Here is a 72,089-nt window from a genome sequence, read left to right as displayed (position 1 = left end):
TTTCCTTTATGTGCATTGATGGTGAAAAATATTCCATCCTTAACGTGTTGATGTTGGTTGGAATTAATCTGCATGAATATTGCATCTCACAAGTACATGTAGGGTCTCCCAAACACAACTCCACATACATCAAGTGGAACTACATCTAGTTATACTCCATAAATAAAATCAACACTAATAGTAAAATTAATTTTGCATTGTTTTGTTACCTTTAACTTTGCATCCTTATTTAGCCATCCTAATGGATATGGGCTTGGATTATAACGAACTTCTAACCCTAATTTGTTTACCAGATCTGCTGTAATGAGATTCTCCTATGATCCTTAGTCAAATAGAGCATCAATCTTTGTTTTCTTGACTTGTATCTTTATGTGGAAGAGTTTGGTCACTTCTCTCTTCCTGTTGCTAAAGGCTACTTAGATTCACCTCCTTCTACATTGATTTACATACAATCTTCTCATCCATGTCTAGGGTATTTTCAACTTGGTTTCTTGAATAGGTTTCCAAGAGGTTCTTCTTTTTATTTTCTTTCTTTTTGTACGACCATTAGATGTTGTAGTGGTTGTTGGGATATTTGCACTAATGTTTTGTGGCTATCATATTTTTATCTCCCCCCCCCTATTAATTCTTATTCCCCTCCTTAGAAGCATCTTATTTCTCCTTCTACTTGGATCCACCTGATTACCCTTTCTTCATGCCTATGTTCTCTAGTCGTTGTGCATATACACAAGCCTTATCCACCAATCTAGGCTAAAACATCATCGCTTGATTTTGTAGATGGATATGTAGACCCCCAAGATACTTGATGACTACATTTAGGTTCTTTGGGGAGATACCTAGAATTATGGCCATATTTTATGTCCTCCCACTTGTCACTGGAGGATCTCCCTCTAACATCAGGGTCTCTGTGTGGCTTTCCCACCAAGTTAGGGCATGGCCCTCTAATTTCAACCACACAAATGAAATCTTTTGTTTTTCCTCGACATGATGGACATTGAAATAAACTTCTAATTGTTGCAACTAGTGATTTAGCTTCAGATAGTAAATATCACCTTAGTATGACTTGATATTGACCTTTTCTTCCATTTTGAACAGGGATAGTGAATGAGTCACGACCCTTGAATTAGGTTGATCTTTTTAAGGTCCTTTCTTCGTCTGGTTCTCTGATTATTCATGATCTCTTAATCTCCTCTCTAATTTTTCCTCCTCCTTATAAGCCTTGCCTTCTCTAAATATCTTGAGCTTATTTCTTAGGGCTGACATGAGGAAATTCATATTACGGATTTTATTTGAAACTTATGCTTCTAGCCACGAAAATGTCTCCTCTACAGGATTATAAGGGTCATTCACAGATTCGTCAAACATGACTAAAATTTTACAACTTCTTTCCCAACACATATAGATCCCCTGTAAATCTTTGAAATATAGCCAAAGAATCCTATTTTGATATCAATATGATATGTAAATTTCCATGGATATTCCACTCGATAGTTCATCACAACAGATTTGATAAAACTATAGTAAAAAAACTGAAATTTATATTATTCAGGTTTTATTTCTCTTTAGATTTTTGGATATGTAGATTTTTGCTGCTTATGTATGCATGCACATTTAAAATTATGAATAAAATAGAGAACAATGAAATAAAAACTCACAAACCATGATTTGTCACAAGATATGACCTTATTGAATTGAGACTTCTGTGATCCATATCAATTTTTTTGGAGAATCTTCGGCGAAAATCACATAGAAAAACTTTTGTCGACGCGTTTCGAACCAACCAGTGTGGTTCATCGTCAGGACAAGTTGAATGAGCAGATCTCACTTAGCACATTAAATAGATAGGGCAGAGTATCCCATGACTCAATGGCTAAAAACAACAGCCGTTGAGTCATGGGATACTCTGCCCTATCTATTTAATGTGCTAAGTGAGATCTGCTCATTCAACTTGTCCTGACGATGAACCACACTGGCTGGTTCGAAACGCATCGACAAAAGTTTTTCTATGTGATTTTCGCTGAAGATTCTTCAAAAAAAAGATATGACCTGAGAAACCATTTCAAGAGTAAAACCTAGTTGGAAGGTGAGGTCGCTCTGCTCTCTTTCTCAGAATAGAAAATGGATGAGAGTATAAAGAAGTATGTGTTGTGTCATGTGGGCTAATACAAGGGAAAAATCATCTTTATGTTCTCTACCTCAAATCTGTCTCTTCTATTTTTGCTCATTTATGGAACATATGCACTTGAAAGAATGGAACCCCTTTTCCTCCTAGTGACTTGGTTATAACACACCTTGATAGCCTGCTAGTGGTTAGGTTTGACTACCTCAACTCTTAACCAAATTTACATTATGTAGTTAGCCCCTTTTCCATGAATTATGGAGGTCGAAATGACATCCTATATAATTATGGTGGTGAAAATATGAAGCTTAACTCATGACTGGCATAACTTTTGCATACAGGCTCCAATTGAAACGATTCTTCTGTCATTTGTAAGGTATTTGTGTGTAGAAAATGAAAAAAATGTGTAGACTAATGTAAATTTTTACCCTAAAAAAAAATTGTTTGATGCCTCAAAATGCTTCAGAAGGTTTTAGACCCCAATTTTCTAAGCTGGGTCTTGTTAGTAAAAATGCTCCTATGAGTTGATTCCTCCAATTTTTCCACTTTGAAGGCATCAAGATGGATAACAAACAATATAATGATCCCATTTGGATCAACAAGAATGTTGAAAAATAATAATATCACTCGTCTTTATTACAACAAAAGAAAAGGGGATCTTCTAATCAACAACTAGGTCACTAGTACGTTACGTACCTTAATTTGGAGAAATAAAAATGGATGAATATTAATTGATATATCTATTATATTTAGGGATTTCTGGATCTAAAAATTTGTTTTTTAATACTTTGATATGTGTTTTATGCAATTCCATAGGTGTCAACTGAATTTGATGTGCCAACTATAAGTTATAGTAACTTTCCCAAAACTTGTTAATTTTTTGGACTCTTCCCATGAGAAAACTTGTATAGTGTGCCATGTGTCCAATTTTTGAAATATAATTCTGGAAATTGTACCTAAGTACTTACATATCTCTTCTAAAACTCAAAAAGATTTCACAGTCTAGAAATTCCTAGCCAATAAGATATAGACAAAATACCAAGTTGGCTTGTTTATAATGCATTTCATGAGTGTTCACAAACCTTAACTTTCATAGGTCATAACTCTGAAAGTATAGCAAACCAAATTATAAAAATAGAAGAAACTATTACTCGATATTTGTCCTTAATATAGTCCAAGCTTCACTTTATGAAGCCTTACAGAAAAAGAAAAAAAATGTTATAGCAAAAATGAAAAATTGACCTATCTGAGATTGATTTTTGTAGCATAAATAAACCCTAACTTCCTTAGTATACATATAGGAGACAAAGGGTACAATTATAATAAAATGGGACCATGAGGGGTTCTAGCCTACATAACAATATAACAATATAAATGTAATCACTCAATATTTATGGCTTAATAATGGGTTTTTGGGTTAACATGGGGCTTAAACCAACGAACTCTCTCTTCTCCTTTCCTTCCAAGTTCTTTTCTCTCTCCCCCACACATTTTTCCCAGTATAAAACAATGCAGGTCTTTCCTTGGGATGTGCGGGTAACCATAATTATCCAAAATTTGGGGTACATAGCCCATGTCTTAGGGTAAATTTGGTACCACTTCCCCATTTTTCTCAGAAATATTGACAGTTTGGGTAGTTCAACTACCATATCAGGGGTCTAGTCAATTAATTCATTTAAGTAAGAAGTTTACCGAACCCCCCTTACAACTTTCCCCTTAGTCAAACTTCTCTCCCAGTAATTGATATTCATGTTGGTTGCTCTGATCTTAGATTTAATATATTAAACAAAGGTGAATATTACATCAATTAAAATTTTTGGAAAAATTTCCATGTTGAAGATCCCAACATTATAGGTCTTACTTAGATATTACAAAATATGGGGATTTAAAGGGGGTGTTACAATAACAATCATGATTACAGATTTCATTTACTCAAGAAATAATCCTAAGCATCCTTCATATTTTTACAATTGTTTTCTAATAATATTTGACAATTATTTTGTTTCCATGTTTGAAATGAGAGCATTTAGAGGTGGTTGTTATTTGACTATGTGACTAAATCCCTTGTCTAATATAAATTTATATAGGAAAGATGGTATTATGCATGAGAAACTATTGTGGAAATCATCATGGAGCCTTCTTTTGATCTTATCAACTGTGACTCTTTCTTTTATTGCTTGTTCTTCAAAGTAATAGTTGCAGGTCTTTTCAATCTACTTGTGTAAGTTTTTTCAACCCCCATTGGCAATTTTTAGCATTAACTTTTTAACATAAATCAATACATTGATTAGTATTGCAATTGATGTACATTAGATGATTTCTTATGGAATAGATTCTAGGAACTTCTCATGAATCTTAAAGAAGAAATGGGCTCTTTCTTCCACTAGTGTCAGTTGATTTATCCTAGAGTAATTCTTGAGATAATTTTGGATCTTTCACTCTAACCACTGACCAATCTCTTCCAATCTTAAACTCAATATCTATGTATGCATGATTTTCTCGTACTTGGGTTTAGGTACTACTAACAATGGAATCAAAATGTTTGTGTGTGTGTGTGTGTGTGTGTGTGTAACCACACATTCATACATACATATATGAGATAAAGGAAAGAGGACACAAGTAGTGGGATGCCAACAAATAAGCACTTTATTTATGTTTCACAACTCTTACAGCAATTCCTTACAACTTCTACACTCTTTTTGTTACATCAATGAAGTATTTGTACTAGATGTTTCAGTTAGAAGGTAGCTATAATTGTCTAACTACCTCGATCGATCAACCCAACTTTTGTGGTCAACCAACTTATATTATGACTTGGTCAATAAACTCAAATTTCATAGTAAAACAACTTATACTTTGACTTTATAGTCAAGAAATTTTGACTATTAGGTTTAGTCTACTAAGTCAACTATCCCTTCCAACAATACTAAATTATGTGGTGCTTCTTCTTCTTAATAATTTTCCTCTAGTAAGTCATATTCTTCATCCTTCAACTTGAACTCGACTACCTTAGGTACCTTTTTCCTCTATGGGAATTCCTATTTGAAAACATCCTTGACCTCTCTAAACATAGCATATTAGTTTTAAACAACCTTCCTAGTTTTTGGATTCCAAAGCTTATAACCTTTTAAATTATCTTCATAACTACTAAAGTTTCACTTTTTAGCTTTATTATCCAGCTTACTCCTATTTTCCTTTGAAATGTTTACAGAAGCATCAAAACTAAAAGCTATGAGATGTTTTAGCATAGGGTTTCCTAATAGTCCATGCCTCGTGCAAAGTTTATTTAACCAATGCTGATGAGGGTGATTAATTTACAAGGGAACATGAAGCTCCCACTGCCTCTGCCTAGAATTCTTATCCTAACCCAAAATACTTAGCATGTTCCTTGCCTTTTCCATCATTGTCTTATTCATCCCTTCTACAACCCCATTCTATTGAGGCGTGTATGGTGCAACCTTCTACCTTGCTATACTTCACTGCTTATAGAATTTATTGAACTTGTTCCCATGAAATTCCTCACCATTTTCTCTCCTCAACACCTTAATTTTATTCTATGTATGATTTTCCACAGGGGCCTTGAATTCTTTAAATTTTCCAATGATATCAAATTTCTTCTAGAGGAAATAAATCTATGTATTCATAGAGAATTCATCAAGGAATGAGACACAATAAATAGATTTTCCTAGTGAGGAAACAAGAACGGGTCTAAGAATATCACTATGCACTAACTCTAAAATTCCCTTATCCCTTGTAGCATCTATTGAAAATATTACACGATTGTGTTTACCATAAATATATTGTTCACAAAAATAAATATCTATAAATAAATTAGGCATACATTCAACCAGACCTTTACTATGTAGTGCTTGAATGCCATTCTCTCCAATATGCCTTGGTCTTTGATGCCACAACATTATACTTTTTCTAGAAACAAGGGTTTTTACTTCTTCATCTTAATCGTCATGAATAATGGATTTGTTACACCCATCACCAATCTTCGCGATATCTTTTATAAAGTTCCAATTTGAACTCCCCTCAACAATATCATTCTTCCGCAAACCATTTTACAAGTTTCCTTTTCAAATATGGTAATTACATTTGCATTGCTAATCTCTCTTACAAATATCATGTTTTTATCCAAACTTGGAATGCGAAGAACATTGGGGATTATTCTAACCATTTCATCCTTGATAATAAATTTCACTTTTCATATCTTCTAATCTTTCTTGTCATGTCATCTCCAAGGAAAACATCACCTCCATCACATCTTTAATGCTCACAAAAACAATCCTTGTGGGGGAGTCATGTGAAAAGAGCCACATGAGTTGATCAACCATATGCCATGACCTACATGTGTGCTTGAAGAAGCCAAGTACATATCACCTACTTCCATTTTTGAGGTTTTATCTCCTTTGGAGGGACCATCATTATATCCTTCCCTCTCTCAATGCTTTTGGATCTACAATTATTCCTTAAATACCCCTAATTTCCACATTTCTAGCACCAATTTACAAATTTTCTTAGAGATTTAGATCTGCATTTAGATTTAGATCTCCCACTTGAGGACTTATTCCAATTTATATCTTATGAACATACTCTTATAGAAAAGAAACCTATATTATGACTTTCCATCTTTTCCTGCCTCCCATCCTCTGAGAAAAGGGATGAAACTACATCATCAAAACTTAAAGTGGTTGCATTATTACATATGGCTACATCAAAACTATCCCACGAGTCTAGTAAAGAGAAAAATAAATTGATACTCTTATCTTCATTAGAGATATTAATATCAACAAACATTAACTAACTTACTATAATATGGAAGGTAATCAAATGCTTCACTAAGTCTTAATCATTCATCCTTAAGTTGTACAACTTATTATGTAGGAACAATTTGTTCACTAGAGGCTTAGACTAATACAAATCCCCTAGCTTGTTTCGTAATGATTTCAATGTAACTTCTCCTAAAACATTTAGCAATACTGAATCTGAGAGACACAACCATATTATGCTCTTTTATTTCTAATCCAACTTGGTCTAGTCTTTTGTCAGCATCTCCATCGTATAATACTTGGATGCAAAATGTTCCATTGATCTTTGTCTACCAAAATATCTTCCATCTTGAGCTTCCACATCTTGAAAATGTTCCCATTAAATTTCTCAATCTCTATTTTTTAATTGTTTTCCATTTTTTTACAACACAAAAATAATCACTGCAAAGCTCCCACTACAACAAGGTTAATCACAGACCCAAGATAGTTGAACCCTTATCCATAAAGACACCCGCCTAGAGCAAATAATTTCTTTGATACCAAATGTAAGTTTTAAACCTTATATGTCAATGAGATGCATACATACATTCCTAATAACAAAATATCAAAACAATGGCAATCACATATTACAAAAATATTTAAGTTAGAAACCAAAACCAGGAAAACCAAAAAATTATTTAGAGCCACACCTATAATTTTTATCATCAATCAACTTCATTTTTTACAATACAATATATATGATCTCATAGCATCCAAAACTTCTCATCCATTAACCCATATTAGATTACAATCTTAATTCCTTAATGGGAATCAGAAAACCATGGTTTGAACTAACATGCACAACAAAACTACCAAAAGAGAAAATGATGTATGGAAAACCACCAACAAATAAATGCAAAAATTGTAATTTTTTTTTTGGCAGTTGGGGGAGGGGGGTTGTGACCCCTCCATTAACCTTGATGCATATTTTAACGCACTCCTCCCACATATACCTAAGTAACTGTCCAACAGGGGTAAAAATGTGATGAGAGGCCACTATGATATGATTCAACCTCCTAAGTCACATTAATGAAGTGGAACCGATGGAAACACACCATACAAATCTTCAACATCAGCATTAGGACCCTTAGGAACCATCCCAACCTTTCTTTCAACCAGACCCTAGGTCCCACTGAGATTTTGGACAACTTGACATCTGGATGCTCTCATGCTATGGGCATGCCAGCGTCCATGGACCTTTGGATGCTCTCACAGACCTGCAAGCTAGCATCCATGGACCTTTTTGCATAGTGTTGTGCCAACATCCCTGGGATTTGAGCCTCTTTTTTAGGCCCAGAGCCCAGGTCATTTCCCAAAATAGAATGGCATCTTTAGAATAGTAAGATAACAGGGAAATGGCAGTGCTAAAATAGTTACTTGAATAAGACCTTGAATAGACCCCCACTAGCCATGACAGGCATTTTGTCAATCGTCAAACATATCACGAATATGTAATCTACATGTGTAAATAACATATCTGAGCATAGGGGTCTCATACTTAGTTAAGAATCACTAAGAAACATTGATGCCTCAACACATCAACTGCCATTTCATCCATTAGGTCATAGATACATTGTTCATTCATTTATCAGTAGAAACATGATGAGAGCCATTCATAGCTACTGTCATAAAACATATATATAACCAACATAATAGCAACAGAAATAACAAGAAATCACATCCATACAAACCAATATAATACTCATAGAAATACAAGGAGAAATAACCTTATATTGATAATGCAGAATCCAAACTCAGGATGGGACTTCCACGTTCCACACGACTGTAGAATGGTTGAGCCAAATCTCTCTTCATCCATTCACCCCCGTGCCATATTCCAAGCATGAATGTGGGAAATCATAGTTCCCACAGAACACATCAATCCAAAACCAACCATGGCTTCCAAAGGCCAACCACCTCAACCCATCAAACAATGATTACACCTCATGATCAAACATCACAAAGCCATCATCAAATTGGGCTCTATCCCAACCATCCAGAGCTCCAAAGCGTTTGTTCCAACCAAGGCTCTAGGACTAGTAACTCAACCCACAGTTTTCATTGGGCTCAAGAAAATTTGTCTGACCAAGGCTCTATGACTAGTAACTCAACCCACCAAGGGCTCCAAAGTTTTTTCCCAACCAAGGCTACAAGACTAGTAACTCAACCCAAGTAGTTATAGGGCTCCAGAGAGTTTTTTAACCAAGGCTCTAGGAACTAGTAACTCAACCCAAGCTAAGGAAACATGAGAACCAACCAAAACAAAACAAGCAAATAAATCCACAATCTCTATGGCTATCCAAGAAATGGCAAGGCTAGGCAATCCACTATCAATCCAAGTAATCCTCCATGCCAGTGATAGATCATGACCAATAATCCACATGCATATGCCATGCATGCCAAAACTAGTGAGGAAAACATGCATGCAACTCGGTACCTGCAAGAAAATCCAGTTGCAACTATTGATCCTGATGTCCTCTTGCACTTTCCTGCTCTTCCTTTGCCTTCTTGCTCCAAAAATCCAAGTATGTCACACCCTCCAAGAGTTCTCCAAGAAAACTTTAAGTATCCAAGAGTATGAGAGAGAGAGAGAGAATAATGAGAGAGCTCCAAAACTGAACTGACAAAAGGTTACCAACTGATCCTCAGAAGCCTTTTTATGTATGAGACCTCTGTTTTCTCCATTTTCCATTATTTTCCTTCATTTTCCTCCTCACATGAAACCTGTGTCCTTTCACCTCCCTTTTCTCGTAATTTACATTATTTTCATAAATAAATGTGCCAAAAATGCCACTTTTTCCTTTCCAAAGACTTAGTCATTTCCTTTTCCAATTTCCTTATCCATTAATAACCAAATGAACACCCACACTAAGATGTCTTTCCCAACATTCAGCTTGGAATAAGTGTCCCATCAACCGTGGCTATTATTTTGACTTTTTAAACTTTTATTATGTTGTCACTCATAAGTTTTCCCTAGAAGTTATCAAAAGAAGGAATAATCTGAGGTAATCACAAACCAATCTTTTAGACTCAGGTTCTAGCCAACCTAAGTCCAAAGAGGGCTCTCTCTTTATGATTTAACTTTGTTTTTATCAAATTTTAGGCTAGTTCTCAGTGTTCATGAGGATTTTGATTTTAGATTTGAAAGTTGGGTGGTGGAATTCTTAGAACATATGGATAGAGCTAGGTATTCAAGCCATTGGGCTATGGAGTCAATCAAAGGATAGCTTAAATGGACCAGATCATTAAAGGGAATGTTCACAGGGAAGGCTAGCAAAGCAAAAGGCAAATCTTCAGGTTTAATGGATGAGATGGTTCTAACCAAGATGAAAGGCAATGAAGAATCCTTAGATCGGGATCAGAATGAAAGAAAAAAAGTGATCATGAACAAAGGGAAATTAAGAATCCTTTGCTATAGAGTAGGGGGGAACTACGGAAGTAAGGGAGCATTTAAGAATTCCCTAACTAAGATAGTTTAGTAGAAAACATTAAGAATGTAAACAATCAAGACAGAGTGCATTAAAGCAAGTTCTGAAATATCATTCCTAGTTTACCATTTATATTTCATAGAAACACATATGATTATTAAGAAACATAAGGAAAAACAATAATACACATGAGAGAATACTTATTTGATTTTTGCTTTACACAAGAATCCTGAAAAATATCTGAGCTTTATTCCATGATCTAGCAAGAAAATCCAATTTTGATACAATAGCACTTTGATTTTAGATAAAAGTCTACAAAAATGTCTTTGAATCCACCCTAAATACTTCGAAATGTGAAGTATTTATACAAAAAATATTTACAAAATATCTCATAACAATATGAGATTTAATCTAGGGAATCAAAATATCTTCAAGCATGAAGGTAGGGACAAATGGAAAACTGCATCATGATGTCCCTCTTATTGTGGTAGTGTTGGCTGTTGCAGTTGAATTTGAGCCCTTTAAGCTGGATGATATTTGTACACTAGAATCATCTCTGTCTTTAATCTTTTACTCATACTCTTTAACATGCTACTCTTTGACCCTGTTAATCTGTCTCTTACCTATTTTATTTGGCAGCTTTCAGATTTACTGTGGTAACTTATAGTAAATCTGTCATCTTTTCCCACCATTCATCCTTAGGTAATTTTACTTTGATCATTCTTCTATAGATTTCGTCTGCCTCTGTGTATTTGGAAAAATTAGGCTTGGTGACAAACAAATGTTTCACCTCATGCTCTAGAAAAAACAGATTCTCCAAAGTATCATACAATACTTTTCCAGTTGGCAAGGCTTTGATACCTGAAGTGCTTGCTTGCTCCTTGGCCAACTTCCTTAGTCTGTCAGTGTAGTCCAATTGGGTCATAAGTTTATCATGGATGACCATAGGACTGGGAAGGCCTTTATCCCTCAAAATTTGAAATTTTTCCATGAATCTATGGCCACCTACATATTATGGCATTTTTCCTCTAATTTAACCATAAGGTTTCTTTAGGAAAGAACCTTTTTGACTTCTACGATGGCTTCATTCCTATCCTCTACCCCAAGCTCATTAAGCTCACGTCTATTTTTACTATTCAAAAAGTGGATGAGTTGATTAGCATCCTCAGGCTGGTCTCCTAAATCTTCTTTTACTTTCTAAATTGCTTCATTGGCCACTTTTACCAATTCAGTTTGCTCAAATATTACTTGAATTGATGGCCAAATATCATTGACAGGGTCAATGATATTGGCCCAAAGCATCTCCTTGGTCTATCCTAGTGGCTTTTGCAGAGTTAAATCTTTTTCTAGTACCTTGATCTTCTCACACATCCTTAGGGTTTTCTGTGTTTCTTCTCTTTGCTAAATTTGGGCAAGCTTACAGTCAGTTTCTAAGCTTGCCACTTTCTCCTTTAACCTTTTGACTTCTATTGCCTAGATTGACATATCCTCCATGGCTTTTACCAACTCTGCTGTCTTTTCTGTTGTAATACCTGCTATTGTAGATTCGGTGGTGATTGGCAGTGCTATGGCAGGTGGAGCTGCGGGTGCCAGTGATGCTGCCAATGTCGAAGGAACTGCAGTAGAAACAGTGGGAATGGCAGTCCTAGAAGTAGTGGCCAAGTCACTCTGTTTGGACTGAATCAATGCATCTAACTCCTTCTCTGTTTCTTTCAATTGGTCATTTAGCTTTAGGACCAAGTCCATAAGCTCTTCTTGTCCTTTTTGTGTTTCCAAGACTTCTACTGTTTGTGGGTGATGTAGGGGTGGAATCTTGAGTTGCTTCTTCAAAGCAACTATGTCATCATTCTTCTTCTTTATCAATTTTTCGGTGGCCTTTACATATTTGGGATCATGTCCCAACTCAATAATTAATTCCTCTAAGGACTTGATTATGGTGTCTTTGGCCAGTGAAGAGGCCTTCTCAAATTGGAACTGAGCTGATATGTTATTCAGGGAGTTTTGCAATTGGTGAGCTATGATGGCTTTCCCTGTCAAGGTGGAGTAAATCATCTTCCCTATCTGCTTGTGCAGCTCAGTCCGGTCAATAGGATGAATGTCATTTGCCAGCACTTCGAAGTCTATCTTTTTGAAGCCTGTTGTTGTTCTTTGTTGCTGAGTGGTAGGCTTCATAAATGTCATTTGCATTTTTCCTTCTTTCACATCTTTCACATCATAGGCTGACATAAGCCTTGTTTGATTAGTAGGTACCATCTTTAGATATTGTGCATAAGTTTGGGCTTTTAGCCTCTCATTCCTGGCTTTTATGTCCTTATACCTTTCTCTGATGTCTTGGTCCCTGTCAGCTGGCATCCTAAATGAGGACACTTCAACACTCTGCTGCATTTCCAACATCTAAGTATGTGATGTGGAAGGTTCTAGTTTGCCCCTAGAAGGAGTGGCAGGCCTGCTTCCTTCTCTTTCTGTGCTGGTGGCCCCAACTGTTTCTTCTGTGAATTCTTGTTCAGAGACAAGATTTAACCTTTACCTTTTGACCAGGCTGGTCTCTGCATATGTCTGTGTGGTTTCCTTGCCTGAAGTAATGGCCTCTTCCCTATTTCTTTTGAGGCTTTTCTCCTCATCCAGATGAGTTTGCAAGATTGGGGGAGTACTCATGATGGGCTTTGGTATACCTATTTGAGTCAACTCCTCTGATAAGTTTGGTTGTTCTGAATCTTCTTGCACCTGGGATTCTTCTTCTACATGTGATTCACTTTGTGCCTGAGATTCTCCTTGTGCTTGTGATTCTTCTTGGGCTTGAGATTCTCCTTGGACTTGAGATTCTCCTGGAACCTACAGGAAAGAACCTTCATCAAGTTGTTTGTCTAGATCAATCAGAGCATTTTCAATTGCAACTTCAATGATATCTCTGTCCATTAAAGTATTCTCCACCCATTCCAATTGATTTGCATATTTTTCTATTTCAGGGATTCGGTGGTGAATGTAGGAAGCCATCTTGTTTTTCTGTCTTCTGTTGCAAATGAAGTCTAGGGGATCATATCTCTACATGAAGCTCTATTTTAGTTTAAGTCTCTGAAGGATTTTCTATGCTTCCTTTCCAGATTCTCAATTATTACACACAAAGGGGCCTAGTTGATCTTTGATTCTGAGTTGGGCCTCTTTTTGGCTTTAACAAAATGTACCTCATCTAAATTGATTATCTGCCTATAGTAATCCAGAGCAAATAACCTCATTGGGAGGTATCTGGGCAGTTTATATGGGGCTAAATCACAGCCATAGATCCTAATTTCAATGTGCGTTTGGTACAAGTACCAATCTCCCACTTTGTGTTATTTTGAAAGCTGCAGGATCCTCCTGATATCTGAACTGATTCTTGGAGGAGGACTTCCTAACAACATTGTTACTATAGGATGTACAAAAAGATCTATGAAGTCTGTGTATGGATATGGGGAGTCATGCTTATGGATCAGAGGAGTCCAGAAGATCACTAACCTAGGATGACCTTTGGTATCAAGTTTTTGGAGAGTGAAAGGGAACTTTTCAACTTCGTAATATAGAAAAAGATGGTACAAAATTGAGGAATACTTGAATACTCTTTCATTACTCATTCTAAGAAATTGTTCATGCATCCTATCAGCTATGAACTTGGCATAATCATACATGACAACAAGAGGTTGTCCTGGAGTGAAGATGGACATGAAGGCTAAGATGATTTCATCTATATACTCACTAGTGGTGTATCCTAAGACACTAGAAATCATTGCTACAATGTCTTGATCAAATGGGGAAAATATGGTATCCACATATGGAGGAGGATCTTTTGGGATATGCTTTTCCTCCCTGATGAAAGTTTAAAACATATTAGCATGTTTGGCAGTGGTAAGCTTGGGGAAACAGTCTAATAAGTCTCCAATTGAAATAGGGGTTAAATTTTGTCCTGGTTGAAGTTGCAGAATTTCATTAATTGATTCAGTAGTGATGGTGAAAAGTGCAGTCTGGTTTGGGGACACCACTGCTCTTTGGCTGGGGATGTATTCTGCATGGCAATAATGGACAATTTCTAGAAAGATGTGTACCTCGGGGAATTGATATTTGGGCAAATTAAACTCCCAAAGACCAATTTTATCAGCGTGGTTTAGGTATTGGTCTCTATATCGGCAATATAGTTTGATAGGGGATTCAAGGACAGAGGTGTCCTTGATTTGGAAATCTTTATCAGCAAGGGGAAGGTGGTCCAAGTCTAGGTGTGGAGTGGAAATTGGTCTGACATCCATGGAAATTGGGGCAGCCATCCTTAGTTCTTGTGGATTTAAGAATGGGGAAGGTAAATTTTCAGTTTTTTAGGGCAAGGTGGGTCAATTCCAGGTGGGTTTTAGTTACTAGAGTTTCCCTTTAATTTCAATTAAGAAAACTTAGTGACTGGTTCGGAAATTGACAGGGTTTTCAATGGATTCTAGCTTAAATACCTGGAATTTGAAGAAAACTGGGTCTGAACCAGGTGAATGGCAACTGTGAATGGTTGAAAAAGCTTTAAGCAGGCTAGAAGGCAATCTGGGAGCTTTGTAGCGTCTTCAGTGTGCAATTGTATGTGGGTTGACAGCTTGGACGTTCACAGACGCATGCATGGAAGTTTTCAGTTGAAAAAAACGATAAAAACAATGATTTGGGGCTTTTTTGGATTTATGCACGAAAAGTCAATTTGGCAGGTATGAGTGTACAGTGACCATTTGTCCCATAGTGGAGTGAACAGTGGTAGTTTTAGCGTGTAGCGGGCTGGTGGTAAGTGGTTTTCTTCGCACAAATTTTGGGCGGTTGGCGATATTGGGGGGAGGCCGCCCAATTCCATTCATTGAGCGCCACATCACCTCAAGGTCCCGGCGGAAAACAACCCATTTCGGGTGGGTAATGTTCGGATTTCGGGCCTTTCGAAATCAACACGAGCCGTCAGATGGGGAGGAGAGAGATCATGTGGTGGTCGTGCGATAGAGTTGCACAGAGGGTAATGGGGGGGCCCAACGAGCATTTAAGTGCAGCAGTTTCGGTTTAATGAGGGATTAAGGTGGGGATTAAGGTATCAGGTAGGATTTAATTGGGTTTTAACTAACTTAATTGAGGACCGATTAGTTAGTGGGTCTGGGGTAGAAAACCTTAGTTTATATAATTAAACTGGGGTGGGATTAACTAATTATTGCGGGAGTTAATATATATACGGGAAACATGTTTTCATTAGGGATTTAATAAATACATTAATAATTTAGTCAAATGAGAGGAAGGGGCACCATACCCTAAGCATATGATTTTCATGTTTCATTGCATTTCGATAATCACATAGAGACTTAGAATATAATGTTTTTATGGGTTTTTTTATATGAAAATGAGCTATGTGGGGGAATAAAACTTTTCCTAGGTAAAAGTGGTTTATCCTCAGGAAAGAATATTATTTAGGGAAAATGAATGAACTCGAGGGGGGGAATGAATGCTTATGAGGGGATTTTAGTACTTATTGCTTATAAGTCATTGAGCTAAGGGTCCGGTCCCTCCAAAAGTTAGAGAAATGCTCTGAGCCAATTTGACTTAGGGTTTTTAAGTACTTTGATCTTTATTTTGTTGAATTAGTTAAGTAAAAGGTGAAATGAATGAGGGAAATTAATTAATTGACTTTGATGTCCATCTACATGCTTGAGTGCCCATTCACATTTGGAACTTGTATGATGAAAAAGATGATACACATGCCTTTTTATTAGGGTGCATTTGAGCTAGCAAACCCTTATCGAACTTTTTTTATTTTTATTTACAATAGTAAGCAAAGGTATGTACATATTACAAGTTTAATCTCAGCCATTCAAAAATTATGACTCCTATTGGTATAGGAACCTAACAGTGGCTTCACTTGGAGATGGCATTTCCTGGTGAAATGTTAAGAACTTATAGATCAATGGCCTTCTGAATTGCTTGTGACGTTCTCTAGAAACTTTTCCCTTTTCACTTTTCTGCCTTATTTCTATTTATGATAGTAAAACCTTTTAAGCTTAGGGCCTTATCATCGGGCCTCAACTTCAAAAAATATCACCATCCAATCAGCTCTAGACTTTTGAAAAACAAAATATGTACAAATGATTAGTGAAATCAGTAACTAGGTTCAATGTAGTGTTTAAGAATTCAACCATTAACTGTCCCTCCTACTTTTGCGCCATCCATTTCTCTGAGGAAGAAGGCATTATTACCTCTGAAAGCATAGATGACATATGGGTCTTTCCATAGGAAATCAAATTTCCCATGCTTACCTTTATCCTCTCTTCTCGAATCTCATTTCGAAACTTTGTCCCCTAGGTAAAAATCTTTTGCCTTAGTCCTTTTATCAAAAGCCTTCTTGATCCTTTCCTACACAACTTGAGATCTGATGTACACTTCTTTCCTAGTCTGCTATAAGTGAATTGTTTGGTTGATTGTCCTTTGGATTTCATTTGGTTCAACATGCAACTCTTGGCGCAACTTCATCACTAGTGTTCCCAAGGAAGATGGGAAAAAAACTTCCATTCCATAAACTAATTCATAAGGACTACTACCAATGGATTTCTTTGTGGTTAGCATGTATACCCATAAGGCATTTACTATCTTCTTGTTCTATGTTTTCTTGTTGTCTTCTAATAATTTTTTGATGATATTTACCAGACTTTTGTTGGAGGACTCTACTGGTCCATTTCCTTGGGGGTAATAAGTTGTGGAATGGCCCAAAGTTATATGGTACTTATTACAAAAATCAATCATTCTCGTCGATTTGAAGGTTGCTGCATTATCAGTGATGATCTTGGTTGGGAACCCAAATCTGGATAGGATGTTGGATTCAAGGAAGGTGTTAGTGGCTTGTCTTGAGAGTATGGCTTCTATCCATTTGGTAAAATAATCTGTAGCAGTGAGGATCCATTTGTGTTGGGTAGAGGAAGGTGGGTGGATTTCACCAATGAAGTCAAGACCCCATTGTTGAAAAGGTCCTTCAGCAGATATTGGTTTTAGGGGTAGGGGTAAAAGATTTTTATTTCCTTCAAAAATTTGGCATTTATGACATGAAGTTACAAACTTCTTTACATCAAAAAACAAAGTGGGCCAATAGAAACTGGCTCTAAGAATCTTGTCAGCTGTGGTTTTTCAGTAAAGATGCCCTCCATAGTCACTTGCATGAAACTCTTGTAACACCTTGTCAGATTATTCTTTCAATAAACAGTTAAGAAGGATACCTTCATGATTCCTCCAAAACAAAGCATTGTCAATTATGCAAAATGTTAAAGATTTCATTTTTAAAAACCTGCTTTGGTCTTAGATAATTCAAGAGGAGCTTGTAGATTTTTTAAAACATATATGATGTCAACGTACCATGGTGATCCAATAAAGGCCTGGCTGATTGGTGGAGTTGCCATCTCCTCTCCATTATCCATTTCTGCAATAAAATTTATGTCTAAGGCCTGACAGTTTGATTTAGCCATGAGCTTGGCTAAACCTTGGCCTTTGATTAACTTTGTTGGCTTGATTTCTAGGTCATATTTGTTGGCATTATGATTCAGGTTTGGTGCTATGGCATAGGTGTTGTACTTGATGGAAACTCACTCAAGTGGCAGATCTCTGTTCAGGCTCTCAAAATCATAGAAAATGAGATACCCGCAGGTGATCCTAAGAGAAGCTGCGGACCCGCAGGTACGCCGACCAAGAAGTGCGGACATATCCGCAGGTGCTCTGTTCAGAAGGTGCGGACCCCAGTTCACTCACTCCAATGCAGAGAAGCGCGCACACATGGGGTTTCTTATGTTTGGCCCTTGGTATTTAGCCCGTTGATCATGATCCTATGGTTTTGGTCCATGGTATAGGATCTAAAGTATTGAACCCCGGTTTGGATCCCTTGTATTGGTTTTCGATGGTTTTGTCCCATGGTGTGAATAAGGGCTTGCCTATAAAAAGGAAAGGAGATCACTTGGCTAGACACTTGTGAAAATTGAATATCTTAAGATCTGAAATTTTGGGTGATCGGTTTTAAAAGCTAGATCTAAATCAAGGTGAATTTTAAGGCGAATCTATTGATAGGTCGTGATCTCTCAAGCGCATGATCAGATCTGTGGATCTGACTGTCTGTGGCACATTGGAGGACTGTTAATTTGGCTCTATTCAGAGGTCCGCAAGCGATCCACAGCGCAGGTGCGGGGGTCCGCAGCGCAGCAGAAGGCGCAGGTGCGGGGATCCGCAGCGCAGCAGAAGGCACAGGTGCGAGGTACGCAACACAGAAGAAGGCACAATGCAGAGGTACGCAGGGGAACAAAAGGACCGAGTGCAGAGGTACGCAGAGCAGAAGAAGGACCAGGTGCGGATTTGCGCAGTTTAGACACAGAAGAGCTGCGGATATTCGCAGGCTTCTGTTGGTGAACTTGCATACCTTTCTTGAAACATTTGTTGGTTGTCTTTTATCTATTGCTGAAGAGTTCTGGGTTTAGATTACTGGTATTGTTGATCTGGTTACTGCATTTTGAGAAGTTATTGGTTGATTCATTGGTTGATTGAAAATTTGATTGGGTGATTGACATGTACTTGATGATTATTTGATGTTCATGGATCCAGTTTGAAAATTTATGAAAAGTGGTCCTTGGAAGAAAAGAAGTAGGGGGTTGTAGCTCCTTTCCAGGAGAGACTAGAAAATGAGAGAGGGTTGTAGCTCTCTGCAGGTGCAGCCTGCGTACTGGTAAAGGACTGCACCAGTGCAAAATCATTGTAAAAGAAGTTTCTAATTGAAAGAAGATAGAGACATACTACAGCAGGTGGTTTTCACCCACATCAGGTTTCCACCTTATATTTGGTGTTCTTTGGTGTGATTATCTGTTTCTCCTGTTCTTGCTCATTATTATATGGTACTAACATAAACACTAATGATCAATATCTGAAGAATAACTTAAAGTATAAATCTGGAAGATATATTGAAAAGAATTTGATAATACTGATTCACCCCCCCCTCAGTATTATTTCCAACAATTGGAATCAGAGCAGGTCCTTCTGAAGAAGCTTGATCGCTTGGAGGAAGATCCATCATCATGAGCAACTACGAGAGAGAAGCATCTATAAGGCCACTGATTTTTGATGGGATATCATAGATACAGGGTACACTTTTCCTTCAACAACTCCTACAGATCCGGCTGAGAAGAAGAAATATGAAACAAATGCAAAAGCAGTCAATACTCTATTAGGATGCCTTCTCAATCAGAATTTGTCAAGGTAATGCAGTATAAATCGGCAAAAGAAATATGGGACAAGATTGTTCTGAGCTATGAAGGAGATGAACAGGTAAAATGAGCAAAACTTCAAACCCTCAGGATTCAGTATGAAAATATCAGAATGCACAATGATGAAAGTGTGGCTAACTATTTCCTTCGTGTAGATGAGATTGTTAATTGTATGAAAAATTTGGGTGAAGAAATAAAAGAGGCTGTTGTGGTTGAAAAGGTTCTAAGATCTTTGTCCCCTAGGTTTGAATCTAAAGTTTCTGCAATAGAAGAAAAGGAGAATCTACGAAACCTTACCATGTCACAGCTACACGTGATTCTAACTGCTTATGAAATGAGGAAGGGAGGACCATCAGACAGGAGAGAAGCAGCTTTCAAGGCTTCAGGCAAAGGAGACTACTATGAGTTAGGACATGTGTCAGAAGAGCAAGAAGAATCAAATTTTGTCAAAAACCTTCAACGGGGTACTGGAAGATTCAGAGATAAGTTACCTTTCAAATGTTTTGCTTGTGGGAGAGTCGGTCACTATGCTGCCAAATGTCCTCATAAGGATAAAACTGAGAAAGGGAAGGAACCTGTTAGATGGAACAAGAAACAAAATGTAACTAAGAAAAGTTACTATACTCATGAAGATAGTGATGGTCTTTCAAATAGTGATGAAGATGAACGAGGTAATAACTATAAACTTTTAATGGCTTTTGAAGATGATGATTACATGGATTCTATAGATGTGGATGGCTTTTATGAAGAGATTTCTAGACTCAAAACATGTTTAGAAGAAAAGAATGTGATCATTGATACTCTATAATTCCAACTTAATGAAAAAGAAAAATTTCTTGAGAAGTTAGAATGTGAAATTGTTGGCCTTAGAAAAGAAATTGAGAAAACAAAGGCTCTTAATCTTAAATTTGTTAAAGGATCTAAAACTCTGGATGAGATTATCAATGTACAACATTCTCCACTAATCAAGATAGGTCTGGGGTATAATGGAGAAGCATATCAAGCATCCACCTCAAAGAGTTATCTCAATGCAGCAAGGAGGGATGAGCAAAAGCCCAATGGAGATCACCAAGTAAAATAGGGACGAATTACATCAAGAATAAACAAGGACTACTAGGTAAATCAGGGGCAATCCACCTTAAGGATGAATAAAAGCTACAACCAGCCACAGGTTAAATCTTCTCAATTTGCCTCAAGAATGGATGACAATAGAAACTACAATCATTTGGCAGGTAGATTTGATAATCACAGAAGTTTCTTCAATGGCCAATGTTTCTCTTGCCATAACTTTGGCCACAAAGCAACTCAATGTGTTGCCTATAAAACAATCATGACTAGAGAAGCTAAAAAAAAAAAAAGTATGACTGGGATCACGAAAAGGACCTATAGCAAATTTTCGGCCCTTTTAAATGAAATTGAATGTTCTATTTGTAATAACTTTGGTCATGAAGATTCTGAATGCAGGAGCAGGTTTTGGCAGACAAAGGAACAAGCCTCAAGTACCAGAACATGGAGAATAAAGGAACCACAACCAGAAAGATGTGGGATAGCCTTTTATTCAGAAGGATAGGAAAATCAATGGTACATCGACAACGGATGTTCGAAACATATGACAGGTGATAAAGAAAAACTTGAATCATATAGTGTTTTAGAAAAGGGAAAGAAAGTTTCTTTTGGAAATGATACCCTTACAGTCATAAAAGGAAGAGGCACTGCTCAGTTGAAAGAAAAGATCAAATTTGGAAACGTTTTGTATGTTGATGGCTTGAAGCATAATCTTCTGAGTGTCAGTCAGATGTGCGATCAAGGAACTGAGGTAATATTTCGATCAAATGGATGTAGTGTTCGTGATCTTGATACAGGAAAAATAGTGATCAAAGGCAGAAGAACTCCAAATAACTTATACATATTTGAAGAAGGACAACAACAATGCTATTTGAGCAAGGATGATGAACACTGGTTATGGCACTGGAGGTTGGGGCATCTAAGATTTTCACAAATAAGGAAAGCATGCAAGTACCAGGTAGTTTTTGGTCTTCCTGATATCAAAATTCCAAACAACACCATATGAAAATCATGTCAGTTTGGTAAGCAAACCAGAACTAACTTCCCTGAGAAGGAGGGATCAGCCAGCAAGCCTCTTGAACGAGTCCATACAGATGTATGTAGTCCATTTAGGACAAGGTCACCTTGAGGAGAAGAATACTTTATATTATTCATTGACGACTTCTCTAGGATGGTTTGGTTAGGACTTATGAAACACAAGGACGAAGCATTCGAAAAATTCAAATCTTTCAAAGCCTTGGCTGAAAATGAATCAGATCACAAAATTAAGTGCCTCATGTCTGACAGAGGTGGGAAGTTTACCTCAAATGAATTTTTCGATTTCTGTGAAGAACATGGAATAAGAAGGGAATTCTCTACAGCTAGGACTCCTCAGCAAAATGGAGTGGTGGAAAGGATGAACATAACGGTTCAACAAATGGCTCGTGTTATGCTTGATGAGTCTGGAACTCCTGCAACCTTCTGGGGTGAAGCTGCATTTGCTGCGGTTGTTATTCTCAACAAAACAAATGTCCGAGTGAACAAAACTCAAACTCCTGATAGCTCTGGTATGGTGAGGCTCCTTCAGTAAAGCATTTCAAAATTTTTGGAAGCAAATGCTATATTAAGAATAATCATGAAGAGCTTGGCAAACTTGAACCTAGAGTAGATGAAGGCATTCTCCTTGGTTATTCTCCTCACAGCAAAGCATATAAGTGTTACAATAAAAGACTTGGAATAATTGTTGACAGCATTGATGTGGTGGTTGATGAAAAAGGAAACATTCCTAGGCAAGTAAATCATGAAAATATCGAAGAGGATGAAGACTACCCTCCAAATCAGACTGAAGATGAAGAAGAACCTCAAGAGGCACCAGAGGAACAAACAAGGATATAAGAGAAGACTCCATCCAGGTATGTTCAAAAGAATCATCCAGAATCTCAAATCTTGGGGCAAAAGGAGGCAGGCGTACAAACAAGAAGAACAATTGCAGAAGCTTCAAGCTATTTGGCATTACTCTCCTCCACTGAACCACAAAATGTAAGAGAGGCATGCAAAGATGAATGCTGGGTCAAGGAAATGGATGAAGAACTTGAGCAGATCAAAAAGAACAATACTTGGGAGTTGGTTCCTAGACCAAAGATAAGAATGTCATAGGGACAAAATGGGTCTTCAAAAATAAGTTGAATGAAAATGGGGAAGTAATTAGAAACAAGGCCAGACTTGTTTGTAAAGGGTATGCTCAATAAGAAGGAATATAATTTGAAGAAACTTTTGCTCCTGTTGCAAGACTTGAGGCCATCCGAATGTTCCTTGCTCTCTCAAGATTTCGGAAGTTCAAAGCATTTCAAATGGACATGAAATCAGCCTTTCTGAATGGAGACTTAGAAGAAGAAGTATACATTGAGCAGCGAGATGGTTTCATTCTTGGGAATGATCCAAATCTTGTATGCAGACTGAAAAAGGCTCTCTGTGGTCTTAAACAGGCTCCAAGGGCTTGGTACTACCGTTTGGATGAATACCTTCATCAACAAGGTTTTTCAAAAGGATCAGCAGATTTCAATCTTTATATAAAAATTGAAAATGACAAATTGCTGATACTTGTTATGTATGTAGATGATATTGTCTTTGGCAGCAATGAAGAAGCTATGAGTCAAAGCTTTGCCTTGGTGATGCAGAAAGAATTCGAAATGTCTTTGCTTGGAGAACTGACATACTTTCTTGGTTTGCAAATCCAACAAAATGAAGACGATATCTTTTTGTCTCAAACCAAGTATCTCAAGCAGATCTTGAAGAAATATGGCATGGAAGATGCAAAACTAGTATGTACCCCCATGGTTACAGGATGCAGCCTCAGTGCAAATGATGGATCAGCAGCAATGCATCAGCCAACCTATATATCTATGATTGGAAGTCTACTTTATTTGACAGGTACCCGACCAGACATTATGCATGTAGTGGGAATAGTTGGAAGATTTTAGGCAAACCCAAAGGAAACTCATCTTCAGGCAGTGAAGAGAATTTTCAAGTACCTTCAAGGAACTCAAAACTATGGCTTATGGTATCCTAGAAATACAGATCTCACTCTTCATGCTTATACAGATGCAGATTGGGCTGGAAGCATGGATGACAGAAAGAGCACAGGTGGTGGTGAATTCTTTATGGGTTCCATATTAGAATCTTGGTTCAGCAAGAAACAGAGTTCGATTGCTTTATCTACAGCTGAAGCGGAATATGTGGTTGCTGCATCTTGCTCCACTCAACTCCTTTGGATGATGCAGACCTTGCAGGATTTTCAAATCACTTGTACACCACCTATCTCCATCCTATGTGATAATACAAGTGCTATCATCATTTCAAAGAACCTAGTCATGCATTCAAAGACCAAGCATATACCTATCAAATATCATTTTCTTTGGGAAAAAGTGCTTGAAAAAAAGGTCAAGTTGGAGTATGTTCCTTCTAAGGAACAAGTTGCTGATATACTCACCAAACCATCGCCCATGGAGACCTTTGAATACCTCAGGCAAAAGTTGGGGGTAGTTGATGCATCATCTTGTTGTTAAATCTCATATGTTTCAGAGATTGTTGGTTGTACACGAGTTTCATATGGGGTATACGTGTACATTTGCTGGGTTATGGATTGGTCGAAGAACGAATGGCACAGGTTCAGGGGGAGCATATATTCTTCTAATAATGCATTGTTGGCATTATGGTAGAAGATCTTGGAGGAGAAAGTACAGAAGGAGAACATGGATGCTGATCTAAATATTGCTGCTAATATGTCTCTATCTCTTTTGTCAAAGTCATGTATGGTGTATGGTAGTTTATGGTTCTTCTTGAAGAATTTTTCTTTTGCAGATCTGGTCTATAGTCAGGGGGAGCTCATTCAGAAATTTCAACAGGCACTCAGGGGGAGTATGGACAACAAAGGAAGAGAATATCTTGGTCCGCCCTTTGCCCTTAATGTCAAAGGGGGAGAATGACTTTGAGTGATATTGGGGTTGCCATCAAGTCCAAAGGGGGAGATTGATGGCATTATGATTCAGGTTTGGCGCTATGGCACATGTGTTGTACTTGATGGCAACTCACTCAAGTGGTAGATCTCTGTTCAGGCTCTCAAAATCATAGAAAATAAGATACCCGCAGGTGATCCTAAGAGAAGCTGCGGACCCGCAGGTACACCGACCAAGAAGTATGAACATATCCGCAGGTGCTCCGTTCAGAAGGTGCGGACCCCAGTTCACTCACTCCAATGCAGAGAAGCGTGCACACGTGGGGTTTCTTATGTTTGGCCCCTGGTATTTAGCCCGTCGATCATGATCCTATGGTTTTGGTCCATTGTATAGGATCTAAAGTATTGAACCCTGGTTTGGATCCCTTGTATTGGTTTTCGATGGTTTTGTCCCATGGTGTGAATAAGGGCTTGCCTATAAAAAGGAAAGGAGATCACTTGGCTAGACACTTTTGAAAATTGAATATATTAAGATTTGAAATTTTGGGTGATCGGTTTTAAAAGATAGATCTAAATCAAGGTGAATTTTAAGGAAAATCTATTGATAGGTCGTGATCTCCCGGGCGCATGATCAGATCTGTGGATCTGACTGTCTGTGGCACATTGGGGGACTGTTAATTTGGCTCTATTCAGAGGTCCGCAGGCAATCCACAGCGCAGGTGCGGGGGTCCGCAGCACAGCAGAAGGCGTAGGTGCGGGGATCCACAACGCAGCAAAAGGCGCAGGTACGAGGTACACAGTGCAGAAGAAGGCACAATGTGGAGGTACGCAGGGGAACAGAAGGACCAGGTGCGGAGGTACGCAGAGCAGAAGAAGGACCAGGTGCGGATCTGCACAATTTAGACACAGAAGAGCTGTGATATTCACAAGTTTCTATTGGTGAAGTTGCAGACCTTTCTTGAAACATTTGTTGGTTGTCTTTTATCTATTGTTGAAGAGTTCTGGGTTTAGATTACGGGTATTGCTGATTTGGTTACCGCATTCTGAGAAGTTATTAGTTGATTCATTGGTTGATTAAAAAGTTGATTGGGTGATTGACATGTACTTGATGATTATTTGATGTTCATGGATCCAGTTTGAAAATTTATGAAAAGTGGTCCTTGGAAGAAAAGAAGTAGGGGGTTGTAGCTCCCTTCCAGGAGAGACTATAAAATGAGAGAGGGTTGTATCTCTCTACAGGTTGCAGCCTACGTACTGGTAAAGGACTGCACCAGTACAAAATCATTGTAAAAGAAGTTTCTAATTGAAAGAAGATAGAGACATATTGCAGCAGGTGGTTTTCACCCACATTGGGTTTCCACCTTATATCTGGTGTTCTTTGGTGTGATTATCTATTTTTCTTGTTCTTGCTCATTATTATATGGTACTGACATACAAACTAATGATCAATATCTGAAGAATAACTTAAAGTATAAATCTAGAAGATATATTGAAAAGAATTTGATAATACTGATTCACCCCGCTTCTCAGTATTATTTCCAACAATATTCTAATATATTAGCAATCCATTTCCCTCTCTTTCCATCTGGACCATCCTGAGTTAGGATATCCTTGAATACTGCATTGGGGACGTAGGCTATTACATGAGAATACAAAATGTAAACTCTAAAATCTTTGATAGCTTTGACCAAAGAAAAAGCTTGTTTTTCCATTATATTGTATTTTAAAGGGGCATCTCTTAGGGCTTTGCTAAAAAAGGCAATAGTTTGTTCATAACCCTCATCATTTTTCTGTAGCAGGACTACAACAATTGTGTGTTCTGAGGCAAAAGAAAATATAATGAAATCCCTATCAAACTTTGGACTGATCAACATTGGTTTTTTTGTTAAGGGTAGCTTAATATCTTCAAAGGACTTCTTAGCCTCAACTATCCATTTTATGGTCAAATATTTCTTCAACATGTTATTTAATGATCTAATTAATTCTGCTAAGTTAGAAATAAATCTTCTAAGAAAGTTTATTTTCCCTAAAAAGGCTTGTAATTCCCTAATTCTCCTAGGATGTTGTATCTGTAAGATGGATTCAATTCTTACAGGATCTATTCAGATACCATCTTTAGATATTATGTGGCCTACAATTTTCCCTCTTCTAACCCAAATAAAGATGTTTTGGGATTCAAAGAAATTCCATACTTCCTACATTTGATGAAGACCTACCTTTGATGATCTAAGTGTTGTTTATCATATTTTGAGAATACAATGATATCATCTAAGTATATTATTAGGAAGTCATGAATTTCCTTAGCAAAAGCTATGTCCATAGCCCTTTGAAAGGTGGCCCCTGCATTCTTTAATCCAAAATGCACCTTCACATACATGAATGTGCCCCAAGGAGTAGTGAATTCAGTTTTAGCCTAGTCATCTGGGTGAACTAAAATCTGATTGTAACCAGAAAACCCATCAGATAATGAGATTCTGGTTGACCCTACTACCCTTTGTAATATATGATCCATTTTAGGGTGAGGGTAATTGTCTTTGAGTGAAACTTTATTGAGATTCCTGAGATCAACACACAATCTAATCTCACCAGTCTTTTTCCTTGTGGGCACCAAATTTGAAACCCAATCAGAGAATCTAATTGGTGCTATTATCTTGGCTTCATACATCCTTCTGATTTTCTTTTCAATAGAAGGCAATAGAATAGGATTAATCCTCCTAAGCTTCTGTCTAAAAGGTTTCTAGTTTTCTTTTATGGGGATGGTGTGTTGTATTATTCTGGTGTCATAGGACTTGAGTTCCTCATAACGCCAATAAAGGACATCTTGGAAATCCTTTAACAGTTCAATGTATTTCACTTTTTCAATAGGAGGTAAGGACTTCAAAAGTTTTATCAATTTAGGATTTTCCTCGGTACCTATGCTACACTCCTCTATATCAGATTTTAAGGGTTCCATCTTTGGTTTTCTAGGGACATCGTTTGAATCAAACAAGTCTTTCAAAGGAGTTAATCCTTCGGGAAAAAAGGTTTCTTTGAGATTAATGATTTCAGAATCTCTGTTAATTACCTCTTCAATTTCAGCTTGCTTTAGGTTTTGTACATATGATTTTGTAAATTTAGTGGGATGGAATCTATCTATCCCTTCATCTTCTAATTTGTTAATTTCTATTTTATCTTTAAAATCAAGATCTAATCTTATGTCAGTATCTATATTACTATTTACAAATTCTTCCTCTAAAGTTAAAAAATGGTTTATCTGTTAATCATTAGCAAATACTTGCCAGTTTTTCAAGTTATATGGGATAGTAGGTCTATGCCCAACCTTAGCAGTGTACTCATGGTTAGGTTGAAATGGTAACTTACAAGTGCTGGAAAACATTGCTAAACTATGAGCTTGCATATTATGTTTCCTTGGAATGACTGCAAGCTTAGTTTCTAGAAAAGTGTTCAATATTTCTACAACCGTTCCTCTATAAAAACTTAATCTAGGGTCTTTGGTCATATATGCAACATTAATTTGTTTTATAACCAACTCAGAACCTCCCATAATATAAACTCTTATAGCTCCTAGATTTCTAACCAATTTGAGACCTAAAAGAAGTGCTTCATACTCGGCCATGTTGTTAGTGCATTTTAAATTCAATCTGTAAGCATGGCCCTCTGAGTAATCATTCTCTAAATTGTAAATCCACATTCCTTCTCCTGCTCCTAACTTGTTCACTGATCCATCAAATTCAAGATACCATAATATTTCATGTTCATAATTCTTACTATCTCGGGGGACAAAATTTTCATTGATTAAGGTATCTTGATCATCGTTTTTATCTAAAAGCTCTTGAGTTTGGACAATTTCATTTTGAACTGTAAATGAAATTTCTTTTGGTTCTAAAATAGTGTTGTTTGAAGTGGTTTCTTATGTTTGTTCAGCATTGTACAGAATAAAATAATCAATGTCAGAATGCATGGAATAGATAGGAAAGTTTTGAGGCCTAGCCTGGCTACTCACTACATATTTCATTAGGGTCTCTCTGTACAGTTTTTTAGGATGTCCAAAGAATGAAATTGTGGCATATGACATGTAAAGTTGCAAAGATCCTTGGAGTTTAGCCCCCCATGATATAGAAAAGAGAATGCCATATTTAGGTGGTATATCAGCAACAACTATGTCCATGAGAATTGTCTTAGCAAGATATTGTACTAAGGAAACACACAGGTCTTTGATTAACCCTAGGCACTTTACTTGACTTGAATCAAATGAAAACAAGTCCTTGTAAGGCCTAGTGATGTCCATGTTCAATTTTTCCATAACATATTTAGGCATTAAATTGTGTGAAGCCCCAAAATCTAACATTGCATTGTGTAAGACCTTATCATGAATGTTAAGGCTAATATAAAAGGGTGGTATCCCTCCTTCTAATGGTTTTCCATTAACATCAGGATTGAATATAAGCTCAGGTTGATCATCAAACAAGTTAACGGAGTCTTCATTCTCAACGAAGTTTAAGAATTTTCTTATTTGAGACTTGTAAGTTTCATTTTTAATCAACTCTGTTAAGGGGACTGAAATTTTTAGCTTAGCAACCTCTGCTCCCAAATTGAAAGGAAAAGGGGCTTTTTCTGTTTGAGTGTTTGGAATTTTGACAACAGGATTTGGAGTAGGTTGCTCTTCTTTTTCTGCTTTTGAAGTCTTTTTTTCTGTGGATTTTCTAATATGATGTTTGGAGATTCCTCCACTATCTCCTTGGAGGGGATTGAAGTGGATGGTTGATCATTAAGGGGTTGGTCATGGGTTATATCTACAATGGTGGGACTAGAAGGGTTCTGAGTTGGTCTAGAGAGGGTTTGGAGAGTTTTAGTAACTAGAACTGTTTTAATTTTCTTAGGTTGATTTGGTACTACTTTCTTGTTTTGGTCAAGAGTATCAGTGTTCTTTTTACTCCTCAAGTTGTATTGTTTGTGCACTTAGAAGATAGAAGAATCATACCCTTGCTTGTAATCGAATGATTCTCCAGATTAGGTCTGCACTTGCTGAAGCATATGTAATTCCTGATCATCTTGGGTCAAAAAGACAGTTTCCTCATCGTCTAATGCCATTAAGTTAATTTGTGTGTATTGTTCAGGGTCTTCTGAATGGGAAGTTTCAACATAGTTTTCTTGAAAAGGAGGCCTAATATTTCGATCAGGTCCATTTTTTTCCAGTATTTTGATTTTGATTCTTTCTAGAGTTTGGATTTCTCACTGGAGGTGCTTGTTGATTATCCTAGTGAGGCTTCCTTTCAACGTTCTCTATCCTATACATCAGGTTTTCCATTCCTTTGGCTAGGGCATATATTTTAAGGTATTATCTTCTACACTAACTACTACACTCTGCATGTATTCTAAAGTTGGAGGATTTCTCTCTCTAAGCTGGAATTCCATATCAGTATCAAACCCATCAGGAAACTTTATCAAAGCTAAGCCAGGTGGGGGTCTAATATTGATTGGTATTGCATTATATATATTGTTAAATCTGGTACAATAATCCTGGATTGTCTCATTTGGTCCTCTCCTGTAGTTTTCATATTCTGAAAGGATCTGCAAAGGGTCCTTTTTCTTTTCCCATCTATTTAAATTTTTTTGATAAAATACTTCTAAAGTGTCTATGCTATTAGTAGGTAAAGATCTAAACCATGTTCTTACATCACCAGCTAGAGTCTAAGAAAAAATTCTCATTTGGACATCTCCAATATCAATTTCATGTAATTCAAAGAAATATGTCATTTTTTTTGTATGTTGTTGTGTTGTATCGGTTCCTATGCCATCGAATTGGACAATTTTGTTCTGGTAATCTTGTGGCATGGCACCACGTGGAGTAGGTAACACAAGAGGAGCATATCTGTTTGCTATGGCTCTAAGTTGGGCAAGACTAAGAAGTGGGGTAGGGGTACCAGGAGATGATACAGTGGGTGATGAATAACTAGGAGTAATGGGTGACTGATGTGTAATGATAGGTTGGTGGGGAAGTGAAGGTATAAATGGAGGTGAGGAATGAACTTCAAAGGTGGAAGGGAATAATGGTGAACTAAAGGGAGTTGAAACTATTTGAGAAAGTTTAGGGATCTTAACAGTAACAAGGGATGGTTGAGGGGAATTTAGAATGTACTAATCAATTGACAAGTTTTCCTTTTGGACTTCAAGGTCAAAAATAAACTCTGGATCTAGAACTATGTCATCAAGTGCACTTTCAGACTTGGTTCTAAAAAGGGAAAGGTCAAATGACTCATCAAAGGGAAGGTCTTCTAAAAACAACCACTCATCAAGGCATGAATTTGCTTTGATTGAAGGTGTTGGACTGACTAAACTTTCTTGTCTTCTGGATCTTCTCGAAATCAGGTTGGGATTATCCACTACTAGGGGAGGATATGGATTTGGGTTGGCCCTAGTATAGTGAGTTCTCCTTGAAGCCAGAATTTTGAATTTTTCTAATTAATTTCTTTTTGTGAAAATTTGTAAATAACTTCTAATAAACCCTTCAAGAGGCTTGGAATAAAGATTTGAAATTTCTCAAAGGTTTATTAAGATTGAGGGTTTGATTCCCCAGTATGGTCACCACTATGTTATCACTCAAAGTTTTCCCTAGAAGATATCAAAAGAAGGAATAATCCGAGTTAACCACAAACCAATCTTTTAGACTCAGGTTCTAGCCACCCTAAGTCCAGAGAGGGATCTCTATTTATGATTTAACTTTTTTTATTATCAGATTTTAGGCTAGTTCTTAGTGTTCATGAGGATTTTGATTTTAGATTTGAAAGTTGGGTGGTAGAATTCTTGGAACAGATGGATAGAGCTAGGACTTCAAGCCATTGGGCTATGGAGTCAATCAAAGGATAGCTTAAATGGACCGGATCATTAAAGGGAATGTTCACAGGGCAAGCTAGCAAAGAAAAAGGAAAATCTTCAAGTTTAATGGTTCTAAACAGGGTGAAAGGGCAATGAAGAGTCCTTAGACCGGGATCAGAATGAAATAAAACAGGTGATCATGAACAAAGGGAAATTAAGAATCCTTTGCTATAGACCAGGGGGAAACTATGGAAGTAAGGGAGCATTTAGGAATTCCCTAACTAAGATAGTTTATCAAAAAACATTAAGAATGTAAACAGTCAAGACAAACTGCATTAAAGCAAGTTCTAAAATATCATTCCTAGTTTACCATTCAAATTTCATAGAAACACATATGATTATTAAGAAACATAAGGAAAAACAATAATACACATGAGAGAATACTTATTTGATTTTCGCTTTACACAAGAATCTTGAAAAATATCTGAGCTTTATTCCATGATCCAACAAGCCAATCCAGTTTTGATACAATAGCACTTTGATTTTAGATAAAAGTCTACAGAAATGTCTTTGAATCCACCCTAAATACTTCGAAATGTGAAGTATTTATACAAAAAATATTTACAAAATATCTCATAACAATATGAGATTTAATCTAGGGAATCAAAATATCTTCAAGCATGAAGGTAGGGACAGATGGAAAATTGCATCATGTTGTCCCTCTTATTGTGGTAGTGCTGGCTGTTGCAGTTGAATTTGAGCCCTTTAAGCTGGATGATATTTGTACGCTGGAATCATCTTTGTCTTTAATATTTTACTAATACTCTTTAACCTGCTACTCTTTGACCCTGTTAATCTGTCTCTTACCTGTTTTATCTAGCTACTTTTAGATTTACTGTGGTAACTTATAGTAAATCTGTCATCTTTTCCCACCATTCATCCTCAGGTAATTTTACTTTGAGCATTCTTCTGTAGATTTCGTCTTCCTCTGTGTATTTGGAAAAATTAGGCTTGGTGACAAACAAATGTTTCACCTCATGCTCTAGAAAAAGCAGATTCTCCAATGTATCATACAATACTTTTCCAGTTGACAAGGCTTTGATACCTGAAGTGCTTGCTTTCTCCTTGGCCAACTTCCTTAGTCTGTCAGTATAGTCCAATTGGGTCATAAGTTTATCGTGGATGACCATAGGACTGGGAAGGCCTTTATCCCTCAAAATTTGAAATTTGGCCATGAATCTGTCAATGACCACTTGCATATTATGGAAATTTTCCTCTAAGTTAACCATAAGGTTTATTTTGGAAAGAACCTTTTTGACTTCTATGATGGCTTCAGTCCTATCCTCTACCCCAAGCTCATTAAGTTCACATCTATTTTTACTATTCAAAAAGTGGATGATTCGATTAGCATCCTCAGACTGGTCTCCTAAATCTTCTTTTACTTTTTGAATTGCTTCAATGGCCACTTTTACCAATTCAGTTTGCTCAAATATTACTTGAATTGATGGCCAAATATCACTGACAGAGTCGATGATATTGGCCCAGAGCATCTCCTTGGTCTGTCCTAGTGTCTTTTGCAAAGTTAAATATTTTTCTAGTACCTTGATCTTCTCACTCATCCTTAGGGCTTTCTGTGTTTCTTCTCTCTGCTGAATTTGGGCAGGCTTACAGTCAGTTTCTAAGCTTGCCACTTTCGCCTTTAACCTTTTGAGTTCTATTGCCTGGATTGACATATCCTCCATGGCTTTTACCAGCTCTGCTGTATTTTCTGTTGAAGTGCCTACTGTTCTAGATTCAATGGTGATTTGCAATGCTATGGCAGGTGAAGCTATGGGTGCTAGTGATGTTGCTAATGTTGAAGGAACTGCAGTAGAAAGAGTGGGAATGGTAGTCCTAGAAGTGGTGGCCAAGTCACTATGTTTGGACTGAATCAATGTATCTAACTCCTTCTCTATTTCTTTCAGTTGGTCATTTAGCTTTAGGACCAAGTCCATAAGCTCTTCAAATCAGCTATGTCATCGTTCTTCTTATTTATCAATTTTTTGGGGGCCTTTACATCTTTACGATCGTGTCCCAAATCAATGATTAATTCCTCTAAGGACTTGATTCTGGTGTCTTTGGCCTGTGAAGAGGCCTTCTCCAATTGGAACTAAGCTGATATGTTATTCAAGGAGTTTTGCAATTGGTGAGCTACGATGGCTTTCCCTGTCAAGGTGGAGTAAATCATCTCCCTTGTCTGCTTGTGCAGCTCAATCTGGTCAATAGGATGAATGTCCTTTGCCAGCACTTCGAAATCTATCTTTTTGAAGTCTGCTACTGTTCTTGGTTGCTGAGTGGTAGGCTTCATAAATGTCATCTGCATTTTGCCTTCTTTCACATCATAGGCTGACATAAGCCTTGTCTGATTGGTAGGTGCCATATTTAGATATTATGCATAAGTTTGGGCTTTTAGCCTCTCATTCCTAGATTTTATGTCCTTATACCTTTCTTTGATGTCTTGGTCCCTGTCAGCTGGCATCCTAAATGATGACACTTCAACACTCTGTTGGCTTTCCAACATCTGAGTATGTGATGTGGAAGGTTCTAGTGTGCCCCCAGAAGGAGTGGCAGGCCTGCTTCCTTCTCTTTCTGTGCTGGTGGCCCCAACTGTTTCTTCTGTGAATTCCTATTCAGAGATAGGATTTAACCTTTACCTTTTGACTAGGTTGGTCTCTACATATGTCTATGTGGTTGCCTTTCCTGAAGTAGTGGTCTCTTCCCTATTTCTTTTGTGGCTTTTCTCCTCATTCAAAGGAGTTTGCAAGATTGGGGGAGTACTCATGATGGGCTCTGGTATACCTGTTTGAGTCAACTCCTCTAATAAGTCTAGTTGTTCTAAATCTTGTTGCACCTGGGATTCTTCTTCTACATGTGATTCACTTTATGCCTGAGATTCTCCTTGTGCCTGTGATTCTTCTTGGGCTTGAGATTCTCCTTGGACTTGAGATTCTCCTGGAACCTGCAAGAAAGGACCTTCATCAAGCCGTTTCTCTAGATCAATTAGAGCATTTTCAACTGCAACTTTAGTGCTATCCCTATCCACTAATGTATTATCCACCCATTCCAATTGATTTGCATATTTTTCTATTTCAGGGATTCAGTGGTGAATGTATAGGATCCATCTTGTTTTTTTGTCTTCTGTTGCAGATGAAGTCCAAAGGATCATATCTCCACATGAAGTTTTGTTTTAGTTTAAGTCTGTAAAGCATTTGCTCTGCTTCCTTTCCAGCTTCTCGGTTATTACACACAAAGTGGCCTAGTTGATATTTGATTCTAAGCTCGGCCTTCTTTTTGGCTTTAACAAAATGTACCTCATATGAATTGATTATCTGCGTGTAGTACTCCAAAGAAAATAACCTCATTGGGAGGTATCTGGGCAGTTTATATGGGGCCAACTCATAGCCATAGATCTTAATTTCAATGTGAGTTTGGTACAAGTACCAATCTCCCACTTTGTGTTATTCTGAAAGCTACAGGATCCTCTTGATATCTGAACTGATTCTTGGAGGAGGACTTCCTAACAACATTGTTACTATAGGATGTACAAAAAGGAAGTTTGTGTATGGATATGAGGAGTCATGCTTATGGATCAGAGGAGTCCAGAATATCACTAGCCTAGGATGACCTTTGGTATCAAGTTTTTGGAGAGTGAAGGGGAACTTGTCAGCTTCGTAATATAGAAAAATATGGTACAAAACTAAGGAATACTTGAATACTCTTTCATTACTCATTCTAAGAAATTGTTCATGCATCCTATCAGCTATGAACTTGACATAATCATACATGACAACAAGAGGCTGTCCTAGAGTGAATATGGACATGAAGGCTAAGATGATTTCATTTATATACTCACTGGTGGTGTATCCTAAGACACTAGAAATCATTGCTACAATGTCTTGACTAGATGGGGAAAATATGGTATCCACATATGGAGGAGGATCTTTTGGGATATGCTTTTCCTCCTTGATGAAAGTTTGAAACATATTAGCAAGTTTGGCAGTGGTAAGCTTGGGGAAACGGTCTAATAGGTCTCCAATTGAAATAGGGGTTAAATTTTGTCCTGGTTGAAGTTGCAGCATTTCATTAATTGATTCAGTAGTGATGGTGAAAAGTACAGTCTGGTCTGGGGACACCACTGCTCTTTGGCTAGGGATGTATTTTGCATGGAACTAATGGACAATTTCTGGAAAGATATGTACCTCAGGGAATTTGATACTTGGGCAAATTAGACTCCCAAATACCAATTTTATCAGCGTGGTTTAGGTATTGGTCTCCATATCGACAGTATTATTTGATACGGGATTCAAGGACAAAGGTGTCCTTGATTTGGAAATATTTATCAGCAAGGGGAAGGTGGTCCAAGTCCAGGTGTGGAGTGGAAATTGGTCTGACATCCATTGCAATTGGGGCAACCATCCTTACTTCTTGTGGATTTAAGAATGGGGAAGGTAAATTTTCAGTTTTTTAGGGCAAGGTGGGTCGATTCCAAGTGGGTTTTAGTTACTAGAGTTTCAATTTAATTTCAATTAACAAAATTTAGTGACTAATTCGGAAATTGACAGAGTTTTTAATGGATTCTGGCTTAAATACCTAGAATTTGAAGAAAACTGGGTTTGAACCAGGTGAATGGCAACTGTGAATGATTGAAAAAGCTTTAAGTGGGATGGAAGGCAATCTGGGAGCTTTGTAACGTCTTCAGTGTGAAATTGTATGTGGGTTGACAGATTAGACATTCACAGACACATGCATGGAAGTTTTCAGTTGAAAAAAACGATAAAAACAATGATTTGGGGCTTTTTTGGATTTATGCACGAAAATTCAATTTGGCGGGTACGGTTGTACAATGATTATTTGTCGCGTAGCGAAGTGAACAGTGGTAGTTTTGGCGTGTAGCGTGATGGCGGTAAGTGGTTTTATTTGCACAACTTTGGGTGGTTGGCGGTATTGGGGGGAGGCCGCCCTATTCCATTCATCGAGCGCCACGTCGCCTCGAGGGCCTAGTGGAAAACATCACATTTCAGGCAGGTAATGTTTGGATTTCGGGCCCTTCTGAACTCAACATGGGCTATCGGATGGGGAGGGGAGATATCGTGTGGTGGTTGGGTGATAGAGTTGCACAAAGGGTAATGGGGGGCCCAACAGGCATTTAAGTGCGATGGTTTTGGTTTAATGAGGGATTAAGGCGGGGATTAAGGTATCAGGCGGGATTTAATTGGGTTTTAACTAACTTAATCGAGGATCGATTAGTTAGTGGGTCCGGGGTAGAAAACCTTAGTTTATATAATTAAACTGCGGTGGGATTAATTAATTATTGTGGGAGTCAATATATATACAGGAAACATGTTTTCATTAGGGATTTAATAAATATGTGAATAATTTAGTCAAATGAGTGGAAGGGGTACCATACCCTAAGCATATAATTTTCATGTTTTATTGTTTTTTGATAATCACATAAAGACTTAGGATATAATGTTTTTATGGGTTTTTTGATATGAAAATGAGCTATGTGGGGGAATAAAACTTTTCTTAGGTAAAAGTGGTTTATCCTCGGGAAAGAATATTATTTAGGGAAAATGAATGAACTGAAGGGGGGGAATGAATGCTTATGATGGGATTTTAGTACTTATTGCCTATAAGTCATTGAGCCAAGGGTTCGGTCCCTCCAAAAGTCAGAGAAATGCTCTGAGCCTCTTTGACTTAGGGTTTTTAAGTACTTTGATCTTTATTTTGGGGAATTAGTTAAGTAAAAGGTGAAATGAATGAGGGAAATTAATTAATTAACTTTGATGTCCATCTGCATGCTTGAGTGCCCATTCACATTTGGAACTTGTATGATGAAAAAGATGATACACATGCCTTTGTCTAATCAATCATCAAAATTCTGCAACCTTTCTTCTACTTACCCATCTACTCATCCTACCATTTTTACTTCTCTTTATTAGGGTGCATTTGAGCTAGCAAACCCTTATCAAACATTTTTTCTTTTTCTTTACAATAGTAAACTAACTAAATCTAACCTTATTACATCCAAGGGCTCAGATTAAACAATTGAGCTCCTTTTATTTACTCTACCTATCTACTTATCTGCCAAGATTAAACAGTTTGGTCAGATTTTATTCTCTATCTATAAACATGAAATTTAAACATGAAATAGCCAAATTTAAGCATTTTGACTATCATGGATTGTGGCAAATATTACAAACTACACACAATCATTTATTTTGCACAAAAAGTAAAAAGTAGTGGCATTTTGACTTGCACACTTTCATGGTCTTTTCTTTTCTTGGGGTTCATATTTTTCATCTTTTTTGAACCTTTTCTTATTCTTTTTGTCCTTTGATTTTTCATTTGAGGACATACCCTCTTTACATTTATTATTTTTCTTGAATATGGAAAACATTTGCAGAAAACAAAGGTATGTACATATTACAGGTTTAATCTTAGCCATTCAAAAATTATGACTCCTATTGGTATAAGAACCTAACATATTACATGGAATTTTCACCAGGGTTGTTATAGAACCCTCCCCCTTGGGGGGACACCATCCTCGGTGTTCAACAACACCTATAACCACAAAACTGTTGTAAGAAAAATATAATGCTGATGGAGCTTTATATCTTAGCTCAATGCAATATTTACAATGATCAACGTGTTGAGAAGCAAACCAACATGAAAACATAACAGCGTAACATCATAACTACATGACACCCATACCACTTATTGGAGCTTTATAACATAGATCAAGGCGGTATTTACATCCATATACATATGTACATATACCAAACATCACCAAAACATATACTAAAACATATACCAAGATATATACCAAAACACCATACCAAAACTACTTTGCCTCAACTGGAAAACAAGGAAGGATACATAGCCTTCATCTGATGTTCTATCTCCCATGTAGCTTCATCGGGCCCAAAGTGATTCCATTGCACTCTAACTTTCTTGATTGCTTAGTTTTTGGAGCATGAGCACGTTTTTCCGCAATATACACTCAGGCTCCGGCTGAAATTCTCCATCTGGTTCCACCTGCAATACAGACTAGTCAATCTCATTATTAGCATCTCTAACATACTTCTTAAGCAATGACACATGGAAAACATCATGGGATTTCACTGTCGGAGGTAGTGAAAGTCAATAGGCTAATAACCCAGTCCTCTCAATAATGTTGAAGGGTCGACAAAACCGTGGTGCTAGCTTGGCACATGATCCAATCCGTAAGGAGCTCTTCTTTTGTTTGATGTGCAAGTACACCTGTTCCCCAACCTAGAACTCTTTAAAAAACCTGTTATGATCTGCATAGCTCTTCTACCTATCCTATGCTACCTTTGTATTCTTCTTGATCACCTACATTTCATGTTCCATATATGCCAACATGTCTAGTCCAATCAACACCCTGTTAACTGGATCACTCCAACTTACATGAGTATTGCAACTCAGCCCATACAATGCCTCAAACAGAATCATCCTCAAAGATTCTTGATACCCATTGTTGTAAGAAAAATCTACCAATGGAAGGTACTCTTCCCACTTTCATTGTTGGTGCATCATATACATCCTCAACATGTCCTCCAATATCATGTTGACCCTCTTTGTCTCTCCTTCTGTCTGTGGATGATAAGTTGTATTGAAGGCCAACTCTATGCCCTAACCTACGAATAACTCCTTCTAAAACCTGGAAGTGAACTTTGCATGCATGTCTGACACAATCTTCTTTGGAACACCATACAATCTGACCACATCTCTGATGAATACCTGTGCTATGTCACTAGCTAAGAATGTAGACTTCACTAGACTAAAATGTGCAACCTTTGACAACCTGTCCACAACAACCATGATGGAATCATGTTGTCTCACTGTCCTTGGAAAATCTGTGATGAATTCCACAGAAATGAGCTCCCATTTCCATTATGGAATCACAATTGGCTGTAGAAATCCACTTGGGTGCTTGCACTCTACCTTCACACGCTGACAATCAAAACACCTAGGCACAAACTCTTCTACATCCCTCTTCAGGTTTGGCCAATAAAAAAATCTCTTCACTACTTTCAATGTCTTTTGATAACCTGGGTGACCTGAATATGGTTTCGCATGAAACTACCTCAAGGTTACCTTCTTGAGCTCAATGTTCTTTGGCACATATATCCTATCTCTAAACCTAACCAATCCATCTATTATAAGGCAATATTTCACATATTGTGCACGTGCACCTATACTTCTACCACTAGATGTACCTGTACTACCACCTGTACATGTACATGTATCTGTACCAGTACTCTGCTGGAACCTGTGCATAATCTCCTTTTATCTGACATCCTACTGACATGCCTGCAAGATCTTATCATGTAAGTTTGTCCCATAGGAACTCACGGTTGCTAAGTGATTTACCTATATTTGCCTACTAAGTGCATCTTCCACTATGTTCTATTTACCTTTGATATATATGATCTCAAAATTGAACTCATTGGTCGTAGCCAACCATTAAACCTGCCTACCATTTAGATTTGGTTGGTCAAATAGATATCGTAAACCATTGTGATCACTCATCAATGTAAACCTCCTTCCTAAAAGATAGTGTCTCCACATCTTCAACACATGTATAACCACTGCCAACTCAAGATCATGTGTGTGGTAGTTCTGCTCATGATCATTTATTTTTCACGACTCATAACACACCACCTACCCATCTTGCATAAGGACTCCACCAAGTCCTTTCTTGCAAGCATCTGTGCATACCACAAACTCTTTGTCTCGATATACAATATTTAACACTGGTGCATGTGTCAACAACTACTTAAGCTGCTCAAAACTAGCCTCACACTCCTCTTTCCATTCAAAATTCTTACCTTTCCTCTATAATGATGTGATATGATAAGAAATCTATGAGACGTTCTTGATGAACCTCCTATAATAGTTTGCCAACCCCATGAAAGATCTCACCTCATCTACGTTCCTAGGAGCTACCCACCCCATGATGGCCCTTATCTTTTCTGGATCTACTGTAATGCCCTCCTTGGAGACAACATGCCCTAAGTAGTGTACCTCAATATGAAAGAAACTACACTTGTTGAGATTAGCACAAAACCGATGTTCTCTCAACAATCTCAACACAGTTGCTAAATGCTCAACATGCTTTTCGTCATTTTTAGAATATACAATATATCATCAGTGAACACAATAAAAAACTTATCCAAATATGGACGCAACACATTGTTCATCAAGCACATGAATGTAGCTGGAGCATTATTTAAGCCAAATGGAACTACAACAAACTCATAATGCCCATACCTCATCCGAAAAGTTGTCTTGTAAATGTCCTCCTTTTTTATGTGTACCTGATGATATTTGGATCTCAGATCAATTTTCAAGAACATTGTTTCTCCCTTCGACTGATCGAACAAGTCATCAGTCCTTGGCAATGGATACTTGTTCTTGATGGTCACATTGTTCAACTGTTTGTAGTCAATGAATAATATGAGAATACCATCTTTCTTCTTCACAAATAATACCAGTGCGCCCCAAGGTGATACACTTGGCCTAATTTATGCCTTGTCCAACATTTCCTTCAATTGTAGCTTCAACTCAACCAACTCAGGTGTGCTCATCCTGTAAGGTGATTTTGATGCTGGAGCTGCCCCTGGAACTAAATCAATAGAAAAGTCTACTTCTCTGTGAGGTGGAAACTATGTAATGTCCTTAGGAAATACATCCTTGAACTGTTTTAAAGTTGGGTACTTGCTCAAAACAACTGTATCCTCAACTTCCTTACCCTTGTCACTAGAAATGTGCACTACAAATAACACACGTACTTTTCTGTGACTACACTCTGCTTGCATAGTTGTCACCATCCTAACTGATGTGACTTTGTTCTTTACCTGTAAGACTCTTGGTTCTCCATTGTCATCAACACACTCAATGGATTTTTCATAACAATCCACCTTGGTTCTATGAAGATACAACAAATACATGCCCAACAACATACTGTATGATCCCAACGGTAATACATTTAAATGTACTACGGTAGGCATACCATTCAAATCAAGCTCTTACCCAATGATGAAATCACTTCTTTATACCTCTAGCCAACTGCACTAACCAAAATTTTGCATGCAATTCCTTACTCAAACCACACTTACCCACCAAGTCAGGACTAACATAACTATAATTAGATCTAGGGTCAATCAAAATAGAAATAACTTGATCACAAAGCTTATCGTCCATCTCAATGATAGATGCCTGATGGTCTGCATGTTTGTTATCCAATGTTGCATAGATATGAGGAACGGTCTGACCAACATCCCCAACAGTCTATGCGTCCTTTGCACTATATATTTGAAGCCTACCACCCTAATTTTTCAGAAAATCTCTCTTGTGATGATCCTACACCCTTATTCTACTCCTCATACCAATGTCGCTGTCCTTTATCTGATGCATTGAACTTCTTAGATTGCTCAACATTCTCTTTATTATCTATACCCTGAGGTCTTGCTCACTCTCTATCCCATTTTCCTTTGTTCTTTGCATTACCTTTCCAGTTTGGCGTAGTCTTAGATCTGTGCTTTGATTGTTCATAGCAATGCCTTAACTTTCGAATGGCTCCTCCAATTATCTAGGCTCATCGAACTCATTCCTATCTTTGAATGCAACCGGTAATCCACTAATGAACCTCTGAATCTTGGACTTTTCCTTTGTGAGGTAAGGCACATACCTCAGTAACTCCATGAACTTGCTAGTGTACTCATCATCTATCATCGATCCCATCTTTAGCTCATAGAATTATTTCACCCTGTCATCAAAGTATATCTCTAATGGATACTTATTCTTGAATAGCAGCTCGAGGTCACTCCAATTCAAGTCTTCCTCCTGGATACATATGACATTCTTCACGTATTCCCGCCAAATGTCTAATTTGCCATAGAGACTGAATGTAGCTACTATGGATTTCATGTTCTCTAAATAGTCATGTAACCTGAAGAACTTCCTCATGCCAAGAAACCATGCCTCTACATCTTGTGGTTTCTTCACCTCTCCATCAAAAGTAAGTGGCTTTGATTTCTTAAACTCATATGGAAAGTATCCCCTATCACTCCTCCTGTAAAGATGATAATGATGATGATCATAGTGCCTATCTAAACCAGAGCTAGAATAATACATGTGTCTATGCCTTCTCCTCTCCGAAGTGTCCAATGATCTGCCATCTTTGATTGTGTTATCTCTATATGACTTGTGACCACCATGCGACCTACTACCTTATGCCGCATTATTTATGTTCTCTTTCTCATAGCTGATCCAATGTGGTCCCTGTCACTGCAAATCTGACAAACTCTGAAGTATCACTGCATTTACCTCTGCTTGTTTCTCCTATGCCTTCATGATTTTGTCATTATTTGCCATACAAATCCTTATTTCTTCCCTTAATATTATCAGTGTATCTTCGAGCATCCTGGGGCCTCTAAACGCTCTCATAGGCCTGCAAGCCAGTGTCCAAGGACTTTTTTGCATAGTGATGTGCCATTGTCCACAAGATTTGAGCCACTTTTTCAAGCCCACAGCCCAGGTCACTGCCCATAATAGAATGAAATCTTTAGAACAATAAGGTAATAGGGAAATGACAGTGCAAAAGAAATTACTTAAATAAGACCTTGATTGGACCCCTACTATCCATGATAGGCATTTCGTTAAACATATCAGGAATATGTAATCTACATGTGTAAATAACATATTTGAGCATAGGGGTCTCATATTTAGCGAAGAATCGCTAAGAAACATTGATGTCTAAACACATCAACTTCCATTTCATTCATTAGGTCGTAGATACATTGTTCATTTATTTATTAGTAGAAACATGATGAGATCCATACATAGCTATATATATAACGAACATAATAGCAACATAAATACCAATGAATTCGCAATCATATAAACCACATATAAACCAGTATAATACTCATAGAAATACAAGGAGAAATAACCTCATATTTGTGTAGAGTTTTCTTCCGGAATTATCGCATCCATAATTTTTTGAATCGACATTTCGAGCCATCCACCATGGCTCATCAATAGGATTGATCTATCCGATGATGAGCCATAGTGGATGGCCCGAAACGTCAATTCAAAAAATTATGGATGCGATAAGTCCGAAAGAAAACTCTACACAGAATACAAATTGCAGAAGCCTCAAAACAATAACCTCATATGTATAATGAAAAATCCAAACCTGGGATGGGACTTCCACGTTCCACTCGATCGTAGAACGTTTGAGCCAAATCTCTCTTCCTCCATTCACCCCTGTGCCATATTCCAAGCATGAATGTGGGATCTCATAGAACACATCAATTCAAAACCATCCAAGGCTTCCAGAGGCCAACCACCTCAACCCATAAAACAGTGATTTGACCTCACGGTCGGACATCACAAAACCATCATCAGATTGGTCTCTATACAAGCCATCCAGGGCTCCAAATCATTTGTTCCAACCAAGGCTTCAGGACTAGTAACTCAACCCATAACTGTCATCGGGCTCCGGAGCGTTTGTCCAACCAAGTCTCCAAGACTAGTAACTCAACCCACCAAGGGCTCTGGAGAATTTGTCCAACCGAGGCTACGGGACTAGTAACTCAACCCAAGATGTTACAGGGCTCCAGAGTGTTTTTCCAACTAAGGCTCCAGGAACTAGTAACTCAACCCAAGCTAAGGAAACATGAGAACCAACCAAAACAAAACAAGGAAATAAACCAAAACTCTCCATGGTTATCCACAAAATTTCAAGGCTAGGCAATCCACTTTCAATCTAGGCAATTCTCCATGGAAGTGACAGATCATGACCAATAATCCACATGCATATGCCATGCATGCCAAAACTAGTGAGGAAAACATACATGCAACTTGGTACCTACAAGAAAATATCGCTGCATCTATTGATCCGAATGTCCTCTTACACTTTCCTGCTCTTCCTTTGCTTTCTTTCTCTAAAAATCCAAGTATGCCACACCCTCCAAGTTTGCTCCAAGAAAACTCTTAGTATCTAAGAGTATGAGATACTAAGAGTTTTCCATTATTTTCCTTCATTTTCCTCCTCACATGCAACATGTGACCTTTCACCTCCCTTTTCTCCTAATTTCCATTATTTTCATGAATAAATGTGCCAAAAATTCCATTTTTCCTTTCCAAATCCTTAGCCATTGCCTTTGTCAATTTCCTTAGCCATTAATAACCAAATCAACACCCACACTAAGATGTCATGCCCAACATTCAACTTGGAATAAAGGTCCCATCAACCGTGGTTATTATTTTTCCTTTTTTAACTTTTATTACATGGAATTTTCACAAGTTTTGTTACACATATGAATTACATATGGGGCCAATCATGCATAGAATATAACACACACAACACTACTTCGTCAAAGTTATTTGAGATAATATGATTGACACATAAGGCTAGTTCCTTATCTAATATTTTATATGAGATAGACAAGAGGGTTATTGGTTGGCGATTAGTAACATGTTCAATCTCACTAGGTTTCATAGAAAAAACCATGAACCCCCTTTTCACACAGACACCTATTGAAGCCGCAAAAATTGGGTCTACAACAAGGGGGATAACCACCCAGTCCAGACCTTGAAAGCAACTCCTTTTCCGTTTGGGATGGTGGGTTCGACTGGGGATAATGGGACCAGTTTCCCAATTTGTGTGTGTTGATAAGAATTGATATTTCTGTTTTTCTAAAGGTTTCTAAGTAAAATGTTTTTAATCTAAGTCTAATTTAAAACATGCAATTGTATTCTAATGAGCAGAACTATTTAAGTCTAAAACTAACCCGAGATTCAATTTTTCAGTTATGCGATCTAAAATAATTTCTAACAACAATTGGTAATAAATATCACTCAATTGCTACAAGAAAAGAATTCGATAAAAATGAATTGTTTTGAATAAAAAGTTAGCCGAAACAATTGTGAGAAGCATATCGCATAATAAGTCATTCATATATTGAGCATAAACAGAATAGTCATTACCATACAAAAGTGCCAAATAATAACTCAAGCATTCAAGCTTTCATATATAAATAACTGAGCATAAAATATTACTTTGACACATAAGTAGAAACCATTAAGAGATAAAAGTGCCATTGATAACAAGTCCTACTCATGAGTTTCAACAATATAGATTTATCTCTTCCTAATTCAATATCTACTAAGAGTACAAAAGTGCATTTCAGTAGCAGACATTAAACACAGATATCAATAAATATTGTTCCATTCATTCATCAAAACCTCCTTTGAGGGTGCAGAAGTGCATGTTCTGAGGAAACGTTTTTGACAAATTTCAGGATCCCTCTCTAAATGCATGAGAGGGGTTAAAATACTACTACCTAAATACTAAAAATAGTTTATTACAAAAATATAGGAGGAGGTTTAAATGACTGTCCTCATCTAAGGCAAAAATAAATCAAAACTAAAACTAAAACTGAATCTGGAAATTAACTATCTATGTATCTATTCTCTGTGGTCACAAGCATTCAGCATCGACTTGAGGAGCGTCGGTTGGCCGACCTCCGATTTTAGTTGCCCTGCGAAAACAGAATCGGCAAGTGCTGGTGCTATATTCTCGGCTGATTTCGTAAGGCATTTGAGATTCATGCATTGACTGTGCGGTTTAACCAAGTACTGCTAGTAAGTATCCCAGTTTAACTTGGTTAACTTCTTGATGGACTCTGCCCTTTCCTCAGCTTTCTGTCTCCAGCTTATCTGCAGTTGCTGTGCCTTTGGGAGGAATCTGGGAGAAGTCTTTGATATGAGGTTTTCTCTGTGAAGGTTTTCATTGACACAGTCAATGATGTTTGCCACTGTAGCTGCTTCTTCTGCTGCCACGCGTCGGACATTGAATGGAATTGCTAGGTTTCAGCCAAATTCGCTTACCTCCCAAGGGTGCACCTGATAAATACCGTCAGTTTTGGAGCGTGAGTCCCGCCTTTAGCCTTTATCATTTTTTCCCTACAGTTTTCCCAGTTTCCATGCGACCGAGCGCTTCGAGGCTTTCCTTCTTGAGGGGTTTTGCCTAGCGATGCGTGATTAGCACTAATCGCGCATCAGAAACTACCTCCATTTCCTGATCTGAGCTTCCTTGGTGCTATTTTCACCTCCTGCGCGGTCTTGATGGGCCTCGGTCAACTCGCTTTGCCCATTTTTCAATGGTTCTTCCCTTACCAACCAGTTCTTGGTGCATTCCGCCAAATCTTCATTTTCTTTGGCAAAATTTTCTACGAACTACTTGTTGTAGGTTGCCTGTGGCTCTGGTAGATGACACACAAGCCTTAAATCTTGTGAAGTGAATGACCCAATGAAGTCTTGACCTCGAGTCTTCAATTGTCTGTCTGATATATCAGCACTGTCCAGTACCCACTTAACCATGTCTATGTATGGAAGAATTTTCGGTCTTGCCACTATTCAATGCAAGAATGAACATGCAAGTTCAGTGATTGATGCCTCAGATGACCCGCATGAGTCTACTGTTGCTTTAACCTCCATAACTCTGAGATTTTCTTCTTCGAGCAGACTGTACATGCCTTCCCAAGTGGTTATGTTGGCATCTCTATTACAGGTGGTGTCTGTGTATAAGGGCGTCATCTCTTTGTCTTATGCAATCAGAGCTTTTCCCTTCTTTCCCATTACGTTCTGCACACTGCTGTGTATATTACTCTGCTTGCTGTTCCTGCAAATTTACAAGCAAGGAAAGAACAATGGTAAGAGATGAGGTGATGGGAAAGCTCTTTAATTCTAAAATCATATCAAATATATCACCCTATGTGAAATAACCTTTCAATCAGATCTAAATATTACCTCATAAATGGCCATCAACTAACCACTAAATTGACATTAATGCTCATAACTCAGTATCATATTACGAGAAAAACTTTATTGAACAATGAGCCCTGCAGATCTATGATAAAGTGATTTTGCGATTTGCTTCACAATATTGCAGATTGCAATATCGTTATTCCGTTTGTTAACAATCATTTATTTCGTTGGGTGGCTGCGAGATGCAATTTGTGAGATATCTTATCGCATATCGCTAGATCAAGATATTTTCTCTTAGGTGACACTTGCGACGTATAACATTTGCGATGTGTGATGGGTCTTTAAGGCGCACGATCTCGCATCGTGTTTTCACAATTCCAAAAGCTTGTTAATATGATGTCCTCCCTTATCATTTGCGATGCGATTTCTTATTTTTAAGAGAATGATTTTATTCGTAACTTATCATAAAATCTAAGTTTTTGGGTTTTGTGGGTGTTCTCCTAAGTTTATGATAACATGTTTTATTCAAAGGGAAACATAAGTTCTAGTTTTTTAATTTTTAGAAGGGTCCCCATTTATTTAGCTTTATTACTAAAACTAAATAAAAGGGGGGGTTGTTGCTGGCCACAACAATTGGTGATTCACTAGGAAGAACCAGTTATCTTTGATTATCTTTTGAATTTTCTAGACTTCCAAAATAGAAAAGTTTTTTGGAAAATCAAACTTTATCATAGAAATATAAAGTGCATCATGTTTTCAGCTGTTAATGGTAGTTTGTTTCTCTTGTGTTAAATCTTATTATTTACTTCCTAAATCTAGTCATTGTATTTACATCAGCCACTACTTAGTTTATAAAGATAAAAACAAAGGCTTCTCCGTAGATCAGTTTTAAGTATGCTCATTTGTCGTAGGTAGAGCCTCTATTGCCAACAGGCATTCATAGCCTTGACAAGGTTACCTGTTACCCAAAAATGATCCTCTATCCTACTTCGAGAAATATACAATTTTCAAAGATAAATCCAGGTTCACACTTGTTTTCTTTTATTTCTTAAAGAACAATGTCTTGGTTTGGTAGCCAAATTATGACAATGCCATTCACTTGATTTATAAATTTGCTGAACAAGCCGGCTCGTGATGAGACCCCTTGTATTTTGATTGCAACAATCTTAGTTCATTGCCCTGTCTTGGTATGCAGTTTTGGCAATGTCAGCAAGTCATAATATCTATGATCATGATAAGTCGACTCGTGATGAGACCTCTTATTCTTCAAGCTTATAGTGTACGATTGGATTATTCCTTGAAACTCGTAATTCCCTAGGTGGGGAGGAAGTCATTGGTTTCTTAAGAATAGCTCTCGACGACAATTATAGAGTTTTTTGGAAAGAGCTTTTCTACAAAGAATCTTTGTTTTGTTATTGATGTTGTTCATTGACTCACATAAAACAAATTCCGACTAAAGGTTGTTTTTCATCAAAATTCGTAAGACTGAAACTAGTAACCTTTCTAGGCTTATATCATTTGACTATATCTTTCAATAACAATGATCGATTTTCCAGATCAGTTCTATTTATACAAGTGAAAAACAAAATCTAAAAGAAACACTAATCTTTTTCGTGAGTTCCCAAAGTTTAACCATTTACAACCTGTTTTATTATTAAAATAAATCTATAAATACTAATTTACAAAAAATAGAAGAGGTCATCTTCTATGGAAAGTATTTTTTGAGGATTTGCCCATTAACAGGTAAAGATTCTCTTTTCCCTGCTAAATCTTGCAACATGAAAGTGGAAGGACCTATGATTTCTACAATTTGGAATGGGCCAAGCCACATTTGTTGGAATTTCGAATGTTTGCCTTTTTCTTCGTGAGCCTTGTCCCATTTCAAAACTAAATCTCCAATTTGAAAATCTTTCTTGGATACCATGATTCAATCAAAGGATGATGAGCCTATGTGATTTTAGCTTGTTCTCGTTTCTCTTCTAGCTTAAGGATATGCAATTGTCTTAGTTGTAAAGATGAAGTTGGTGTTTCGTCAATAAATTGAACTAAGGCCAAAGAAGGAATTGCTAGATGAGTTGGGAGAACTACTTCTTTCCCATAAAATAAATTAAAGGGAGAAGTTCCAATGGAAGCCTTTTGGGTTATTTGGTCTGCCCACAAAGCATACATCAAAGATTTGTGCCAATTTCTATGATTCTGATCAATGGTTTGCTTAATGATTCTGATTAAGTTTTTATTTGTTGATTCGGCCAACCCATTCCATTGTGGGTAATAATTGGCAGCGTATTTAAGATTAAAACCTCTTTTAAGTGTAAATTCATTCATAGCATTGCCAAAAAAATATGATGCATTATCAAACATTTAAGCAGAGGGTAAACCAAACCTGGTGATTATGAACTGATCTATGAAATCAATGACGTGTTCAACATTAGCTGTCTTGAGAGGAACTGCTTATACCCATTTATTAAAATAATATGTAGTTGTAAGGATATACATATGCTGTTTAGAAGAGTGAGGAATGATCTCACCTATTATATCCAATCCCCACTAATCAAAAGGTTGATCGATATTGACTGGTTGCAAAGGCAATGATGGTTTCTTTTGTCTCCTGGCAACAGTTTGACAAATTTGACATTTCCTTACATAGTTATTCACATCTTTAAATAATGTAGTCCAATAGTATCATGCGCGTAAAATTTTATGTGTTGTAGCATCTCCCACATAATGTCCACCTGCTGGTCCATCATGGAGTTCCTGCAACACCTTTTCAGCTTCAGATTTCTCAAGACATTGAAGGAGAACAGAATCATAATTCATCCTAAAGAGTATATCATTTACGAGTTGATATTGCTTAGTCTTCAATCTTAGAGCTCTTTTCTTTGTATAATCCAGATTTGAAGGGGCGTATCCATTCCTTAGATAAAATATGATATTAGCATATCTTGATTCAATATCATTTAGGATTACCTCATACATTTGTACCTCTTGATTTGGAGATGATATTTCAGAAATAAGCGATGCTCCAGCCAACATCTTGCAAAAGCCTTGTCCTTTTACAATATTTGCTGGCCTGATCTCAACGTCGTATTCTTGTAGGGAAATGAGCCAATTTGCTCTTTTTTAACCCACGTCTTTCTGTACTAAGAGACTTCTTACTGCTGGAAATGGTACTATGATCTTTGTATGGGTTTTAAGAAGAAAGGGTCTAAAATATTTGATTTCTTTGAAAACAGCATAAGCGTATTTCTCAACGTCGAAATAATTTAATTTAGCCCCTTGCAGTTTTGAGCTAAAAAAGGTAATTGGGGCTTCCGCCTTGTCTTGATTGGCCTGAGTGAGTATCGCAGCATATGATTTATCAGATGCAAATGTATACAAAATAAAAGGATCTGAAAAATTTGGAGTCGCTAAGGTTGGGGCATTAATAATCGCTTACTTGATCAGATTGAACGGTTCATATTCCTCTTGGCCCCATTTGAAGAGTGAATTCTTCTTTATCATTGCTTGTAATGGTGACACAATCCTTGAGAAATCTGGAACAAATCTTTTAACAAAATTAATCTGGACAAGGAAGGATTGCATGGCTTTCTTATTAGGTGGTAAGGATATTTCGGAAATCTCCTTAATTATATCGGGATCAGTATGGATTCCAGATTTTGACACTATGAATCCAAGAAGTTTTCCTTCACTTAATGCAAAAAAGGACTTTTTTGGGTTATCCATACCTTTGGCAACGTTGGAAGGTCTGTTTTAATTCTCTAAGGTGATTACCGCATTTTTTAGAATACACTATTATGTCATCCAAGTAAATCACCACTGATTTGTTTACTAATCCCTTAAACACGATATCCATGGCCCTTTGAAATGTGGCGCCAACATTAATCAGACCAAATGACATCTTTTGATATGCGTAAGTACCCCATTTGGTTCTGAACATGGTTTTTAGCTGATCGTCAGAATGGACCAGAACTTGGTTGTAGCCAGAGAAACCATCTAAAAAGGACATTAATTCTGATTCTGCAATGGCTTGCAATATTTGATCCATAGGAGGCAGGGGAAAATTATCCTTTTGGCAAGCTTTGTTAAGATTTCGAAAGTCAATACAAATTCTAATATCTTTGTTTTTATTTCTGACAGGAACCACATTGGAAACCCATCTAGAATGTCGAACGGGAAAAATAATTTTGGCTTTCAATAATTTATTGAGCTCTGATTTAATCTGACTTTCCAGATTAGGATGGATCTTCCTTAGCTTTTGCTGGATAGGTTTTTCATCAGCTATCATTGGGATAGTATGCTGAATGATCGAAGTGTCGTAAGTCTTAAGTTCATCATAATTCTAGGCAAAGACACTTTTGTATTGTTTCAGGAGACGAACATAGGCTAATTTTTCTTTAGGGGTTAGGCCAAGACCTAGGTTGATATTCTGTGGCTTGGTATCTGTTCCTAGATTTACTAATTCATAGTTTAGAGTTGAACTCTGAAGTTTTGAATTGGTAGATCTCTTAAATAGATCTTTCAAATCATATAGGTCTTCCAACTTGACTACGGATTTTGGTATAGCATTATTAGTGCTTTCTTGTTGTAATTGTTTGTCATGTTTGTCTTCACCAATTATCTGATTATTGTAAGATCCTTCCGATGTCAGGAAACTTACAATATCAGGATCATCATTAAGAATTCTCCAGTTTGTAACATTATTAGGGATGGAGGGCCTAAAGATCATTTCGATTGAGAACGTGTCTGGGCTATAGTCTTCTAAGTGAATGAGCTTGGAAGCTACGTTATCCAGGAGGTCGACACTAGCATTTTGGAGTCTGGGAATAGGTGAAATATTAAATGCTATAAAAAGTTCAGTCAGATTTTGCACTAAAGATTGATAATGTTTCAAATGACCTGATAGACAATGTATAGTATTTCGTACCTATTTAATAACAATCTCAGAGTCTCCGAAGACTTGTAGATACTTGATGTCTAATCTGATTGCCTTGTATAGTCCTTGGACTAGAGTTTCGTATTCTACAACGTTGTTTGTGCAATCGAACTCAAGTCTACATGTTAGCATAGTTTTTCTTCCCTCTGGACTAACTAATACACATCCTGCTCCTTCTCCATTGTTAGACTTAGAGCCATCAAAAAATAATTTCCAAAATAAAGATTTATTTACAAGACTATCTATAAAATTAATACATTTAGAACTATCCGTTTGAGAAAAGTTTTCTACTTGAGACAGAACAGAATGTTCTAGATAAGGCGAAGTATGAGCATTAAAATTTCCTAAGAAAGAATCAATAGAATAGTTTCCAATTATATTGTTGCTGTATGCTACAGGTTCATTTTCTCCTTTTAATTCCGTCACTATGTATTTTTGGTGTCTTTCTCGCTCAACCTTTATCTAATTCGGTTTACCATTGTAAGGGAGCCATATATGTGACCAGTCGGTCGCAAAGTATTCGTGAAGCTTTTCAGACCAATCCCTACTAAGAATTGTGCCATAAAATTCAGAAATGTCTGCAACTAGAATATCAATGAATTGACATGCCTTTGGATTAGATGACAGCCTTATGGTAACTTGATTTAGTTCACCGATTACTTCAACCTGCGATTGGTCCAGGTGAACTATATGTACTGCATATTTTTGAGGTTGGACGTTTAACTTTGCACATATTGTTTTAGGTAAGATATTAGATGAAGCTCCTGAATCTACTAAACAATTATGCAAGTTTTTATTGAAAATTTCGTAAGTAAGAAGAAATGGGGGAGTATGGGATTTTGACCTACCTCCAATTAAAGCAATATCATTTGGATCGACTTTATTTGCCATATTAGTTGGAGGTCTTCCCATCTCATGAGAAGCTTGCGAGATTACAGTGGTAGGAAGAGGTGCAATGGGAATTGCATGTAACTCTTTCAAAAGTAGCTTCTGTTGATGTTTCAATTTGCTCAATTCATGAAAAGTGATGTTAGCCCTAGTCTTCTTCATGTCTTCAATGATGTTATACTCCATCTCATCAGAAACAATCAGTGTTTTAGATGGAGTTGAGGGATCGAATTGGACTAGGCTTGTTTGAGTTGCTTTTGGTGATGATTTATTGCCTGCGAATTTATCTTTAGATGTCAAGCTTGCGCTCTTCTATTTAGGGCTAGGTTGTGGAGGATCAAGTTGATTTTTGCTTCTGGTGCTAATTGGTAATGCCTCTTGATCCTCTTCGTCTCGAAGGATGAAGTCCCACATTCCCTGTACTTCTACAATTTCATCTTCACCAGTGGGTTTTTTGTTAGAAACTTATTCTTCTTCTTCTTCTGATTCTACATTTGTTGTAGCATTGGGAGGCTTTGAATCAGTTGAGGGATTTTTTCAATAAGGCTTATAGGTCTTTTTTGAAGAAGTCTCTACTACTTGTTTCTTAATGTCAACCATTTCATTAGACATGGTTTTTAAGACTTTCTGCAATCCTTCTAAATCAAATGGATCTTTTGATTGGTTTTTCTTAGGATCTGTTAGAGTCGGTCTTGTAGCCCTCCATCAGCGATCAAAACTCTTTGCATTTTCATAAGTAGGTGTCTCATCAGTGTCAATTTTTGCATTCCAGGCATGCCATAACCCTGATGGAGGAGCTGGCGTCTTTGTCCCCCTCTTGGCATTGCTGGATCAAAGTCATTTCAGTCCTTAATCTCTTTTCAGGCTTGTCTTGTCTTGTCTTGAAATCAAATTCTAGGTATAGGGTTCTGGTCATGTTTGTCTTCAAGGTCATGCCTCTGAAGGTCAATAAGTGCTCAGCAAGCCAGAGGGATGATTTTCAAGGTGTTTCTTGGAAAATTTCTATCTTGTACAGTTAATTTTCACCTTGGATTTAAAAACCCTGTTTTTAAAGCCAAGGCCATTTTTCAAAATTTTGTAAAAAATGGTAAAATTTCACAGGGCTTCAAAGGAAAGCATGTAACCCTAGCTCCCTTGCCAAGATCCCTCAGATGCTATCCCTGCAAAAAGCATCAAAGAAAAGCATTAAATTAGTTAATTTCAGGACAAATGAAACCATGTGGGTTGTGACATGAAATTAATTCAAACAAGGCTATAAAAGCCCTAATCTCCCTCTATCAAGCCTCATTATGCATCCAAGTGATAGAGCAACTGATTGCAAGACAGTTTGAGTGAAATTTGTGAGCTTGACAGGCGTGCGACCCGTCAGACCAGGCGCGCGACCCGTCAGAGGCGCACGACCCGTTAGGCACCTGTTGTGGTCACCAACAACCCCCCTCTTTGTTTGATATTAGTAATAACATCAAGCAAAGGGGGACCCTTAACCAAAAATCCAAAAAAATATTTTGTTTAAAAAATATTTTGTATTAACTCCCTAAGAGCTATATCGCGTCGCAAAGGTAGAGAGAAGCATTTTCCCAAAGCGCATAAATACACTGAAAAAGAGCGACGCGAGAACCCGTCGCATCGCGTGCATTAAAAGAACTCAAAAAGGGAAAACCTAAGGAATCGCCGATGGCCGATATGCAACGTCGCACGTCGCAATGTCACATAAGCAGCACAGAGTGATAAAGCGGAAATCTTGCGATCTTGCGATCTGCGATCTGCGATCATACAAAACTGTGATCTGCGATGTTAGCTACCTATATCAATAGGTTTCATATTTGATGATTGGAAATGAAAGGTCCAAATATGCTCTGCTTTGATGATTCAAAGATCACATATTTCCAAGAGAATCCAATCTGTGCTTATAGCTTGGTATGAAGTCAAATTTTGATGGATGGTCCAACAGTCTAATCTGGACCATGTCGTGTTTTAAATTTTCAGTTGTAGAATAGAGAAAGGAGTCTATCCAAACTGTTCAATATTGGCAGACAAGTAGTTTAGGTAGAGAAAAAAGGCTCCCAACAGCTTAATCTGGGACCTTGGAAGAAATAAGGGTAGAAGTAGATAGAAAAACAAAAGAAAAGCCAAAGAAAAGAAAAGGCAAGTAAGGGTCTGCAAGTCCAAGTGCACCCTCCAAGAAGAAATAAAAAATGCTAGGCAAATAGATGGGTAGGCAGTTGGGGTTGCAAAAGGGTCATTTCTTACAAGTTGCATGTGTGCTAACTTTGTTTACCAAAGAAAAATCAATAAATTGAGAAGGTGTCATTCTTCATCAAGTTGCAGCAAACAAGAAGCATGTCTAACCTCCCTTCTTCCCCTCTCCATTTCATTACTAACACTCCCTCATCAGCTGAGATTCATGGAAGAGATTATGGTTTCATGGTGGTTCTTAATCTTTTAGAAGCCACATTTCTTGTCTAAAGTTCTTTTCATTTTGATCTACTCCCTAAACTAAGTAAGTTTCAAATAAACTTAGTGATTTCCCCCTCATTCACTCTTTCATCCATATTAACTCTAACTCTACTATGTAAATCCCCTATATTACCTTTCCCCTAATATTATTAACACCATGGTGTATAAACCCCAAATTTTGTATAAATATCCCTCCCCTTGGCATTATAGCCAATAGGTCCTCTGTCAGGGATCAAATTGGCATCTGGTCACTTTGATGAAACTAAACCTTACCCCTCTCCCTTCTTTGAAGTCATTCCACTCATTAAACCGTCATTTGCAAAGAAAAACCCTATAAAAACCCCTTCCTACCCATAACCCCTTTGAAATTATGAAAAAACCCAAAAAACCCACTTTTTCCGCTTAACCAAAGTTGGCGCATATATTTGATTTTTCGAAATATATTGAAAAACATTGAAAAATACCATATCTAAATCTTTCCCGCTGAGCACATGTCCCAAAAGAAATATTTGTTTATTCCTCTGCTCGCGTCCGTATCCACCGATCACATCGCCCTTCCGTCAAGCTTCGGATCGGACCCAAGTGATCCGACGGTCCTCATTGATATCGGAGCGCCCCCCACGCCTGACAGTTAGCGCCCGAGAAAATGATGAAGGGTTACGTCAGTCCTCGGCCACACGTCACCCTCTCAAGGCTCTCGGAGCGGCCTCTGACAAAACCAGGGCCGTATCGTAAGCGCTCCGAGAAAACCGTAACCGCTATGGCACTTACCGCCCGGTCTGCTGGTCCCACGTCATCGCCACCCTGCCATCGCATCAGTACTTTTGTCCGCCCCTGTGCCAACGCGTCTACCACTGCATCATCCCCGTGGACCAATAGCAGCTCGCCACCTCACCCGATGACGTCATTCGCGTTTGACCCCACCCTATGACGTCATGCTGACGTCATTCGAGAAAAGGCGCCAAATTGCCAAAAGGTCCATATTTTGGCCAAAAATCACGTTTTGCATACCTTTTCGCTCATTCGCTATTGTTTCCGCTGCATGGTCTTTTACGTCCAAAACTGCGCCACCCCGCTGGAATCGACCTGGAGACCTCCAGAGCACCAATTCTGCCCACATTTACGACCACTGCTCGCTGTTTACCAGGTATTTCTCATCATTTATCCTCCATACGCCTAAATTGTCTGTAAATTACTCAGAAGGCTCAAAGGACACTAAAACTCATCATTTTACCGGCAAATTCCCTCTGCAAAGCCTCTATTTCCAACTGCAAGCTCGAAAACCACCAGCTGAGCCTTGATTTCCCGAGTTCTTATCAAAAACTGTAAACTGCTCGCACAATCGTGAGACAGTTGGTCAATCCATTAAAAACCTGCCACAAAAGACAGAGTGAGACCAGACATTGGTCTTATTCGTAATTCAAACAGTATTTCAATTTGCTGTGTGCCCACTTCACCCTCTGGTCCCTTAAATTCACACTTTCATTGTAAGGAATCACCTCTGTGTTATTCTGCATACTTCAAACCAGTTCACCTACAAGTCAGAAGCTTAAATAGACCATGGAAACTCCAATTGCACTGAACATCAAGCCTCTCAATACCCCTCATAGAGAGTTAGAATGGAAAGCTCTGGGAGATATGGATTATCAAATGTTGGATTGGTTTCCATTAGGCTCTAAATATAATATTCATATGCTAAATGAGTTGAAAGCCCAGCACCTTAGTGGAGCTGATATCATAGGGATTTGGGACTCAAACTTGCCCATCTACAACCTCCCCCAGGTAAATCCTATGCCAGAGTTGATCCACAGATGCCAGGAGTGCTATGATCCATGCCAAAGAGCTGTCCTCAGCCCCACAGGCTCAATTCTGTTCCATATCACCCCAGAGAGCATAAATGAGATGCTGCATTTCCACACTGCAAAACCATTGACCCCCCTCTACATGCAGAACTTGATAAAGAAGGGGACTAAGTTGTCAAATGACCAGATCATCAAAATCAACCAGTTGTTTGTACAACCAGGCTCTGAAGCCATCAGAACTCCTCCTGTTGGATATGCATACTTAAATGAATTGGGCAGAATGCTAGTGGATTTTATCAGCTATGTCCTAGGGTTCAGGGGAATGGAGGATGTTGATGATATTATAATGGCAATGCTGTCTATATTCTCTCCTGGAAAGCCTCCAGCTGTACATTATGACTATGCCACATATATTGCAGATAGGATCCATGACCAGCTGATGAATCTGCAAAGGGAAAGACTGTTCAGATATACTTCCTACATTTACCATCTATTCTTGTTTAATCAACCAGGAAGCTTCCTCATTCCCCTGAAGCAAGTTAATACCCAGGGGAATCCAAGGTCAGTTTTGTTTTGGACCTCTGTTTTTCATTGCACCTCTGTGTCACCATACACATACTGTGAGTTCATAGACTTATTCATTCATCCAGCTATGACATTATTGTATGGTTTTCCTCCTCCAAGGTTAACCGATGACATGAGGAGAATTCTCCATCTAAACAAAACCTACAACATTGGTAATTGGTACTTTTACCAAGACCACACAGTCATTAGAGTATATGGATGTGAGTTGAAGCCGTATAGGCTGCCAAGGTATGTCCCCATGAGGCTTTTTGCCCTAGAATACTTCAGGCAATTTGGGAATGCCGACTACCTCCACTTCCAAAGTAAGAACAAGAAGGCACAGTTGAAGGTAAGGAGCCAGCTGGGCCCTTTCCTATATAACAAAAAAGAAGAGGGATGGAAAGAGGCAAATAGTATCCTAGAGGCTCTCAAACTGCAAACCAGTTTTGAGTGGATACCCTATGACCCCAATCATTTTGTTTCCCTCAGGAGGATAAGATACAAATTGGGTACCTATTCACATGTGAGGCAGCCTGAGATTGAGCAGTATGCCAATGCATTGAGCTGGGAAGAGGGCACCCTAGAAGAGGAAATTACTAGTGAAGAGCTGCTAGAAAGAGAGGCTAGAAATATTCAAAAAGAAGCTGACTTAGAAACTTGTGGACAGGTCCCCCTCTCATATAAAAGACAACTTGGAGCAGCTGCCTCATCCTCAACAACACATCAGCAAGCTGCCATGAATACTCCACAGACAGCCAAAAAAAGCAAAGAAAAGCAGGTGGAACAACCACCTCCTATGACTGAAGAGCAAATGGAAACACTAGTGCAGCAAAAAGAAGAGATGGAGCAGTAGGGAGAAGTGCAGCAGCAAGAAGAACAACAACAACAGGAAGAACAAAGGCAGGAACAACCTGTCCAGCAAGAGCAAAAAGTGGAAGCCCCTAAATCCACTGAACAAACTGTGCCTCCAAGGCAAGAAACTTCAGCTGAGGCATCAATCCTCCAAACTCCACAAAAGGAGGATATAAGCAGGAAAAGGGATAGAGAGACTCCCCTTACAACATCAGCAACTCATGGGGAGAAAAGACAGAGAATCAATCCCTTCTCAGAGGAAGAAATGCCAATAGGACAGTCTTTTGGTATGGTCCCACACAGCAGGGAAGCATCAACAAGTTCCTTTCAACAGGAACAGGATAGAGCAATGGGAGGTGAAGTGAGTTCCTCAAATCAGCAAAGAGAAGGTGGAACCAGCATTAAACAACAGTTCATCGACATTAAGAGGAGAAATGAGCCCATCAAGATACAGCTGTATAACCATCTGTTAAACATGGCTCCCACCAATCAACAAAGACTCATGTCTGCATATGATGTGCAGGAAGGCAAAATGATCATGAGTCATTTTATGCCAACAGCAGTGCAGCCCCAATCTGCCTCTGACTACTTGAGGACTAACCTGGAAGTCCTTGCCAAGAATATCCACCCAATGGACAAGATAGAACTGCATAAGCAAACGGGTGAGATGGTCTATGCTTCCTTGGCAGACCAAACATTGGATAACTACAGGCTACAAAATAGCCTTAACAATACAGCCTCTCAGCTAGAGTTGGAGAGAGCATCATCCCAGGCAAAGGAAAACATAATAAGGTCCTTAGAGGACATCATCATAGAGATTGGGCATGATCCCAAAGATATCAAGGGCATACAAGAGATATTAAAATTGAGGGATGCAGACATGGCAGCCTTGAGGCGAAAGATCAAACTCCCAGCCACAATTCACCCTCAAACAGATGATGTTGCCCAGCAAAGACATGATCAAGAGGCCACGACCTTGTTGATATCTTTGTATAAGCAGCTAATCCAAACTCAGGAAAAGCTGGGAGAATCGGAGGCTGCAAAAACAGCACTACAGGCAGCCTTAAAACAAATAGAAGAAGGGCAAACCTCCAAGCCTCCTCCTGAAGTGATCAACCTTGAGGAAGCTGCTCCAACTACTGCTCCTCCTCCTCAGCAAACGGAACCTACAGCACCAACTACATCAACTGCTGCACCAACAACAGAGCAGACTCATAGTTTGGATATGCAGAAGCTTCAAAATGAAATTCAAGTCCTGGAAGCTCAAATGTTAGAGCTTAATCAATCCAAAGAATCTTTGGCTAAAGTAAATGAAAGATATGACAAGAGCAAACAGAATGTGTCTGAGAAGGAAAGAGATATAAGAGCTCTCAAAAAGAGAATAACTGAGCTTGAGAAAGAGCTCACACTGGACAAGGTGACAACAGAGCTCAAAACAGTCCTTTGGGCCAATATTGGCCAGTCCATTACTGATCAGTGGCAGTTCATTGAGACCATAGATGAACAGTCAGTACTCATTACAAAGGCAAATAGGGAAATACACAGAGCAAGAGCAAGCCTTGGCAACATGCCTGATGCTGCCAACAGAATGATCAACATATTGAATAACAGGACAAGCTCTCAACTGGCCACCATGGGAATTGCTCACAGGACTGAGACAATCTCAATGGTTAAAAGGGTCCTGACATTAAGAAACCTGGTTGGAACATTAGAAAGGAGAACCCAAGACATGCAGACCGAAATCAACAAGTTCATGGACAGGTTCCAGGTATTGCAAAACAGAGGCCTCCCCAGCCTACTAAGCAGTGCGGGAAGACTGCTTACCCATGAAAATTATGCTAAAAGGGTCAATGCCTTTGCTTCAAGTCAAATTGCAGCACAGCCCAGCACTTCAGAAGAATCAGGTCCAGCATCAGGGCAGACTCTATATAATAGGGTGGAAAACCTGTTTTTTATCATGAACGAGATCAATCATCTGTTCGATGTGCCTCCAAACTTCTATAAATATACAGAAGCAGATGAAACCATAGAGGCAATTGTCAAGCACCAATTGCCCACACAGGAAGTCTGGAATAAATTGACACAGATAATATTATCAAGCCAGAACCTGTAATGTTATGTTTTGCCCAATTTATAAGTGATCATACACAGGGAAAATTTTGGTAGATCAGCATACAGAGGAAAGATGAAAGGCTGAGCCAACTCAGCAGGGCCATTCGGTCACCACAGTAGCAAGCACAGTCACAGGTGGCAGGGCCGAGAAAATACAACGCAACAAACGTAAAGACACATTTTCCAGCATTAAAGCAAAGCGGTTCAATGGACTCACTGACCTCCAAGGGTCAAAATATCCTCTGACAGACTTAAAGAGCAGTTATGCTGCATTCAAAGCTGTAATAACTTGTTTTCTACTTTCTGTATGAAGTAATGAAGATATTTCTCTCTCAGATGACTCAATGCCTGAGATATTTTGTATAAACATTTCTATAAAGTCCCCTTCACATGAGTTTGCAAGGGTTGTTTTTGATTTCCTTTCTATACTTCTGTTGCTGTATAACTCTCAGAGAAATAATACAAAAGGTGGATGGAATTTCGAAAGCTCTGTGTTCTTTGATGCACGATGGTGGTTGGCTGATTGTTACAGGATTCCTGCATGTTTCATAGCACAATAAGTCTTCTTTTAACCTCTGTGTTATATGTTTTCTAGTCTTTCATGTTCTTTAATGTTTCTGTGTTTTACTCTTAATGGCAAAGTAAAAGAATAGTTCTAGGATTTAATCGCAGATTACACTGAACTCAATCTAAGCTGTTATAAATGTTTTCTTTAGATAGAGTAAATAAGGTGTAATTCTTAATTGCTACACTTTCAAGCTATATGTTTCACTGTGATAAATATTTTCAGGAATTCAAGTTTGCTCCTGAGGCATCTATCTCACTCCCACACCCCAGCTTAGTGGAAAATTCTTGAATGCTTTTCACTGGTTGTTCACATATCACCATCATAATCTAATTTTGTTATATGAAGTATTTAAATGGCCCTGTAATTTCAGTAAATCATCTCAAAGTTTCTAAACACTTGTAGCCACAGACTCCATTGCCCAATGAAATAAACTTATATGCAGATTGCACACTTCAAGTACAGAAAGATATCCTTCAACCAAAATACAAACCAAAAACCTGAGCATAATAACTAGCCTAAAACACCCTCAAAACAGAGACAAATTATAAAGAGAGAGCCCTCTCAGATTACAGTTTGGCTAGGAACTGTGATCCAAAGATTGGTTAGTGGTTACCCCGGCTGTATTCCCTTGGGAGTCATAGGGAACAACCTGGGTGTTAACATAATTGGCGACTCCGCTGGGGAGTGCTTGAGATTTTTCAATTACTATCTATCTTCCATAGCTACTATCAAGCCTGAAATCGGTCAAGAGGCCTTTAATCTGTTTTTGTATCACATTGACAGCTTTAGGGAGGAGATTTTTAGGGAATCTTCATCTTAGTTTTGAAATATATATAGCCATTCCAAAATCTTCATCCAGTCCTTGCAGATATAAAAACTTCTTGTAAAATCCTGAAAAACAGTTAGAAACTAGCTCCTAAGAAAAATCCACGGCACACTAGGGAAAATTCTGACCCTAATCCACCCATCATTGTTGATAATCCAAATACCATCCCAAGAAACATTAGGAGACAGCAAAAGAAGAAGCAGCCTGCTGATTTAACCTCAGATTCAGATCATCCTAGCCTTATCTCTACCCCATGCAAGGTCCTTTTCCGGTCTACCCCTAATTCCCCTAGTTCACCATCCACATCTCAAAGTCCTCCTCTCACATCTTCATCCACTGCACATATCCCCTTGACCAACACTCTAGGTTCACCCCTACTTGTCACCCCTGTGGTACCCACTGTTCCTATTATCCCAGCTGCCCCTGTTAATCCTCTAAACCCTGTAAATATGGCTAACAGATATGCACCTTTGCAGATACCAGCTAATGCTGCAGCTCTACCCCAAGATTACCAAACCAAAATCTCATATTTTGACTCCAATGGTCCTCTGACAGCTGTCCAACATGCTAAGAGGATGCAAGACCATTTTGAGACCTATGAAATAGATGATGACAGTGTCAGAATGAGGATGTTTGTTCAAAGCCTAACTGGGGATGTAAGAACTTGGTTTAGATCCCTGAATGCAAATTCTATTACAACTCCTGATGAACTGTATCAAGCCTTTACTAGTAGATGGGAGAAGAAGAAAGATCCTCTGCACATACTTGGGGAATATGACACTATCAAAAGAGGTCCCCAAGAGACTGTTTTGGAGTATTGTGCAAGATTTAACAATGTATATAATGCGATTCCACAAAATTTAAGACCTCCTCCTGATTTAGCCTTGTACAAATTCCCTGATGGTTTTGACCCTGACATGGCCTATCACTTGAAGGAAAGAGATCCTCAATCCCTTGCAGAGGCCCAAAGGGTTGCTGTCACAGTGGAAGCCAACCTAATTTCCAAAAGGAACAGGGCAAGGTTGGAAAAGAGGACTGCTTTCAAAGAGGAACCCTCTGCCTTTGATCAGAAGCTAGATGCAATACTCAATGGAATGAAAAGATTAGGGGACAGAGTGGAATCGGTTGAGAGAAAATCATCATGGGAACCACCACAAAACAACCCTCCTAGGAATCCAAATTTTAGGAGAACTCAAAACCCAAATGTTGGCAAGACCAGTGCTGACCAAGACATAAGACCCCCTTTCCAAGAAAATTATGCAGAAACTTCCACATCAATAGAACCCAATGAAGATCCTGAGATTAATTTAATGGGTCTAGATGGTGAAAGTCAAGTTTTATTAACACAAGAAGATCATGAGGATGATGAAATCAAACTGTTCCAAACTAAATCAGGGGAATCCTTTGACTTCAAACAAGGCTATGACACTGCTGTTTATGAAGTCCATAAACAATACAAGCTGAGGATCAGAACTGTGAACGTAAACCAGCCTGAAAAGATAAAGGATAATCAGCAGCCTGAAAGAGTCATAGTCATAGAACCTAATGACAAAATAAATTCACCTACAGAAGAAGTGATTGTTGAAGAGATCACTGAACCACTGTCCTTAAAACAACAGCCTGTGGCCACTTCATCTTCTCATCCTTATTCAACTATTACTCCTCAAGAGATGAGTAAAAAGGATAAGTCCCAAAGTCAAGATAAAAATCAAGAAGAAGATTTAATGAACAAGGAAAGGACTGTTATCCATAACCCCAAGACCCAATCTGAAAAACCTTTTGATCTAGAAACTGAAATTGGCAAACTAAAAGTAGCAATCCCGCTTTCAGAACTAGCCAAGCATGACATCTATAAACTACAGATCAAGAAGTCCCTTCAACTCACTAGCAACAAAGATGATGTCAATGTGCTGGATGACACCCCAGAACTCCTGTTTGGCCCAGAAGTGGATGGAAAAATGGTAGTAACAGGGGTATTACCTTTCTATGTCAGCTTACATATTCATGATAAAATATTACATAATGCAATGTTTGACTCAGGTGCCTCTCACAATCTCATGCCAAAAGCTGTCATGGAAAGATTGAATTTAGACATAACAAGACCATACAAGGACCTGTTTTCCTTTGACTCCAGCCAAGTCAAGTGTCTAGGTCTCATAAAAGATTTATGTGTGTCCCTGGTTCAATACCCAAACAAGACAATCCTAATGGATGTGGTAGTTGCTGATATCCCACCTAAGTATGGGATGCTGTTATCAAGATCTTGGGGAGCTAAACTCCAAGGTTCCCTGCAATTAGACATGTCATATGCCACCATCTCTATTTTTGGGCAACCAAAAAGACTGTACAGAGAAACACTCATGAAATATATGGTCAGCAGTGAAGAAAAGCCTCAAAACTTTCCCATATTTGCTGTCCATTCAGACATAGACTCATACATTCTCTTCAATAACACCACAACTCCCTTAAAAGGTGAGGTTGACACCAAGATACTCATACAAGAGGAAGACTCAAATGAAAGAATTATCACCTATGAGACAACAGTCAATCAAACACTAGATATTGCTGCTGTTCTAAATATCAAGCATACCCAATCAAATGATGAAACTGCCCTAGAAGACAAGCTAGATGAAAAACCACAACTTCTACTCACATTGTCAGCCCATGAACAGATCATTAAATCTCCTTCCCAACAGGATATTCTATGGTTCCTTGAATTTGATGGCTCAGTCAACAAGTTAGGGGCAGGAGCTAGAGTTTGGGTACACAATAAAGAAAATAGTCATGCAGAAGGCAGAGCCTATAGATTGAATTTCAGATGTACTAACAACATGGCAAAATATGAAGCCCTTTTACTAGGCCTCAAGTTAGTAAAGTTCTTACAAGCTGCCAGGGTTTCAATCATGGGTGATTCAGATTTAGTTATCCAACAAGTGAAGGGAAATTTTGTCACCAATGACAAAAGACTAAGGACTTATAGGTCTGCTGTTGCTGAGGAACTAAACTTTTTCTCTGAATTCCAAATCACTAAAATTCCTAGAACCCACAATCTGCATGCTCATAGTTTAGCCACCTTTGCAAGTACCTGCAAGCTGCCTTTTGAGCCCCATCATTGTTTTACAGCTGAGGTAAAACACAGACCCTCCATTCCAAACAATGTTAATGATTGGCAAGTATTTGAGGATGACAAGCAAATAAACCATTTTTTAACTCTGCAGCAAGAATTTGCAGGATTAAATATTGACACTGATACAGCAAGTCAATCACAAATACTTGATGGAGCAAGTCAATCACAAATACTTGATGGAGCAAGTCAATCACAAATACTTGATGGAGCAAGTCCATCACAAATACAGTTTCAACAGATTACTCACCCAATATCACCTAGAACAGCGAAACAAATGCTAAATCCAACTATTTTCAATAAGGAAAACATGCAGCAAATTCAATCAATCAATTGTGAGGAAGTGGCCAATGCTGAAACTGAAATCATAGAGCTGAAAGACAATTTTCTACCAACAGGCCTAACTCCACTAGAGGACATCTTTGATTCAAATGATATCCCCAGAAAACCAAAAATGCAGCCCTTAAATGCAGCCATTGAAGAATGCAACATAGGCACAATTGAAAAACCCAAAATAATTAAATTGTCGGCTTCTTTACCTCCTGACCAAAAGCCTAAGTACATTGACCTCTTTAAAGAGTTCCAGGATGTTTTTGCATGGAGTTATGAGGACCTAAAATCCTATGACACCTCTGTTATCCAGCATACAATCCCTCTCAAACCTGATCAAAAGCCCTTTAAACAAAAATTGAGGAGAATCAATCCTATGCTTCTCCCAGCAATGGAACAAGAGGTACAAAAAATGTTCAAGGCAGGCATCATAGCACCAATTAGATTCTCTGAATGGATCTCCAACTTAGTCCCTACAAGAAAGAAGACTGGTGAAATTAGGTTGTGTGTGGACTTAAGGAATCTGAACCAAGTATCCCTCAAAGACAACTATCCTTTACCCAAGATGGATCACATTCTCCAAAGGGTGGTAGGGGCCTCAAGGATCTCATTACTGGATGGATTTTCAGGCTTCAATCAAATCCTGGTGCACCCTGATGATCAAGATAAAACAGCATTCACTACCCCATGGGGAACTTTTAAATATGTAAAGATGCCTTTTGGGTTAAAAAATGCAGGGGCAACTTTTCAAAGAGCCATGGATATTGCTTTTGCCCAGGAGATTCATGACTTTTTAGTCATTTACCTAGATGACCTTACACCTTTCTCAAAATCAGACCAAGAACATATAAAACATTTGAGACAGATCTTCCTAAAATGCAGAAAATATGGAATTTCCCTGAATCCCAAGAAATCCCTGTTTGGTTTAGAGGAAGGTAAGCTGTTGGGCCACATCATTTCTAAAGATGGCATTAGAATTGACCCAGATAGGATACAGGCTATCCTACAAATGCCACACCCAAGAAATGTCAAAGAGTTGCAAGGATTCTTGGGAAAAATCAATTTCTTAAGAAGGTTTATCCCAAACTTAGCAGAACTAATCAGATTATTAAATAACATGCTAAAAAAGGATTCAAAAGTCAAATGGACTATTGAAGCCAATCAGGCCTTTGAAGGTATAAAACTAGCCCTTACCCAAACCCCAGTCCTGACCAATCCTCAATTTGACAGGGACTTTATCATTTTCTCTTTTGCCTCCCAGCATACTATTGCTGCTGTTTTACTGCAAAAAGATGACCAAGGAAATGAGAAGCCAATTGCTTTCTTTAGCAAAGCTCTTAGAGATGCACCTTTAAAGTATCAAATCATGGAAAAGCAAGCTTATGCTTTGGTCAAAGCCATTAAAGACTTTAGGATTTATATCCTTTATTCCCATGTTATAGCATATGTGCCAAGTCCTATTGTCAAAGACATTCTCACCCAAGAAAATTTAGAGGGCAGAAGAGGAAAGTGGATTGCCAACATCTTGGAATTTGACATTGAGATAAAACCTACAAAACTAATAAAAGGGCAAGGCTTGGCTAAATTAATGACAGAAGCAAATTTCCAAGCCTTAGACATCAATCAGCTGGACAGTGAACCGGAGCTGGCGACTCCAAAGATCAATGTAGCCTTTGAACAATCCCCTTGGTACTCTGATATATGTTATGTATTGCAAAACCTGTGTGCTCCCCCAGGATTGTCCAGAACTAAATGTAGGTTCCTAAAAATGAAAGCTTCTAAATTCTGTGTTATGGATGGAAATTTATTGTGGAAAAACCATGAAGGAATATTGCTAAACTGCCTAATTGAGAATGAAACTGACAATATCATAAAGGAATTTCATGCAGGTGACTGTGGTGGACACTTGTACTGGAAGTCCACTGTGGATAAAATACTAAGGGCTGGGTACTACTGGCCCACCATGTTCTCTGATGTCAAGAAATTCACCACCTCATGTCATAAATGTCAAGTGTTTGAGGGAAAGAGACAGTTGCTGCCACTTCCCTTAAGGCCTATTGCAACAGAGAGACCTTTTCAACAATGGGGATTGGATTTCATTGGGGAAATTCACCCCTCATCCTCAGGCCAACATAGATGGATCTTGACAGCCACAGACTACTTCACCAAGTGGATTGAAGCTGTTCCATGCAGACAAGCAAATGATTCGACTATCATTTAGTTTTTGGAGAACAACATATTGGCTAGATTTGGCTGTCCTGACAAAATAATAACAGACAGTGTTGCTGCTTTCAGATCCAAGAAAATGGTGAACTTCTGCCATAAATTTCACATCACCTTGGGCCATTCTACTGCATACTATCCCCAAGGTAATGGCCTTGCTGAGTCATCAAATAAAAGTCTGGTAAACATCATAAAGAAAGTACTAGAAGAGAACAAAAAGAATTGGCACAAGAAGCTTGTGAATGCCCTATGGGCAGATAGACTAACAACCAAAAGATCAATTGGGACCAGCCCATATGAGTTGGTTTATGGATTAGAGGCCAAATTTACTTCATCACTAGGAGTGCCTGTTATGAAACTTCTTCAAGAAAGCCAAGCTGAACCAAATGATATGCAAAGAAGAATCAATCAAATCATATGTTTACAGCAAACTAGAGACCAAGTTTTCAGCAGAGTTCAAGTTCTACAAGAAAAATTAAAGAAGGCCTTTGATAGAAGAACTAAGGCAGAATATTTCAACATTGCTGACAAAGTCCTCAAGTGGGATTCAAGAAGAGAAGATAAGGGAAAACATGGAAAATTTGATTCCCTTTGGAGAGGACCATTTGCTGTCCAAGCAGTACAAGGAAACAACACTTATTTCCTTAAGAGTCTCAATGAAACTGACTTGGATGAGGGTCCTGTGAATGGCAGGATGCTGAAGCACTATTTTGAATATCACCCCTAAGTGTAGTCAGAGTTTTCCCTTGTACATATCCAGATGTATATATTATTTTCTGTCAACATGTAAATATGAAATTTCTCGAAGTTTTCTTAAAACTGCCAGCAAAAGGTAAATAGAATCAGAGGTCTACCAAGAAGAGAAGCACACAATTTTGGCATTTCAAAGCAACAAACTTCAAGATTGGCAAGAGCAGTCAAGGAGCAAGGAAATTTGACCTGTTGTTCTTGGTCTTTCAAATGAAACACCATCCCCATGTGGAGCCACTGTTAGCTACCTATATCAATAGGTTTCATATTTGATGATTGGCAATGAAAGGTCCAAATATGCTCTGCTTTGATGATTCAAAGATCACATATTTCCAAGAGAATCCAATCTGTGCTTATAGCTTGGTATGGACTCAAATTTTGATGGATGGTCCAACAGTCTAATCTGGACCATGTCGTGTTTTAAATTTTCAGTTGTAGAATAGAGAAAGGAGTCTGTCCAAACTGTTCAATCTTGGCAGACAAGTAGTTTAGGTAGAGAAAAAAGGCTCCCAACAGCTTAATCTGGGACCTTGGAAGAAATAAGGGTAGAAGTAGATAGAAAAACAAAAGAAAAGCCAAAGAAAAGAAAAGGCAAGTAAGGGTCTGCAAGTCCAAGTGCACCCTCCAAGAAGAAATAAAAAATGCTAGGCAAATAGATGGGTAGGCAGTTGGGGTTGCAGAAGGGTCATTTCTTACAAGTTGCATGTGTGCTAACTTTGTTTACCAAAGCAAAATCAATAAATTGAGAAGGTGTCATTCTTCATCAAGTTGCAGCAAACAAGAAGCATGTCTAACCTCCCTTCTTCCCCTCTCCATTTCATTACTAACACTCCCTCATCAGCTGAGATTCATGGAAGAGATTATGGTTTCATGGTGGTTCTTAATCTTTTAGAAGCCACATTTCTTGTCTAAAGTTCTTTTCATTTTGATCTACTCCCTAAACTAAGTAAGTTTCAAATAAACTTAGTGATTTCCCCCTCATTCACTCTTTCATCCATATTAACTCTAACTCTACTATGTAAATCCCCTATATTACCTTTCCCCTAATATTATTAACACCATGGTGTATAAACCCCAAATTTTGTATAAATATCCCTCCCCTTGGCATTATAGCCAATAGGTCCTCTGTCAGGGATCAAATTGGCATCTGGTCACTTTGATGAACCTAAACCTTACCCCTCTCCCTTCTTTGAAGTCATTCCACTCATTAAACCGTCATTTGCAAAGAAAAACCCTATAAAAACCCCTTCCTACCCATAACCCCTTTGAAATTATGAAAAAACCCAAAAAACCCACTTTTTCCGCTTAACCAAAGTTGGCGCATATATTTGATTTTTCGAAATATATTGAAAAACATTGAAAAATACCATATCTAAATCTTTCCCGATGAGCACATGTCCCAAAAGAAATATTTGTTTATTCCTCCGCCCGCATTCGTATCCACCGATCACATCGCCCTTCCGTCAACCGTCGGATCGGACCCAAGTGATTCGACGGTCCTCATTGATATCGGAGCACCCCCCACGCCCGACAGTTAGCGCCCGAGAAAATGACGAAGAGTTACGTCAGTCCTCGGCCACGCGTCACCCTCTCAAGGCTCTCGGAGCGACCTCTGACAAAACCAGGGCCGTATCGTAAGCGCTCCGAGAAAACCATAACCGCTATGGCACTTACCGCCCGGTCTGCTGGTCCCACGTCATCGCCACCCTGCCATCGCATCAGTACTTTTGTCCGCCCCTGTGCCAACGCGTCTGCCACCGCATCATCCCCGTGGACCAATAGCAGCTCGCCACCTCACCCGATGATGTCATGCTGATGTCATCCGAGTTTGACCCCACCCTATGACGTCATGTTGTTGGGGGGGAAAGTATCTAATGAAGAATACCTCTATCCCACTCTGAAGGTGATAGTACTCCAGCAACAACTGAATGCAAAGCTATTCAAAGTTTCTTCTTTATGAGATGAGAGAGGGAAGAAAAGGATGATCTACTAACCGTTATCTTGCGCTAATAGTCGATCCAGTTTTCACTCCTTGCTGCTTGCTCCTAGCTCCTTGCCCTTTCACCGGCCCAGCTACACACAGATCCTGTAAAAGCACAAGAAAAGGAAACTACAAGAAGCATACATCCATAATCTATTATAGGATTAGTATAAATCAAATATACAAGCATCTATTCATCATAAAGACACATGCATATAGAAGAACCTCAAATACTTTATTGATAATAGAAGTAAAGTTCTAAGAGAGTTACAACCACAATGGGCCCAATCCAGCAACACCTCCCAGCTGAAAGAAATCTCCTCTTCACCTCCTTCAAGCAAAACACCCAATAGCTCTATACACAAACCAACAGCACTTCCTTACTTGCACAAAATTCCAGCCTCCCTAGACCTCATGAGAGAGCTCTATATATAGGGTTTTGGAGAAAGGATGAGTCATCTTGAGACTAGCCTGAAGCTGACTTGTGTCCTCTCCCACTTTAGTTAATCTTCAGTTCTTGATTCCACTTGGAGAATCTTGCTTCCACTTGGAGATCAAGACCCTCTTACTCATCACTAGGCGAATTCCTTGACCCAAGTGTCAGTTTGGAAGCTTCCTGGGCAGTTGACACCTTGCAGAATGACTGTGCCACTTGGCCAATCTTGCCCAGCGCAGGTAGCCTTCATTAGTTTTGACCTTCAGCGCAGGTACAAGGAGGAGCAGTTGACATTCAGCGCAGATGCTCAATGGAGCAGCTGACATGATCCAGAAATAGCCTGTTTTTGAGTGTTTTTGGGTGGAGAACTGATTTTCAGTGTTGTGGTTTGCAGACCTTGTTCCTCTAAGGGTAAGAACAACATGTTTAGGGACTTTGGATCCCTCAGATTATTGACATTTCATGCTCCATGCTGTTAGGCACAAAAATGTCTATAACAGTTGCCCCCTAAAGTATGAGTTCGTTTATCGGGTGAAATGCTTTATTAGGAGGATCCGAAGTTCATTCAATCGCTGAGAGGTGCCCTGCAATAAAATACAATACAATACATTATTTTTCATTCTGCTTTCATGATCTAGCTGAGGCGGGCATTCCCATGCTCAGCTTTATAAATTCATTTTGGTACACATAACAGACGACCGTCTGATGATAGACTGATAATTCTCTGCTGAAATTATCATCCTTTGAGTAGGATGATCATCTGCTGCAATGATGTATATATCAAATGTCTTTATATTTCCTAAATATATATCGCAACCCGGATGGATGAAACTAGATTCGGGGTCTTCAATCTCGTCCGATCTTCACTCTAAGTACAAGTCGATCCATGTGAGAATTGCGCTGAAGTCGAACATGGAAAGACATCGCTTGATTACCGGTCAATAATGTAAACCGTTAACAAGCGCGA

This window comes from Pinus tabuliformis, chromosome 7 (assembly GCF_031772625.1).
Source record: "Pinus tabuliformis cultivar Carrire ecotype Pingquan chromosome 7, CPIR1, whole genome shotgun sequence".
NCBI classification, from domain to species: Eukaryota; Viridiplantae; Streptophyta; class Pinopsida; order Pinales; family Pinaceae; genus Pinus; species Pinus tabuliformis.
The sequence above is the reverse complement of the archived record's forward strand: the minus strand, read 5'-3'. Positions refer to the sequence as shown.